Source organism: Muscardinus avellanarius, assembly GCF_963383645.1.
Source record: "Muscardinus avellanarius genome assembly, chromosome: 2".
In the NCBI taxonomy this organism is placed as follows: Eukaryota; Metazoa; Chordata; class Mammalia; order Rodentia; family Gliridae; genus Muscardinus; species Muscardinus avellanarius.
This window is the reverse complement of record NC_137787.1, coordinates 8,639,691-8,710,358: the sequence shown is the minus strand read 5'-3', so window position 1 is coordinate 8,710,358 and position 70,668 is coordinate 8,639,691. Positions and strand designations below refer to the sequence as shown.

At 50.9% G+C, this 70,668-nt stretch overlaps 2 protein-coding genes across 2 annotated transcripts; one reads left to right on the top strand and one right to left on the bottom strand.

The window, feature by feature from the left end:
• Positions 1–25,155: 25,155 nt before the first annotated feature.
• B3GNT7 (UDP-GlcNAc:betaGal beta-1,3-N-acetylglucosaminyltransferase 7) lies at positions 25,156–26,382 on the top strand (the record flags this gene model as incomplete). The annotated part of the gene is made up of 1 exon (XM_080689302.1): positions 25,156–26,382. One exon carries the CDS (start codon positions 25,156–25,158, stop codon positions 26,380–26,382), a length of 1,227 nt encoding a protein of 408 aa, XP_080545428.1.
• Positions 26,383–52,329: 25,947 nt separating this feature from the next.
• Positions 52,330–63,749, bottom strand: NCL (nucleolin; the record flags this gene model as incomplete). Its single annotated transcript, XM_080689907.1, has 14 exons — positions 52,330–52,406; positions 52,516–52,739; positions 53,291–53,417; positions 53,837–53,970; positions 54,484–54,607; positions 55,461–55,618; positions 56,406–56,529; positions 57,812–57,936; positions 59,109–59,250; positions 59,442–59,528; positions 60,043–60,237; positions 60,480–60,963; positions 62,763–62,870; positions 63,732–63,749. The coding sequence occupies 14 exons, from the start codon at positions 63,747–63,749 to the stop codon at positions 52,330–52,332; spliced, it is 2,127 nt and encodes a 708-aa protein (XP_080546033.1).
• Between the last annotated feature and the right edge of the window lie 6,919 nt (positions 63,750–70,668).

Sequence of the window (70,668 nt, the reverse complement as noted above, 5' to 3'; positions counted from 1 at the left end):
GTAATCCCAGCACTTGGGAGGCTGAGACAGGAGGATCACAAGTTTGAGGACAGCCTCAGCAACTTAGCGAGACTCAGCAACTTAGCAAGACCCTGTTGCAAAAGAAAAAATAAAAAGGGCTAGAGGTATAGCTCAGAGGTAAAATGCCCTTGGGTTCAATCCCCAGTACCAAGTAAATAAGAATAAAAGATATAGAAACTAAAGGACAGAGGAAAAAATGTGATAAGCCACACTCAAGATGTGAGCGTTTCTTTTCTTTTTCCTTTCTTTGTTTTTTTTGTTTGTTTGTTTGTGGTACTGGGCATGGGGCCCAGGAGCATTCTACCTCCAAGCTATACCCCCAGCCCAATTTTTTATTCTTTATTTTGAAAAAGGGTCTCACTGAGTTGCAAAGAGCCTCAATAGGTAGTAGTTGAGGCTGTCTGCGAACCGTGATCCTCCGATCTCAGCCTCCCAAATGCCGGGATTACAAGTGTGTGCCACCGTGCCCGGCTAGGATGTGCACATTCCTGTGCACAGCTCCTGAGCGGTGGGCGCGCGTCCTGCGCATTCAGCAAGGAGCAAACTGTTGCCGCCTGACCGGGCAGCCCGTGGGCAGAGGCCGAGGCCAACACGCTGTGCCCTGGCCGTGGAGCCAGGACCTGGGGCGGGAGCGCTCCCGTGGTTCCGTTTGCTCGGCAGGCAGCGGTTGAAAGCGGGACTGTGTGGGACAGAGGGGTTCTGTGCGGAGCCGCTTGGCTTTTCACCGCCTCTGGCTTTTCTTCCCCAGGCAGCCAGTCCTACAGGAAGTGACGATGGCGGCTTCACGTCGCCTGAGGACTGGCCAGCAGCTGCAGGTGACAGGTGTGAAGAGACGAGATGCTGGGCCGCCGGGCTGCTGAGAGGAGCCAGCCCTCCAGGCCGCCAGGAACGGGCCCCTGCTCCCACCACCCAGCACCTGCACACCCGGGGGAGACTGGCCTCTTCACACCCTGGGAGACTGGCCTCTGCCCTCGAGAGGCCTGGCCGGACCCGCCAGCTGCTGCCCTGTGTGGCCCGTGAGCGGCGGACTTCCAGCCACCACCCGGCCTCCGGGACCAGCTGCTGGTGACAGGAGCACAGCGCCAGGAAACCTCCTCTGGCTCAGGCCTTGGCCACAAGCTATTTCCTTCCCTTTTAAACCCTGATTAAAAATACACATATATGTACTATATGTAGTATATATATTATATACGGAACGTTGTCGTCATGTATTCAAAGCAGCCCTGTGCTTACACACACAGATTTTTTTTTTTTTTTTTTTTGTGGTACTGGGGTTCCTGGAAGCCCTTCTATCTCCGGGCTACCCTCCCAGACCTATTTTATATTTTTATTTAGAAACAGTCTCTTAAGCCAGCGCGATCCTCCTGTCTCTGCCTCCTAAGCGTGGGGATTACAAGCCTGCACCACCACGCCCGGCCCACACAGATTTTAAGGGTCTTAGAGAGTTGACCAGTTTGCCAGGCGTGGTGGTGCACGCTTGTAATCCCCGTGCTTGGGAGGCAGAGACAGGAGGATCGTGCTGGTTCGGAGCCAGCCTCGCTGGCTTAAGAGACCCTGTTTCCAAATTTTAAAAAGTATAAAATAGGTCTCGGAGTGTAGCCCAGAGGTAGAAGGGCTTCCAAGAACCCCAGTACCACAAAAAAAAGAAAAAGAAAAAAAAAGAAAGTAAGAAAGTTGGCCAGTTTAATGCCTGTTTCCTTCCCACATCTAGACAAGAACACTAATGTAACAGACAGTTCCACGTGCAAAATGACCGGTCCCCACTTTGCAGAGGGTGACATCAAGGCCAAGTCTTAAGACAGAGGAAAGAAATCCATTTTTAGAGCCAGCAGGGCACAAGTACCCTGAATATTACTCAAGCTACTGAATCCCAACAGTCGGGAGGCTGAGACCAGGGGATCGGGGTTCGCGGACAGCCTCAGCTACTTAGTGAGGCCCTCCACAACTTAATGAGACCCTGTTTCAAAATAAAGAATAAAAAGTAGGGCAGGAGGTGTAGCTCAGAGGTCGAATACCCCTGGGTTCCATCCCCAGACCTGCAAAAACAATTTTTTTTAATTTTAATTAAAAATAAATAAAAGGAACTGGGAAAGCTGGGCATAGTGGCACACGTTTGTAATCCCAGCATATGGGAGGCTGAGGCAGGATGATTAGGGTTCAAAGACAGCCTCAGCTGCTTAATGAGGCCCTTTGCAACTCAGTGAGACCCTGTTTCAAAATAAAAAATAAGGCTGGGGGTGTAGGTCCAAGGTAGAATGCCCCTGGGTTCCATCAGTACTACAAAAAAAAAAAAAAAAAAAAAAAAAAAAAAATATATATATATATATATATATATATATATATATATATATATATAAAATGCATTCGGGAGTATAGCTCAGGGGTAGAATGCCCCTGGGTTCAGTCCCTAGCACAGGAGGAGGAGGAGGGGGAGGAGGAGGAGAAGGGAGAACCAGGTTACCCAGGTGCTAGCCATGAGCTCACTAAGGGCCAGGACACTGGTGATCTTGCCAGTGGCACCAGGGCAGGCACATTGGAGCATGCCAGGTCTCTAGAAACATGTGCCCTGTTTTCAGGAAGAAGGCTGTCAAGCTATGGGCGTCAGGCACCTCTGGCCTGGCTTGGCCTGCAGGTACCTATGAGTAAACACGGTTCATCTCCAGTCCACGGTGCACAGAGGGGCAGAGGGCCCGGAGCAGAAGCACTAGGGCGCTGCGGATGGGCAGCAGAGGCCCTCCACCCGCCAGGCCACTCCCCTGGGATTCCTCAGGGGCTGCTAACTGGCACGCCTTCCCCACCCCACCCCACCCCGCCTGGTGTGGGGGCCCCAGACACCCGGGCCAGGCCGGAGAGTCATGGCTTCAGCCCCGTGTCTCTCCCTCCAGCTTGAGGGTGAGTGGAGGTCTGACTGCTAAACGTCTCACTTGGGGAGAGAAAAGATGGTGTCTTAGAGGAGTTTCCAACTCAGCGTGAGAGTAAATACCACCCAGCCTGGCACCGCACCCCGGGGAGGCCACTCCAGTTCTCGCTTTTACATTCCAAGGCTGCAGACCAGAGCCACGCTTGGCAAAGTACCAGCAACTTCACACTAAGTAGTCTGGCCGTCTCCTGGCTGACCAAGTTAACAGAGGTTGGATGCTGGACCACCCAGTCTACAGGGAAGAATCAAATAAAGGAATGGGCCAAAACGCTTTTAAAGGTCATCTGGAGACCTGATCACAAGGCTCCTCAGATTTGCCCACGAAGCCTACCCACCAAGGGAGGCTGGGAGAGAAGGCGCGGAGCTTTGCACACATGGCGGGTGCTAGCCAGGCATAGTGGCACACGCCAGTAATCCAGGACAGAGACAGAGACAGGAGGATCGCAGCTTAGAGACCAGCCTCAGCAACTTGAGACCCTGCTTCAAAATAAAACATAAAATTGGGGTGGGGACGTAGCTCAGAGGTAAAACACCGGGGGGTTCAATCCCCAGTACTACAAAAGCGAAAAAGAAACGGTGGGTCCTGGTAGGTCATGGCTTCTCTGCTCCTGGAGGCTGAGCCCAGCTCTCTGGTTACCCCATATCCCAATTTCTTTCTTTCCTTTCTTGTGTACTACTGGGGATTGAACCCAGAGCCTAGTGCATGCTGGGCAAGTGCGCAACCACCAAACTATATCCCCATCCGCTCTTTTTTTTTTTTTTCTTTTTGAGACAGAGTCTCTCTAAGTTGCCCAGGCCGGCCTGGAACTTGTGACCCTCCTGCCTCAGCCTCCTGAGTAGCTGGGTTGTCAGGCGTGCACCACCACACCCGGCCCAGTTTCTTCTGAACGGCCCTCGGTCTCATTTGCTTTACTCACAGCAAGGTGAACTGGCAGCAGCTTCAACCCCCTCTTGGAGGAGGGCGAATCGGTAAGAAGAGGTTTGGGCGTCAGTTAGACAGCAGAGGCCAGGCAGCAGAAATCCAGGGAACCCAAGAAAGCTGAGTATGGTGGGGCGCGCCCGTAATCCCAGCAGCTCCAGAGGCTGAGGCTAGAGGACCACGAATTCCAGGCCAGCCCGAGCAACTTAGAGCCATCTCAAAATTTAAGAAAAAAAAATTATTTTTTTGTAGTGATGGTGATTAAACCCAGGGGCATCTACCTCTAAGCTGCAGCAGGCCCGGAGCCAGGAGTCCGAGGGCTGCCGCAGAGCCAGGAGCCCAGCAGGCCTCCGCCCACACCTGGCCAGGAAGCTGTGGTGTTCTGCAGGCAACCCTGCAAGAATGCCTCAGCAGATTGTCAGAGGAGTCTATCCGATGTTAAGTATAGCCATTAGCAAAGGTTAAATTATATGAATTAATGATTCAAAAAATTCTATGAAAAACAAAGGTAATAACCCAGGCATGGTAGCTAATCCTAGCACTTAGGAGGCAGAGACAGGAGGATCTCAGATTCAAGGCCAGTCTCAGCAACTTAGCAAGACCCTGTTTGAAAATAAAAAATAAGCCGGGCATGGTGGCGCACACTTGTAATCCCAGCACTTGGGAGGCTGAGACCGGAGGATCATGGTTCAAGGACAGCCTCGGCTACTTAGTGAGGCCCTTTGCAACTTAGTGAGACCCTGTTTCAAAATAAAATATGAAAAATAGGGCGGGGGTGCAGCTCGGAAGTAGAATGCCCCTGGGTTCCATCCCCAATATCCAAAAAAAAGAGAAAGAAACAAGAAAGAAAGAGAGAAAGAAAGGAAGAAAGAGAGAGAGAGAAAAGAAAAGAAAAAAGAAAAATGAGTGCTGGGCATGGTGGCGCAGGCTTGTAATCTCAGCATTTGAGAATCTGAGACCTGAGGATCATGGTTCATGAACAGCCTCAGCTACTTAGTGAGGCCCTCTGCAACTCAGTGAAACCCTGTTTCAAAATAAAGTATAAAAAATAGGGCAGGGGGCGCAGTCTCAGAGATAGAATGACCCTGGCTTCCATCCCCAGTACCAAAAAAAAAAAAAAAGAAAGAAAAGAAAAGGCTGGGCATGTAGCTCAGTGGTAGAGCTCCCCTGGGATCCGTCTCCAGTACCACCTCCCAAAAAAATCTAATAAATACTCAAAACTCACCCCTTCCTAATTATTTGGCTACATTTAGTATTGCTGTCCTGAAGGCTGTCTACGTCTCTCTCTTCTGTCCGGAGGTGGGAATACCATAGAATATTGGCTGCTGGGCCTCTCCTCCCAGCTCCACGTGCAGTAAAATCATTCGGGTCTCAGAACAGGGCATGGTGGGGGTATTTACACCATAGGAATGGGCAAGCCCACAAACCAGCCTCCTGGCACATGGCCAGGGAAGGTGCGGGTCAAGGCAGAGGTTGTGCAGGGAGATCTGGAGAGAGCTGGCACCATGCGGCCCTCAAGGGGCAGAGCGAAGGCCCCACGCGCCAGGCCTGGCTGCTGTCCCTGGACTCTGCCCACAGCTCCTGCCATGTGTCCGCGGACGCCCAAGGACGTGCAGCGGCCCACTCCGCCTCGCCTTCGAGGACCGAGCCTGCGGCCCTTCTCATAGCGGGAGGGCTTCCTCCTGCGCTGGGTGTTCTTTGGGTGCCTTCTGGCTAGCACCCGGCCGCTTGCTTGCCCTTCCGCGCATCCACGTGCCGCCCGCCCAAGGCCAGGGTGTGGACGCACACGCCTGCCAGGTGTACAATGAGTCACCGCTTCCGGAAATGTGCGGGTTCACTGGGTACACAACTGGACTCCTGGGGTAGGGGCGCTGGCCCGGGCTGGAAGGGGGACAGGCTGGGGTCCCCTCTCAGGCCAGCGGGCCCTCAGCAGCGCTCAGCCCAGGCCAGAGCTTGGGCGGTAGCAGCGGGGCCCAGGGACCTACAGGTCCCCGGGGGTGGGGGGCAGGACTGGGGACCCAGGGCTTGAGCCTGAGGCTGAGGCCAAGGTCCACTGCAACACTCCCTGGCCAATCAGGAGCCAGCATGGCTAAGGGGCCCCTGGTGAGGGGCCAGGTGGCAAGTGGGGCGCACACTGACGCGGAGACACCGAGGCGGGGACACTGAGGCGGGGACACCGAGGCAGGGAGCCCGCTCAGGCTGGGCACCACAGGAGAGGGGCGGGGCACCTAGGCAGGCAGCCCCGGCTGGGGAGTGTGGGCTGCGGGCTCTGTGGCTCGCCAAGGCCTGGGGCTGAGGCCAGGGGAGGGGAGCACCCGTGTCCTTGGAAGACCCCTGCAGGGCTCTCTCCAGAGCAGTGGTGTGTCAGATGAACACACTGACCGAAGACAAGCAGAACTTCTGTGAGAGCCCAGGAGACTCCCCAGAAACAGCGAGGGCCAGGCCTGAACCACACTAGCGCCCCGGCATCAGGAGGCTGGGCGGCCAGGGGACCAACGACCGGTGCCCATCGTAGGAAAGGGTGCAGAGCCAGACCTCCTCTGAGCTGCGGCCCAGGCAACTGGGTGTTTGTTGTTCTGGCGGCTGGAAGAGCAAAAAGAAGGGAGCGGCCGCTTTCCACACAATGACTTTCAGGAGAAGGGACCCTGAGTTGGTCACAGAACCCCAGCTTAGGGCCAGGGGGGCTTCCAAAGGCCGCAGAGGGACCGGATGTTGAGACAGGTGAAGATAGGGAAGCCCGTGGTGGTGGCGCACACCCGTAATCCCAGTACTTGGGAGGCTGAGACAGGAGGATCGCAGGATGGAAGCCAGCCTCAGCGATTAAGGAACTTGCAGCAACTTAGACCTTGCTTCAAAATTAAAAATAAAAAGGATAGGAGGTATAGCTCAGAGGTAGAATGCCCCTGAGTTCAATCCCTAGCACCAAAAATAGAAAAGGGTAGGGTTGTGGAACATCGGCCTCGTGGCGGTCTGCCGACTAGTCTGTGGGCTTGTCTGATGTGTGCCAGGATTCCACGGCAGCCAACGCTTGGGTGCTGCTGGGCCTGGCGTGGCCTGGACTTACCTCCTGCGAGTTGGGGGGCAGTTCCTCCCGCCCTCCCACTCTCCCGTCCTCTCCCAAGGGCCCAGTGCGGGCGTGGGGCTCCGGCCCACCTGGGCCTGGCTCTGCTGGTGGGTGGGAACCTCACCCAAGCTCCAGGTTCCTCCAAAGACTGTCCCCTTGAGAGGTCAAACAGACTGGACGGAGAAGGTCAAGGTCAGTCTCAGTGAAACAAAACTCAGAAATTCAACCCTCCCGGGGATGAAACACAAGACCAGTTTTTTTCTGCATGGCGGTTTGGCTAAAGAAAACATTTCTGGCCAGAATCAGAAGCTCCATGCGCGACAGCCCAGGTTGCGGGCAGGCAGGCCCCGGTGCTCTGCAGGCTATGGCCGGTCCCCCAGCGGCACCTGGCTCTCGGCTCTCGCGGGGCCCAGGGCCCTGAGGCAGGCGCGCACCCCTCCCCTCCACCCAGGCCTTCCAGCCAGCAGGGCGCAGGCACGGAAGGGGGTCTCCTCGGCCAGACAGGCGTGTAACCGGGACCCCCCTTCTCACGAGGTGTCCCCCAAAGCCCTCCCGTCATCGGGGGCTTCTGCTGGATCGCCTTTCCTCCTTAGTTCCTTCTCCAGCACCGGAACCAGTGTCCAGCGTCCTCCCGTGGTAAGGACAGATGCTGGGTCCTCCTCTTGAATCCTGGAGTCGGCGGCTCTGAAAACGTCCACCGGCCTCTCCTGCCGCTCATCTGAACCCAGGGCGGCCCTCTCCCTCTCCCGTGCCCTCCCCTCTTCTCCCCAGGGCGCCTTCCGGGTCACGCTGGCCACATGGAAGTATGGGGCGGGGGGCCGGGGTCTCCACTCCGCAACGAGGGTTCTAAGCAGAGAGGAGGGAGGACCAGCCAGACCTCTGCTCCCCAATTTTGCGGTTCGTGGAGGCAAAGAAGCACCGGGGTCCAAGGCCAGGGCGAATCCCTGTCGTTTTAGAGCAAGATGGCGGTGCTGCCCGGGATCCTAGCCATGACTCGGCTGAAATGACCTAAGACACAGTGGGGGGGGGGGGGGCTGCAGCGGGTGGAGGAGCAGGCGGTCGGCGTCTCCCCCCTCTGCTCAGAAGTGGGGTGGAGGACCGCGCTGGCCTGTAATCCCAGTAGTCGGGGGGCTGAGACAAGGAGGACCACAGGTTTGAGGTCAGCCTCAGCAATTTCGTGAGACTTGTTTCAAAATTAAAAAGCCAGGCACATGGTGGTGCGCACCTGTAGCCCCAGTTCTTGGGAGCATGAGACAGCACGATGGATCCCAGGTTGAAGGTTAGCCTCAGCAACTTAGCAAGGCCTTCAGCAAATTAGAGAGACCCTGTTTCAAAATTTTAAAAAAATTTAAAAAGTAGGGCTTGAGGGCATAGCTCAGAGGTAGAACACTCCTGGGTTCAATCCCTAGTACCACAAAAATAAATGGGAAAAAAATTTTTTTTGGTGGTACTGGGGTTCCTGGAAGCCCTTCTACCTACGGGCTACACTACCAGACCTATTTTTATACTTTTTTATTTGGAAACAGGGTCTCTTAAGCCAGAGTCTGGCATCGAACCAGTGCGATCCTCCGGTCTCCACCTCCCAAGCGCAGGGATTACAAGCGTGCGCCACCACACCCGGCGGAAAAATTTTTTAAAGTAATAGAGCTGGGCATGGTGGCACACGCTTGTAATCCCAGTACTTGAGAGGCTGAGACAGGAGGATCGCAGGTTCGCAGCCAGCCTCAGCTACTTAGTGAGGCGCTCTGCAACTTAGTGAGACATACCCTATTTCAAAATAAAGAATAAAAAATAGGGCTGGGGTTGTAGCTCAGAGGAGGAATGCCCCTGAGTTCAATACCCAGTATGGAGAAAGAAAGGGGGTGGGGGAAAGAGAGAGAAGAGAAGAGAGGGAGAGAAGGAAGGAAATGGAAGGAAGGAAGAAGCTTAGTGTCATGGAACATGCCTGTAACCCTAGCACTTGGGAGGCTGAAACAAGAGGATCACTGGTTCGAGGACAGCCTCAGCAAGTAGTGAGCCCCTTATCAACTTGGTGAGACCCTGTTTCAAAATAAAGAAAAAAAACTAGGGCTGGCGGTGTGGCTCGAGGTAGACGGCCCCTGGGTTCCTTGCCCCCCCCTTCTTCCAGAAGCCCAAGCTGTGCTCCCCGCTGAGGACCCCGCCCCTACACGGGAGGCCGGCAGCCTTCGCCGCGTCCTGCTGGAGCTTCCCTGGCCAGGCAGCTCGGGGTGCAGCCCGCGGGGCGGGATGGGCAGCAGCTGGGCTCCCGGATGTCCAGCCACAGGCCGCCTGGAAGCTTCCTTCCTTCCCTGGCCCTAAGCCAAAACCTGGGGACAGCGGGAGACCCACGGGCGGGCGCTGCTCACCCACAGGCCCCTCCCCTAGTGCGGCTTCTCCTTTCCTCTCTCACCGCCGCTGCCTGCCCTTAGCAGAAAGGACCCGGGTGGCCACCTGGCCAGGGGCTGACGGATGCCCTGCAGTGACCCCAGCAGGCTGCCGTTGCGGGAAAAGATTTAACCCGGTGTCCGGGCCCGCGGGCACCAAGGTGTGCCCGCACATTGTGTGTGTTACCAGTTTTCCTGGGCTGAGTCCCCTGACCCTGAGTCTCTGCCCTGAGCCATGGCCGGGCCGGGAGGGAGAGGAGGAAGCCAGCGCAGGAGGAGGCCCTCCAGCTCCACCCCGCCTCCTGCCCACACCTGGGCTCTGAGGGCGCCTCTCCTGCCTCCTCTCAGCGCAGACACGCTGGGGGGCCCTGGCCCCTGAGCCCTCAGTGTTGAGCGAGCGTGAGGCCGGGGAGAGAGCACTTGGAAGGAGTCCAGACTTCATCCCGAGATCCAGGGCTGTCTTCTCCAGCGCCCACTCGGGGTCCCTCCTGGCCAGGGCCACCACAGGGCCTCAGTTTTGCCTTCTCCGAAAATCACAGATTTCTTCAGGGTAATGTCAGTATTACAGATACTTCTTCTTAATGTATATATTTTTTTCTTCTTTTTTTGGTACCGGGGATTGAACCCAGGTGTGTCTTAACTCTGAGCTATGTCTATCCCCAGTCCTTCTGCGATCTTCCTGTCTTCGCCTCTCAAGTACTGGGGTTATAGGCACATGTCACTGTACCCACCTTATTTTTTTTTTTATTTTGAAACAGGGTCTTGCTAAGTTGCTGAGGCTCTAAGTTACTGAGGCTGGCCTGGAACCTGTGATCACCCAACTCCCTCCCAAGTACAGGGCCATAAGTGTGTGTCACCACATCTGGTATATATATATAAATATATATATAACTTATTTACAGTAGTGGGAATTGAACCCAGGGACATTCTACCTCTGAGCTACACCCCCAGCCCTATTTCTTATTCTTTATTTGGAAGCAGTGTCTCACTAAGTTGTGGAGGGCCTCACTAAGTAGCTGAGGCAGGCTGGCGACTCCCAATCCTCCTGTCTCAGCCTCTCAAGTGCTGGGATTACAAGCGTGCACCACCATACCTGGCATTGGCTAATATACTTTGAAATGACACATGCTTACTGGCCAGGGTGACATTTCGATGCATGTGTACAACGTGTGATGATCAGATCAGTGTAACGGGTACATCTCTCACCTCAGATGTATTTTATTTCTTTGCACTGGGGGCATTCAAAATCTTCTAGTTACTGTGAAACACTGAGCTGATGATTGAATTATTCAATTAATGGGTTGCTATACTATAGAACACTAGACGTTACTCCTGCCCAACTGCACCCCTGCGCCATGAATCACCCTCTCTCCATCTCTCCCTCCTCTTTTTTCTGACAGCTTTATTGAGATAGAATAGAGAACAATCAAATCTAGGGGTTTAAAAAATACAATGTAGCCGGGTGTCGTGGCGCAGGCTTGTAATCCCAGCATTTGGGAGGCTGAGCCTGGAGGAGGTTTGCTGACAGCCTCAGCTGCTTAGTGAGGCCCTCTGCAACTCAGTGAGACCCTGTTTCAAAATAAAGAATAAAAAATAGGGCTGGGGAGTAGCTCGGAGGTCTAATGCCCCTGGGTTCCATCCCCAGTACCACAAACAAATAAATAAATAATACAATGTAATAAATTTTAATATGTGTAAACACCTATGAAGCAGCCACGGTTGACGTGGGGAGTGAACGTCAGCCGTGTCCCTTTTATAACCTCTTCCTCCCACCTGCCCGGCCCAGGCAATTCATCTTGCTGCCTTTCACTAGGCCTTGTTTGCATTTTCTAGAACTTTGTAAATATAATAGTTACATAGTACACACTGTTTTCTCTGGCTTCTTTTATTCAAGATCATTATTTTGACAGTCATCACTGATATGACGTGTATCAATAATTTCTGTGTGTGTGTGTGTGTGTGTGTGTGTGTGTGGTACTGGAGATGGAACCCAGGGGCATTCGACCTCTGAGCTACACTCCCAGCCCTGTTTTTTATTCTTTATCTTGAAACAGGGTCTCTCTGAGGTGCAAAGGGCCTCACTAAGTAGCTGAGGCTGTCTGCGAACCATGATCCTCCTGTCTCAGACTCCCGAATGCTGGGATTACAAGCGTGCGCCACAATACCTGGCTTCCTACCCTTTTTCTTTTTTTTTTTCTTTTTTTTTTTTGGGGGGGGGGGTCCTGGAAACCCTTCTACCTCCGGGTTATACTCCCAGACCCATTTTTATACCTTTTTATTTGGAAACAGGGTCTCCCAAGCCAGCGCGGCTGGCTTCAAACCTGTGCAATCCTCCTGTCTCCGCCTTCCAAGCGCGGGGATTACAAGCATGTGCCACCACGCCCGACTTCCCTTTTTTATTTATTGTTTTTGAAGCAGGGACTCACTAAGTTGCTGAGGGTCTAAGCCTCTTGGCCTTGAACCTCTGATCCTCTTGTTTTAGCTTGCAAGTACTAGGATTACAGGCTTGTGTCACCACATCTGACTCAATAATTTATTTCTTTTCATTACTTAATATCTCAACGCACATATATAAGGCAAGTACATATGATTGTGTATCACTAGAGGACGGGGATTTGTTCTAAGGAATGAGTCATTAGGTGAGTTTATCAGAGGGTAAATATCACAAAATATACTTAAACTAAGAAGTTCAAAGGGCTCTAGGCAGCCGGGCATGGTGTTGCGCACCTGTCACCCTAGGACCTGGGAGGCTGAGGCAGGAGGATCCAGGTTCCAGGACAGCCTCAACCGGTAGTGAGACTCTCATCAACCTAGTGAGACCCTGTTTCTGAATGAAAATAAAATAGGGCTGGGGGTTTAGCTCAGAGGTAGAGTGCCCCTGGGGCTCAATCCCCAGTACCACACATTTAAAAATTAATTAATTAGTGTTAATTAATTAAAATGGCTCTAGGTCATATAAATCTTCTGAGATTACTGTCTTACACGTGTCCCCTTGTTGGCTGAAATATCTCGTGGCGTTTCATGGCATGCGGCTAGTACAAATAAAAGTACTGGGGACAGTCAAGTGCAAACCTTTGTCTGGACATACGTTTTGTTTGTCTTTGGTAAATAATTCGGAGTGGAACAGCTGGAACTTGTGAGGAGTATATGTGTTTAACGTACTAAGAATCCATTCCGCAGGACATGGTGGTCCAATCCTCTACTCCCAGCCATTCAGAAGGCTGAGGTAGGGGATGCAAGTTCTAGGCCAGCCTGGGCAACTTCGTGAGACCCTCCCTGTCTCAAAGTTTAAAACACAAAACAACAAAAACATCTGGGTGTGGTGGTTCACACTTGTAATCCCAGTACTTGGGGAAACTGAGACAGGAAGATCAGCTTGAGGACAGCCCAGAAGGCAGCTGACTCTCATCAATCTATGGAAACCCTGTTTCAATATAAATAAAATAGGGCTGGGAGTGTAGCTCAGAGATAGAATGCCTGGGGTTTAGTCCCCAGTACCAAAAAAAGGGGGAATAACCCACCTCAGCTAGCTGAGTCTCCCAGTATTTGAGACACTGAGACAGGAGGCTCACAGGTTCAAGGCTAGCCTCAGCAACTTAGTGAGACCATGTTTCAAAATAAAAAATGAAGCCAGGCGTAGTGGCTCACACTTGTAATCCCAGTACTTGGAAAGCTGAGACAGGAGAATCACAGGTTCGAAGACAGCTTCAGCTACTAAGTAAGGTCCTGTGCAACTCAGTGAGACCCTGTTTCAAAATTAAGAATAAAAAATAGGGCTGGGGGTGTAGCTCAAAAGTAGAATGCTCCTGGGTTCAAACCCCAGTACCGCAAAAAAATAAATAAAGAAGTAAATAAAGAAGTAAATAAAGAAGGCTGGGCGTGGTAGCACACATTTATAATCATAGTACTTGGGAGTCTGGGACAGAAGGATCGCAGGTTCACAGCCAGCCTCAGCTACTTAGGGAGACCCTGTTTTAAAATAAAGAATAAGAGCCGGGCATGGTGGAGCACGCTTGTAATCCCAGCATTCGGGAGGCTGAGACAGGAGGATCGCGGTTTGAGGACAGCCTCAGCTACTACTTAGTGAGGCCCGTTGCAACTCAGTGAGACCCTGTTTCAAAATAAAGAATAAAAAATAGGGCTGGGGGTGTAGCTCGGAGGTTGAATGCCCCTGGGTTCCACCCCCAGACCCACAAAAAAAAAAAAAAAATGAACCTCCCTAGGTTCAATCCCCAGAATGAGCGAGAAAGTGACAGAAAGAGAGAGATTATCATCCTAATATTTTCCAAAACTGCTGTGCTGATTTGCATTCTTACTGCAGTGTGTGAGAGTTCTAGTTGCTTCACCTCCTCACCAACATTTGACATGATCAGTCTTTTCAGTTCATACATTCTTTTTTTTTTTTTTTTTTTTTTTTGGTAATACTGGGGATTCTACCTCTGAACTACACCCCTAGACCTATTTTTTATTCTTTATTTGGAAACAGAGTCTCACTAAGTTGCAATGGGCCTCACTATGTAGCTGAGGCTGTCCGCAAACCGCGATCCTCCTGTCTCAGCCTCCCAAATGCAGGGATTACAAGCGTGCGCCACCACGCCCGGCTCTTATTCTTTATTTTAAAACAGGGTCTCACTGAGTTGCAAAGAGCCTCCCTCACTAAGAAGCTGAGGCTGTCTGCGAATTGCAATCCTCCTGTTTCCGCCTCCCAAATGCTGGGATTACATGTGCTACCATGCCCGGCTTCTCAATCTTGACAAAGCCAATCCATCTTTTTTTCCCTCTGTGAATCATGCTCAGACGTCATATCTGAGAAATACTCCTTTCGTTTCCAGCGCCTGGCACCAGGCCCAGGCCCTCCTTGCTCAGTGTTTGTGATGGGCAGAGCAAAGGAGGGGGGAAAGGAGACGGGCAGATGGGAGAACTTTGGCACTAAATGTGGGGAGACCAGACACCTGGGACATGGCCCTAATGCTGCTAAGGGAAGAAAGCTGCGGGGCCTCTGGGTTCTGCAGATACCAATCTCTCCTCTCAGTGTCTGGAAGTCACCCTCCGGTTAGGATCTGCGTGTCTTAATCCTTCCAGCCTTTACCAGCTTTGACCCGGCCACTGTGAGATGCTCTCAGACCAACCACCTTTCCCTGGCTCCCTTGCTGGTGACCCCAAATCTGGAGGTGGGTCTTAGGGAGGAAGGGGCAGGGCCGCCTCAAAACTCTGAAGGCCCCAGCATTTGGGAGCTGAGACAGGAGGATTGCAGTTTGCAGACAGCCTCAGCTACTTAGTGAGACCTTGTTTCAAAATAAAAAATTTAAAAAAATATAGGGTTGGGGCTGTAGCTCGGAGATAGAATGCCCCTGGGTTCCATCCCCAGTACTGGGGGGAAAAAATTGTTTTGAAGGCTCCAAGGACCAATAGGGTCTGTTCATCCTACCTTCTGCTGCGCAGAGGCATCTGGGAAAAGACCTACCCAAGCCGTGGGTGCCGGTCCCCTACTGGTGGAGGGTGGGCTTTTGTGGGAGACAGCGAAGGAGGCACTGCTGTTGGTCAGGACTCTTTCCTCACGGGCGACAAAAGCACAAATCCAAGTTCTTGGCTCCTGGACTGAACCAGGGGCGGTGGCACCACTGCCAGGGCCCATATTTTCCCCTAGTGCTGCGTAACTAACTGCCACAGACTTAGTGGCTTAGTGGTTTAACAGCAACACACATTGATCAGCTCAGATCAGGCCGGATGTCCAGGAGGCCTGGCGAGCTGTGCCCGGGCAAGGCGGGAGTCACAGTCCGCCAGTTCGGCCCTTACCAGGCCAGGAAGAACCCGCCTCCGGTTCCTTGAAGTAGGCCTGAGGTTCCCATGCCCAAGGCCAGCCCTGGAATCTGTGCCCTGCCTGTGGGCCCTCGCCTCAGCACCAGGAGAGGCAAGGTTTTTTCTGGTCCGCTTCTCTCTGACTCTGTGTAACTGCACCTCTTCGGCTTGCAGTTAGAGAAGACTCCTGCGTGTCCGCGCTCCCGGGGTTAGACTGCGCCCTGTCAGGGTTCTGATCAGAACGTCCTGGAAAGGCTGCTGTGTTGAAGCAGCCGGCTCGGAGGTGGCGGGCACTTCGGGGAAGTGATTGGCTCCTGGGGACGCTGACCTCCCAGCGGATTCACAGATCAGTGGAAGCCCTCGGAGGTTAGGGCCTCTAGGGCCTCGTTGGAGGGAGTGGGACTTGGGGGTGAGCCCTGGGGGGGGGGGGTGATAGTTTGTTCCTTTGCCTTTTTTATATTTTATTTTTATTTTTTGTACTGGGGATGGAACCAGGGACATTCTGCCTCTAAACTACACCTCCAGGCCCCCCCCCCCTTTTTTTGTGTGAGTCTGGGAATGGAACCCACGGGTCTTATTCTTTGTTTTGAAACAGGGTCTCACTGAGTTGCAAAGGGCCTCACTAAGTAGCTGAGGCTGTCCACAAACTGTGATCCTCCGGTCTCAGCCTCCGAAATGCTGGAATTACAAGCGTGCGCCACCACGCCTGGCTCAGCCCTATTTATTTTGAAGCAGGGTTTTGCTAAGTTGCTGAGGCTTAAAACCTTGATCCTCCTGTCTCAGCTTCCGAGTATCAGAATCACCACGCCCGGCCCTTTTCCACCACACCCTTACACCCTCAGGCTCTGCCTGGCTTCAGGCCAAGGCAATAGGATCAGCTAACCATGGATTAAAACCTCAGAAACTTGAGCCAAAATAATTTTTTTTTCTCTTTTAAATTGTTTTTCCCAAGCCAGGTGCATTGGCACATACCTGTGATCCCAGCATCTGGGGAGGCTAAGGCAGGAGGATGGCAAGTTCAAGGCTGACCTGGGCAGCTTAGTGAGATCCTGTCTCAAAACAAAAATAAAAAGGGCTGGGGAGCAGCTCAGTGGGGGAGTCCCCTGGGTCTGAGCCCCAGTGTTACCAAATAGGTGCTTTTCTCAGGTATTTCTTTTATCATAGCAATGAAAAGCCAATTAACACAGGCCCCAGATGATCCAGGATACTCGCCTACTTCAGTGTCCATGGCCTTAATTACATCTACAAAGGACCTTTCGCCCTGTGACCCAACATGGCTGCCCGCTCAGGGATGGGGTGTGCACATTTTTTTTTTTTTCTTTTGGTGGTACTGGTGAAACCCAGGGGTTTTTCTACCTCCAGCCTACGCTCCCAGACCTATTTTATACTTTATTTGAAAACAGGGTCTCACTAAGTTGCTGAGAGCCTCACTCAGTAGCTGAGGCTGGCTTTGAACTTGTGCGATCCTCCTGTCTCAGACTCCCAGATGCTGGGATTACAAGTGTGCGCCACCACGCCCGGCTCGCGCGTGCACATCTTTGAGGCGGGCTGCTGGTGTGCTGCCTGTGGCACAGGACCCCGCACTATTCCTGCTCCTGGTCCTCTCTTCGTGTGTGCTTCTATTCTGTCCCTGCCCTCAAGGAGCTGGGTGTGTGGGGCAACGTTTCCCAGGACATCCAGTCTGCAAAGCTTGAGGGTCAGAGGCCGGAGCCCCACCTGTCCCTCAGACCTAGCACGCTGGAGTGCGGGAGGGGGAGGTACCACCGGAGGACCGTCCTGCCTGGGAGGCCACCCCTGACACTAGAGGTGGGATGTCTGTTACAAAGGGAAGGAAGCCGTGCTGTATCAGAACCCAGCGCCGACGCCGGGACCTCGCCAGCTGCTCCAGGTGCCCGCGAGGCACCTTATTCATGCTTATTCCCTGTAAAATGGAAAGAAGAAGAATCTGTGACCGGCCAGCGCAGGTGAGCTGCTGGGGAAGCAGAGGGCAGGTGCTTGTGGACAGACACCTCGGCATGCCAGGGGAATACCACCTGAGCCCAGGAGGCCTCCCGGGCACCTCGGCAGCCCCCAGCAATCCTGCCCCCTCTCAGTGGACTCGCCGCCTGGGCAGCCCTGCCACGGGAAAGCGAGACCAGTTGGGCCACAGTGGGAGCAGGGCTCCCCAGAACACACCTGGCCAGGCTCTGGCCCGTGGAAAGGCAGTCATTCAGGGCTGGCTTGGACAGGAGCCGGGTGATGAGAGACAGGGAGCCCTGTGCTGGGGAAGAAGGAGGCCTGGCGTGGCCTCCGCCTGGGGCTGAGCTGCAGGCGGGAGGGTGGCCAGCTCGCTGGGGGAGGCGCCGTGGAGGGAAGACTACGTTAGTGTTTGAGGCCAAGGGGCTGAAAGGCGGCTGTGTGTCCCATGCAGGCCTCCTGGCAGGCAGGGCTGTGAGTCATTGGTGGCCGGGGACGGGAGGGGAAGCGTGGCCCAGCTGTCCAGGATGAGGGGCCCACCGCCCACCCTCACGTGAATAATGCGTGTTAGTGTGAATTTGAACGGGTGGGTGTGCTGGGGGTGGGGCTGGGGCCCTGCGAGTCTTCTGGGCCTGGTACGCCCTGTTATCTTCTCCCTGTACCCATGCAAGACCACCCCCTGCCTGCAGAAGCCTCCCGGGGAGGCCCGTCGCCACCAGAGGGTGCCTACCAGGAAGAGGGGGGCCCCACCTGGGAGAGGCCGGGGGCATTCACATGTACCTGTGCACGTGGAGCCAGAGTGTGTGTGTGTGTGTGTGTGTGTGTGTGTGTGTGTGTGTGTCCGCGCGCGCACATGCCCACGGATGGCCCCACCAACAGGAGCCTGAAGTGCAGTCCCAGGATACAGGCAGCACTTGGGGCATGCTGACCCATCCCTTCCTTCCATCTTGGCCCTCCCTGCCAGCTTCTTGGGGGGCCTCTCTGCCCCTGGACCCTGGGCCTCTTTAAACTGTGGCCTCTCCAGCTACCCAGCTCTGCCGTCACGTGACTGGCTCCCACACTCACCAAGCCATGGGTGGACTCTGCTGTCCCCACGCCTGATGGTGGGCACACAGGCACAAATAAAGGACCAAAAAGCTGCCCACCCCAGGAAGAGCTGTGCCCACCCTCCTTTGGCCAGGCTGGGGTCCACCCCATAAAGAGGTATCGGGGATATACGGAGACATCGCCCACAAAGTACCACCCCTTCCTCTCCTCCTGGGCTCCTGGTCTCAGGGGTTTGTTTTGGAGGCTGTCCCAGGAGTCCCAGGGGCTTAGCGTGAGCAGGAGGTCTGGCGCTGGCGTGTTTGTGGCTGCCGGGTGAGACAGTGGAACTGGGTTCTTGAGAACAGCAATTTCCTTTGAAGGACTTGCCCCTCCTGGTTGGTCCCGGACGGCTGCCAATCTCAGGGCCCAGGTCTATCTGCAGAGGGGACTCTGTGAGCCAGGCCTGGTCAGTCATGGGACCTCAGCCCAGGACAGGCTCGCTGGCCCTGGGCGGAGCCTGTGACTAGGGAGAGCACCACAGAGTGTTTCCTGGGATTTTTGTATTATGGAGGTCAGGAAAGGGAAGGACTTTGCCTGGGGCTCCCCAAGGTGGAGTGATAAACACCTGAGTTCTCCTTAAAGCCTGCCTATTCCCCACAGAAGGACAGGCAGCTGGCATGGTGGCTGCGGATACCGACTGTTGCATAAGCTAACAGATTTCTTTGGTTTGAGCTACCTGGGGTTGGGTCGCTGTCACTCACAGCCCAAGGAGTCCTGAGCAATCCCTGCCTTGAGCCCCAAGCCGGGGTCTCCGGGTGCCAGAGTCGCCCTGGCCTGGCCCTCAGCGTGCCTGACCAGCCCTCCTTGGCGCTCTCAGTCCTGCACAGAGGCTGTGCCCCTCTCTACCCCTCTTTCCAAGCCCCTAAACCCAGGTCCGCTTCCTCACCGGTCAGCTATTTCAATGGGAAAGTTGAACTCAGCTCTCTGGCTCTGATTTCCACCATAGCTGTTTCTCTGTTCTGTCTCCTACTCCAGCCTCGCAGGAACACGCGTCTCTGCTGGCCCTTGCTCAGGCTGACGAGAAGGCCAGCACTGGAGGGCTCCAGGCCGGGCTCCCAAGCCTGCCAACGCGTCGGAACTGCCCAGGACTCTGGGAAGCTGCTGTCTCCTGGGCTCAGTCAACCTCTGTGGCAGCCTGGGGTCGCTCACGGGGTAGCAACACCATCCCCTTGATTGCCGGGTCTAGGCTTTGCGCTCCCCAGGCCGGGGGAGGACACCCGGGCTCCCTGGCGCAGGACGCCACTAGGCGGGTTGCTCGTCTGAGGACCCTGCAGCAAGCCCTCCGGAGCGTCTGCGTTTGGCTCAGCCCCTATGGCCTGGGCTTCTCTTTGTCCCAAGCTGCCCGTGGATGAGGGGACTTCAGAATCCAAACCAGACATGGGTGGAAGACAGGCCATGCTCTGAAGACGCTGGTCTCTGCCCCACGCCCTGCCCTGCCTCCCCGTCTCCTCGCACGTCCTGCGGCTCCTTCTTGACCGGGAAGACACATGCCCGGGGAAACGCATCCTTTCTGTCCCTTTTCTACTCCTGTCTCCCTCAGCCCTGGTTTCCAGGTCCTGACCGGCCTCCACAGGGCCGCCAGTGTCGGGGACAGCGGCCAGGGGGTAGACCCAGGTTACCTGTGCACTCCCCTGGCGCCAGTTTGGGCGGTGCAGCCTCAGATGGGCAGCCTGGGGCCTCCCCAAGCCACACCAGTGCTGCCCTGCGTGGGGGGTCAGGTTCCCTGCACCGCTGGCCTCCAGGGACCGGCATCTCCACGTTTCCTTGTCAGGTGGTCTAGACAAAGAAAGCCTCTCTCAAACCCAAGGGTACCCCCTTGAAACATCTAGCACGCCAGGTGTGGTGGCTCACACCTGCATAATCCCGGCAACCAGCTCAGTTAGACAGCTGTGGTTAGATCACGAAGGCCGGTGGTGCCAGGACCGGTGAGAGGGCTGCATACCGGCTCAGACAGTGGAGGCTCCCCGTTTTCTGGCCAGGATCCTATCTTCAGGGACACTCTTTCCACTAAAGAACAATGATCTCTGACCCTCTCTGGTGTTAACTCACGACCTCGCTGTGAATGTAGACCACCACACTGGGAGTCCTGGCTGTGGCCCCCCTGGGGCGTAGACTTCTGCTCAGGGTCTTCAAACACTGGTGAAAATCAACTCACGTTCACAAACATCACACTGTCCTGCTGCAGCGGTCACAGCCCCCTGGGGTCTCTCCCTCCTGGTCACCACCAGGCTCTGTGCACCTGTCTCTGCCAGCGGTGGCCTCCCTTCAAGACACCCGGGGGCCTGATTCAGGGTTCCTCTGGTATTTTGTCCCACCACGCGCTGACCCAGTGTCCTGGTGGGTCAGATGTCTCCTCACACCTGAGGTCTCTGCTGCTTCTGCTCTGGTCACCAATACGGTCTGGATTCCAAAACGTAGGGAGGATTCGGACGAGGAAGTGAGATTCCTAAAGAATAATAGAAAGCCAGGCACTGTGGCACATGTCTGTAATCCCAGGGACTTGGGAGGCTGAGGCAGGAGGACTGCACATTCGAGGCCAGCCTAGGAAGCTTCGGGAGACCCTGTCTCAAAATAAAAATTTAAAAATGGCTGTCAGAAGTCTGTAATCCCGGTACTCCGCAGACTGAGACAGGGGAATCATAGGTTGGAGGTCGGCCTCAGGAACTTAGCCAGAACCTCAGCAACTTAGCAAGACCCTGTTTCACAATTTAAAAAAAAAAAGGGCTGGGTGTGGTGGCACATGCCTGTAATCCCAGTACCCAAGAGGCTGAGACAGGAGGATCACAGGTTTGAGGACAGCCTCAGCAAATAGTGAGACTCTCATCAACCTAGTGAGACCCTGTTTTCAAATAAGAAATAAAATTAGGCTGAGGTTAGCCGGGAGTGGTGGCGCACACTTGTAACCCCAGCATTCGGGAGGCTGAGACCTGGAGGATCGCGGTTCACAGACAGCCTCAGCTACTTAGGCCCTCTGCAACTCAGTGAGACCCGGTTTCAAAATAAAGAATAAAAAATAGGGCAAGGGTGTAGCTCGGAGGTCAAATGCCCCTGGGCTCCACCCCCAGACCCGCAAAAAAAAAGAAAAAAAGAAAAAAAAATTGGGCTGAGGTTGCAGCTCAAAGGTTGAATGTCTCTGAGTTCAATCCCTAGTACCTAGTACCACCCACACAAAGAAAGGAAGGAAGGAAGGAAGGAAGGAAGGAAGGAAGGAAGGACGGACGGACGAACTGGGGGGATAGCTGAGGTAGAATGCCCCTGGGTTCAGTTCCCCAGTACCCCACACACCCATAGAGATTGTGGGGAGGGGAGGGGAGGGGAGGGGTGCTCTCAGAGTCTTCCCATGTTCCTGCCCTCTGAGCTCCCCCTCCAGGGCAGCAAGCCGAGGGGTGCAAGCTGGTGACTTGGGTTTCTGCTGCTACAAACCAGATTCCCCCTCCTGCCCAGCCCTGCTCCCGGGATCAATCCCAGGCTCTCCTGGCAGCCAGGGCACTGGGGCAGGGGCAGATCCCGCAGCCTGACCTCGCAAAGCCACCAGGGTCCGAGGCCATCCACACAGACGTGCCGCCCAACGGGGCTGGACTGTACGGTCGGCCTGGTTGGGAGAGCTGGGGCGTGGGGGGTGTCACTCTGCTTCTAGATAAGATGGGCACGTGGCCCCCAGGGGACCCAGGCTCCCCACACACACCCAGGGACTCATGTCACTCATTTCCTCCTTCTGAGCTTGGGACTCATGTCACTCATTTCCTCGTTCTGAGCTTGGGCCTAGGCACAGACCAAATAATTCCATTATGACAAACTGTCTCAACTGACCAGATTCCACTAACAAACACCCAGTTGGTCTCGGGCAGCTCCGCCCTTACCACCTCTGTGAGCCCTTGTGGTTCTGGGGACGCGTGGGGTTAGACAAATAGTAATGATAAAAATGCTAACGATGATGCCCGGGCGTGGAGTGCGCACGCTGGTAACCCCAGCATTTGGGAGGCTAAGACCGGAGGATGTCAGTTCAAGGACAGCCTCAGCTACTACCTAGTGAGGCCCTTTGCAACTCAGTGAGACTCTGTTTCAAAATAAAGAATAGAAACTAGGGCTGAGGGTGTAGCTCAGAGGTAAAAAGCCCCTGGGTTCCAACCCCAGTACCAAAAAAAAAAAAAAAAAATGCTAACGGTGGCCAACACCTGCTGCCAGGATGCCGAGGCTCCATGGACGCTCTGCAGCGCGGGGGACACTGGTGTGCACTTCCCGTGCGTCACCTCGCACAGCTCCGCAGGGCAGGAAATCGAGGTCTCAGGGGAGAAGTCACCTGCCTCCGCTGGCAGAGAGGAAGTCCAGGGCCCTGACCTCTCCAGTCCCCAAACTAAAGCTCACAACCATCCCCAGGCACAGCTGTGTCTACACCCTCACGTGGCACCCGCGGAGACCCCACAGCGGTGGGGTGAGAGGCCAGGCGAGGCCAGGGCTGCAGAGAGGGAACAGGCCCCAGCCCTGCCTCGCGGAGGAGACCCCAAAGCCAGGACCAGCAGGAATGAAAGGGCTGGGCCTGGGGCCCCACCGGCTGCAGGTGGCCCTGGGCGGCAGGCCAGGTCTTCCTCCTGTCTGGTATTCCACACCGGCCCCAGGGTTCTCTTCTGGAATTTTGCCTGGGAGGCCCTTCACATTCCCTGATCAAGGCTTATCACATGCTGTAAAATTCCATTGTACCCTAAGTTTTTGTCCCCATCCAAGGGGCCCTTGAGCCTTTTCACTCTGGCCTCATAGCCTGGTGCCCACCTAGGGCCTTTCCTGGGCAGGAAAGTAGCTCCTGTCCCTGCTGTTCTGGGGAAGGGGCTGGCTCCAGAGCTAGGTAGGACTCTAGGGTTTGCAGGCAACTCGGGGACCCCGCCCACCAGACTCCTCTCTTGCAGCTCCGTTTAATAATAATCCGCATGTGTGTAGCCTCCAGGAGGAAGCGGGCCATTCACGCCCAGGCCTAGCACTGCACTGGGCTCCATTCCAGTTCTATGGGTGTGTTTGAGGCTTTTTTTTTTTTTTTTTTTTGGTGGTACTGGGGGTGGAACCCAGGGGCTTTCTACCTCCGGGCTATACTCCCAGACATTTTATATTTTATTTGGAAACAGGGTCTCACTAAGTTGCTGAAAGCCTCACTAAGTAGCTGAGGCTGGCTTTGAGCCCGTGTGATTCTCCTTTCTCTGCCTCCCAGGCGCTGGGATTAAGAGCGTGCTCCACCACGCCCGGCTGCTTGAGGCTTTACCGCCTGCTCAGCACACCGCCACCAGCAGGGGCTGTTGTGGTGGAGGATTCTCCCAATCACCTAGGTCCCCTTCCCCTCCCTGCACTGCCTGTGTACAGCCCACCCCACCCCCCAGGAGAAGCTGGGCCCGGCACACAATCAAGTTAATAAGGCTGGAGGACACAGAGGATTTGGGGTGAAATATCTGTTGCTGGATGAAGAGACCGAGCCCAGGCACACAAGGTTTTCCCAGTAGCTAGGGTTGGGGCCAAGGCGAGACAGGAGGCAGATGAGAGGATGAGACGGTTCGTGGGCAGACTCGGCTACTGAGTGAGGCCCTCTGCAACTCAGTGAGACCCTGTTTCAAATTAAAGAATAAAAAATAGGGCTGGGGGTGTAGCTCAGAGGTAGAATGTCTCTGGGTTACATCCCCAGTATAGAAAAAAAAGGGGGGGGGCTCCCGGAGCTGGTGTCCTGGGCTGGGGTCTGCCCGCGTGACTCCCCTCCTCCGGATGGTCCGCGGCCCCAGGCAAGGTCAAGGCAGCGGCCGGGGCGGGCGACCTGGGCGCGGGGCCCACGTGGCCGCGGGCGTCGCGCGGTGATGGGGGCGGTGCATGACGGGGGCGGTGCATGATGGGGCGGCGCCGTGGGGGCGGTGCATGATGGGGCGGCGCCGTGGGGGCGGTGCATGATGGGGCGGCGCCGTGGGGGGCGGCGCGGTGATGGGGGCGGCGCATGACGGGGGCGGCGCGGTGATGGGCGCGGGCCGGGGGTCGGGCCGGGCGCCCAAGGGTTAAGGCACCTGGCGCCGCCCCGCCCCTCCCGCCCGGAAGGCGCGCGCGGCCGCCCCGTCGCCCAGTCCCCGGCGGCGCCAGACCGCGACCCCGCCGCACCGCGGGCCGCCATGTCTCTGTGGTGAGTGTCCGCCGCGGGGCCGGGGAGCGCGCGCCGGCCTCAGTTTCCCCGCCCGCGCGGCGGTGCGCGGCCCGGGGCAGGTGGGCGGCGGCCGGGGTCGGGCGGCGGGCCCCGGGCGCCCCTTCCAGCCGAGGCGGTGGAGGCGCAGCGCCCGGGACAGGGGCCGCCAGCCTCCCGGCCGGGCTTCCCCGCCGGCCCCGGAGCCGCAGGAGTGCTCCCGGAGTCCTTTTTTTTTTTCTTCTCTTTTTGGTGGTCCTAGGGGCAGAACCCAGGGCCGTTCTACCTCTGAGCTACAGCCCCAGCCCTATTTTCTTTTTTATTTTGAAGCAGGGGCTCACCAAATTGCCAAGGGCCTCACAAGTTGCCGAGGCTGGGTGGCGAACCTGTGATCCTCCTGCTTCAGCCTCCCGAGTACTGGGATCACACGCCTGACCACCACGGCCGGCAGGGCTGCCCTTTTCTGTGAGGTTGGTGGCCGCAGCCCGCTTCCCAGTGTGGTCGGGCTCGCAGGCTGCAGAGGGCTGCCATCTCTGGCTCTCCTGATGACTGTCACGTACTGATACCAGGGCCGCCCCTGGGGCCACGTCAGAAAATGAAAGGCAGGGGCTGGGGGCGGGGTCCTGCAGGTAAGATGATGGCGTTCCCGGTGCGTGTGCCCCCTTGGTGCCTGGTACTTCATATGGCATCCTAGGCGGTCCCATGTGGGGACAGAGAAGGCTTGGTTTGGAGAGGTGAAGTCATTCAGCTAGCTGGTGCAGGCCAGGGCTGGAAGCCCCTAGCCCGGCTCCCCAGTGCTTGAGTCCCGGGTCTCCCTGGGAGAGGGCTGGCGTTCTCTGGGCCCGGCTGAGGTTTCCAGGTCGGCTCATGCTCTCCTCCCTTCCTGCCGTTTCCCCTAGGAAGAAAACCCTCTACAAGAGTGTATGCCTGGCCCTGGCCCTCCTCGTGGCCGTGACGGTATTCCAGCGCAGTCTGACTCCGGGTCAGTTTCTGCAGGAGCCCCCGCCACCCACACTGAGGCCAGCCAAGGCCCCGAAGCCGGATGGACACCAGTTGAACCCCAACAACTTCTGGAAGAGCCCCGAGGATGTGGAGACCCCCACGTCCATGGCCTCTCGGGCGCCCCAAGCCTGGGATGTGACCACCAGTAACTGCTCGGCCAACGTCAACCTGACCCTTCAGCCCTGGTTCCAGGGCCTGGAGCCACACTTCAGGCAGTTCCTGACCTATCGCCACTGCCGGTACTACCCCATGCTGCTGGACCACCCCGAGAAGTGCGCGGGCGACGTCTACCTGCTGGTGGTGGTCAAGTCCGTCATCACGCAGCACGACCGCCGCGAGGCCATCCGCCGGACCTGGGGCCGCGAGTGGGAGTCGGCAGGCGAGGGCCGGGGCGCCGTGCGCACCCTCTTCCTGCTGGGCACGGCCTCCAAGCAGGAGGAGCGGGCCCACTACCAGCAGCTGCTGGCCTACGAAGACCGTCTCTACAGAGACATCCTGCAGTGGGACTTCCTCGACAGTTTCTTCAACCTGACCCTCAAGGAGATCCACTTTCTCAAGTGGCTGGACATCTACTGCCCCCACGTCCCCTTCGTCTTTAAGGGCGACGACGATGTCTTCGTGAACCCCACCAACCTGCTGGAGTTTCTGGCTGACCGGCAGCCACAGGAAAACCTGTTTGTGGGCGACGTCCTGCAGCACGCGAGGCCCATCCGCAAGAAGGAGAACAAGTACTACATCCCCACCGTCCTGTACAGCAAGGCCAACTACCCTCCCTACGCGGGCGGCGGCGGCTTCCTCATGGCCGGCAGGCTGGCCCGGCGCCTGCACCGTGCCTGCAACACCCTGGAACTCTACCCCATCGATGACGTCTTCCTGGGCATGTGCCTGGAGGTGCTGGGCGTGCAGCCCACCGCCCACAAGGGCTTCAAGACCTTCGGCATCTCTCAGAACCGCAACAGCCGCATGAACTGGGAGCCCTGCTTCTACCGGGCCATGCTAGTGGTGCACAAGCTGCTGCCCGCCGATCTGCTGGTCATGTGGAGGATGGTGCATGGCAACCTCACCTGCTCCCGCAAGCTCCAGGTGCTCTGACGCAGGTGCCGTCAACACCCCAGAGCACTGTTACTGGAACTGCAGGGTCCCCTGCTGGAGGTGAAGGGTTGGGCCCTCTGTGCCCCTGGGTGTGCTAGGGTATAGGGAGCTAGAGAGGGGGCTTCCAGAAATTCCCAGGAAGCGAGGTCCAGGAGCTGGGACCTTCCTAGCCTGGGTCTGTGGCCTGGGGAGATACCCTGTGCTCAGGTGCCCGGGCTGGGCCCCCTGGGGCCGCGCTGCAGGGAGGTCCCTGTGGAACTGGGCCCCCTGGGGCCGCGCTGCAGGGAGGTCCCTGTGGAACGCCTCAGTCTTCCCCAAGGCCAGGCAGCCTTTACAGGAGCCCCACAGCCCCATTCTCCCAGGATGCGAGCCCCAGGGCTGCCTGGAGTCTCTGCCTCTGCCCTCGGGCTTCCCTTCTGGCTGGAGCTGGGTTCTCTCTCTGTCTCTGTCTCTCTCTCTCTCAAGTGTGACCAGCCACTCTTGACTACCTCAGCACTCTTCCCAAGCTCGGCAGGGCAAAAGAGCGGCTCTCCTGGCCCCGAGCCCGGGTCCCTCCTGCCACCCCACCGAGGCCACTTCCCTGGTGGAAGCTAGTGAGCTGGATCCTGGAGTGGACATTCCTCTGTTACTGTGAAGCTTTATTTATGAAGAATGTGGAGGGAGAAGGCTCCGGGCTTCAGGAGGTGGTGGGCTCTCCTCCCTTCCTGCCCTGGCCCTCACCCCACCCACACCCCACCTTCCCGGGGCCTGAGCAGACCAGCAAGTGCCCCCGGGGATGGCAGCACCCGAGGCCCGCAGGGTGAGTGCCTCCTACCTCAGGATGGAGTCACCTGGTAAAGATGGTGGATGGTCTCTATTTTCTCAATAAAACAGGACTGGTGTTTTTCTGGTGTGAAACTTCTTTTGCCAGCCTGTCTCTGAACAAGGCTGCTAGAGATTGTGAGAAATGGGTTGCTTGTTGGTCTTGGCCGGTGGGTATGCAAGGGTCGCTAGAAGGGCCTTAGAGAGAGGTGGACACTGGGATTCAAGTCAGGGTGGCGAGGAGAGGCTTGTGTGATGTGGCATCCAGCGCTCTGGGCATCTGGGAGCTGGAGGGTTGGCCCAAGACCCTTTCCCAAGGGTGGGATGAGGTGGCTGCGCAGAGGCTGCTGGGCTCCCCTGGGGTCCCTTCAGTCTCCTGGAAGCTTTGAACCAGGCTCAGTGGGGTCAGGGATGGGAGTTGGGGTGACCGCCCTGGATGACCGCCCTGTGGAGTGACCAAGGCTGGAGCCGCTACCTCCAGGGCAGAGAGGGCTCAGTACTGCACACGCCAACAGCTACCTGCCTGTGCCCAGCTCAGGAGCATCCCACAGCAGCCAGACTACCAGCTGTGGCACAGCTGCCCGGCCCAAGCCCTCCCAGGGAAATGGGCGGGCTGCTGCTCTTCCCCGAGCCCCGCCCCCACTTCCCTGGGCACGCACTCTAACAGGTTATTGCGAATTCTGAGACTGCAACAGCGGAGCCTTAAACCAAGTGCAGCGGCTGGCTGCAGAAAGACGGGGATTGCAGCGTCTGTGCCCCGGGCTCACAGTCCAGCGAGGAAGAGAGCCTGGTGTGCAGCTGCCTGCAGCCACCAGGCAGGGGGCTGAACTGGGGGTCAGGAGGCAGGCAGGGCAGTTCTGGGGCCTAGAAGGTGTCTAGATGACCCTGAGCGGACGCCTGGGAGTGGAGATCTGAGGAGGTATGTGGTTCCCAGGCTGGCTCTTCACTCCAGCCCCCAGGGGCTGGGAGTTTGGAGGGAGGCCTTCCCAAACCCAGGAGGGTCCTGGTGACTCGAGGCCACAGCAGTCAGCCACGCCTGTGCTCTGCCTTGGCTGAGGGGCCTCACTCAGATCATCCCTAGCTTGGGCCCAGCCCTAGGAGGGCGTGGGAGGCTGGCATTAGAAAAAGGCAGAGGGGGTGGCTTTGCAGCCCCCTCCGCACAGCAGGGGCAGGCCCAGCCCTGCCTGATGTACAGTCTGTGTCTTAAAGGAGCAGATGATCACCTGTTATCACAGAATGAGACAAAGCCCGGCGTGGTGGCGCATGCTTGTAATCCTTGCATTTGGGAGGCGGAGACAGGAGGATCATGGTTTGAGGACAGCCTCAGCTACTTAGTGAGGCCCTTTGCAATTCATTGAGACCCTGTTTCCAAATAAAGAATAAAAATAGGGCTGGGGGGTAGCTTGGAGGTAGAATGCCCCTGGGTTCCATCCCCAAGTACACACACACACACACACACACACACACACACACACACACACAGAACAAGACAGGCTGGGATACATGCAAAATCCCAGGCATGCAAAAACCTGGGAGCTGTGGTGCGGCGGGGGCTGGTGGGAAGGACGGGTTTGGGTGGGGGTCCTTTTGCAGCACTAAGAGCCAGCGTAGCTTTCTGAGCAGCTCAGACGGGAACCTAAGACACGACCTCCCCCAGCAGCCCCACCTGGGGCACGAGGGGGCAGCTGGGCCCAGGCCTGATGGGCCAGGCAGAATGTAAGGCCGGTGAGGAGGGGAACATGGTCCCAAGGTCTCCCCCGCTATCCCTTTAGCAGGAAAGTAGCTCCACAAAGAGGAGGCTGGGACCTGGGACTGGGGGAGGTAGAAAAAACAAAAGTACAAATGAGACTAAAGGAAACAAAACAAGGACTTTTTTTTTTCCGGTACTGGGGATGGAACCCAGGGCCATTCTACCCCCGAGCTACACCCCCAGCCCTGTTTTTTAGTCTTTATTTTGAAACAGGGACACATTAAGTTTCAGAGGGCCTAAGTTAGCTAAGGCTGGCTGTGAACCCGTGATCTTCCTGTCTCAGCCTCCCAAGTACTAGGATTCCAAGTGTGTGCCACCATGCCCGGCTAAGGAAGTATATATGTATGTATATATGTGTGTGTGTGTGTGTGTGTGTGTGTGTGTGTATTTTTTTTTTTTTTTTGGCGATATTGGGGATGGAACCCAGGGCCATTCTATCTCCAAGCTATACCCCCAGCCCTATTTTCTATTTTTTTTTATTTTGAAACAGGGTCTCACTGAGTTGCAGAGGGCCTCACTACGTAGCTGAGGCGTAGCTGAGGCTGTCCGAAAAACATGATCCTCCTGTCTCAGCCTCCCAAATGCTGGAATTATAAGCATGTGCCACCACCCCCGGCTAAGGAAGAATAATTTTAATGAAGTTCTGCAAACCTTTCCAGGCCTGTTACTCCCAAGTTTCTGGTAAATCTGTAAATCTACCTGGTACACTGGTAATTAGTCCACCAATAGTTTAAGCAAAGAGAGGGTTATCTTGAGAACCCTGTAATTTAGGGGACTTTCCAGCATTATCTATTGATCAGATCATGGTAACCATGTCAGCCCAGGGACCCTGGGAGGACCAGACCACCATAAACCATGCCTCACCTTACATAAGCCACAAGGAAGAGCCGGGAACCTCAAAAGGGCATATCTCCCTCTGGAGGTGGTCCACATCCCCCCTCAAATGTGCAGTCCTCGCTTCCCTAGATAAATTCCCCTGCCTCTACTTACACGTGCTACAAAATTCTTTCTCATCACATGGGTCCAGGACCCTGCTGGTCCTAAATTGATACCCGACCCCACCCTGGAAGTCCTGGGACCTTTTTTCAAAGATTTCTTTCATGAAAGGAAGAGAATTGCCAGGGACCAGCCACCTGGAGCCAGCCCGCCCAGATGGCCCCAGCCCAGATGCCACCCAGCTGGCCGTAGCAGCTTTTGGGTCTGGCGGCTGCGCTTTGCTGGGCCTGGCCTTTTCTGTATGCTTAGGAGAGGAGCCGAGCCCCAGCCTCCTCCACCCTGACTGCCTCTGAAGACCGCCTTGGCTCTCCTGAGGTCCTCCGCTGGCCATTTTGGGAAACACGGGGTCAGGCTAAAAGATTTAGGTACTGACAGTCTTGCTTCCCGGCAGTCAGGACCCATCGTGAGGGCTGCACCAGGCACCTCAGTAACTAGTTAACAAGAGGGCAGTGTTAACGCATCTGTTGACTCAAAGCTTTGTGTGACACAGGCAGGTTTGGAAATTAAGACCCAGAAGCCCAGGGAAGACTGCTTCTGTGACCTAATGGTCTCATTACCGATAATACTCAGAGGAAACCTGGCAAGGCCTGTCTGCTCAGATTCTTCTGGGCCTCTGAGTGGCCTTCCATCCCCCAGGCACAGGGCAGGACCCTCTAGAACAAGGATCTTCCAGGGAGGAGAGAGGGGGGCCTTTTATGGCTTGCCGGGGGGGGGGGGGGGGCTCAACTTTCCTTGACCTGCTTCGGGGAGAGGATTTTGGAGTCTTGGCTTCACTTCAGGGGAGCAAGAGGCAGGAGGGCAACTCGGAGAGACCTTCCTCGCCTTCCATCTCCTTTGTTTCAAAGCACTCAGCAGGACACAGCATATCCCCACCCCCCCTGCCTCCCAACATTGATAATAATGGTAACAGTTGCCCTTTTTCTGTACTAGGAATTGAACTGTAAAGAAGGCCATTCACTCTTCAAGCTATACCCCCCCACACACACACACACAACCCAGTCCTCTTTTTATATCTGATTTTGAAACAGGGTCTTACTAAGTTGCTGAGGGCCTCACTAAATTGCAGAGGCTGGAGCCAGGCCTGCTGGTGCAGGGCGTGGTGGTGCACACTTGTAATCCCAGTGCTTGGGAAGTTGAGACAGGAGCACAGGTTCGAAGCCAGCCTGGGCCACTTAATGAGGCTCTCAGCAACGTAGTGAGACCCTGTTTCCAAATAAAGTATAAAATATAGGTCTAGGAGTATAGCCCGGAGGTAGAAAAGCCCCTGGGTTCCACCCTCAGTACCACAATAAGTAAATAAATAAACAAACAAATAAATAAATATTGCAGAGACTGACCTCAAACCTGTGATCCTCCTGTCCCAGCTTCCCAAGTACTGGGATTACAGGAGTGTGCCCCCATGCCCAACTTAATAGCCATTTATGGAGCACATTTGATAGGCTTTGCACAGAGGTTAAGTATTTAGCATGTAAAATCAACATGACTTTAGCTTAGGGTACAAATATAGTTACATTAAAATTTTTCCTCTTTGATTATTCAGTTCCCTCACATACCCTTTGAGCAGAAAATCCAATCACCCCTTTGGAGCGGACACTCACTCCAAAATTATCCAGGAACTTCCGGGGCTGGAGAGAGAACCTGAGCTGGCATCTCCAGTTCTTCCCCCTTGCTCCACACGGTGGCGCTGTTGAACACAGGGCTGTACAGCCCTGTGGCTTCTCAGGCTGGGCCTTCACTGCAGAGGCTGCAGGACAGCCATGCTCCAGACCCAAATGTCTTCCTCCCCCAAAGGCAGCAGCATGCCGGGGCACTGGATCCTGTGCAGCACACTGGCCGGAAAACCCCACCAACCCAGGCCCCCACTGTCCTGCTGAAGCAACTTCCCAGAACTTTGACCATGATATGCCTTCCTCAATCCCCATCCCAGTGTGGGAGAGCAGGAGCCTTTTCTTCAACAAGGAACCCAGGCTTCCCGAGCAAAAGTTTCCATCCTCCAGCCACCAGCTCCACATTCCAAGGGGCCTTGGGAAGGGGCAGGCTTTGTCAGCCCAAAAGTCCGGCTGGCTCCCCCCCTGGGTTAGGGTGCTTGTGGGGCACATTTGCATAACTAAAGAAGACCACTCAAAGAGTCCTGCCCTTAACAAAGGAAGCCTGTTCCAGGGCATCTAAGCTGAGGAGCTGGGGAAAGCTTCTGAAATCCTGTTAAACACCACATTCAAAGGAAGCAATGGAGGCCCCAAGAGAAGGACCCCACAGCTGTTGTGTGACAGGCGTGACTGGAACCCTGGGCCCCCTGACCCGGACGCCCACTCCCCAGCGTCTCCCCAGACCATCCATCTGCCCCCCGCCCCGCCTGGACTCCCCCTTGTCCTTACAAGGAACTTACTTTTTGTCTCTAAGACCACGAAGTAGAGAAATGTTACATTCAATATGAGATTGGAAATTTGGTATTTGGAGGTTGGGGCCATGAAACTTTTTTCCCCACAGATAATCACTGGAAATACTTCGCAGCAAACCTTTTCTGTCGCAGGGAGGTACCGTGGGTTGTCTGAAGCAGCAACCTCCAGCCTGCACCGGGTCTTGGCGCTGCTTGTCTCTTCTTAAGTAGCAGGTGTTGATGGCTCTGCATTCTCTGTCTTGTCAGGGAAGGATTCGGTTGCTCTCTCCCTCCTGTGGAAAAACCAGTTCCTTCCTTCTGTAAAAACTGCCCATCTCCGTAGCCAAGCACAGCATCGCCCTGTCCCGGGTATGAGCGGCCGACTCTTTTAACACATTCTCATTTGGCTGTCTGTCTGAGACATGAATTTACCTTTTCCTAAAAATTATCTCCAACACTTGCTTTTATATTAAGTCACACGCAGACACCTTATGAGCAGAATGTGTACACTGTGCCTATACTCCAAACACAACTAGCGGACCAAGCGTGGAGGCGCACGCTTGTGATCCCAGCCTTTGGGAGGCCGAGAAAGGAGGATTACGGTTTGCAGGCAGCCTCAGCTACTTGGTGAGGCCCTTTGCAACTCAGCGAGACCCTGTTTCAAAATAAAGAATAAAAAATAGGGCAGGGGGTGTAGCTCGGAGGTCGAATGCCCCTGAGTTCCGTCCCCAGTACCACACAAAAAAGTAAATAAAAATAAAAATAAAAAATAAATACAACTGGAATATGGGGGATAAATTTTACAGTCATCCCGGGGTTTCTTCAAGGGTGGGTTTAACTGCGGGAAGGGTAAAGAGGGGGGGCATCAGCAGGGGTCTATCAGCTCCAGGGCCTGCTGTGCAAGGGGCCTGGCTGGGATTCACTAACCCTGCAGGAATCCACCTGGAATGCCCGAACTCCTGCGGGTCGGGGGCTCTGCTGGACCCCAGGTCCCTATGGCACCCGGCACCTTGCTGGACCCTCAGCTGGACCCTCAGCCTCGGCGGCCGTGAGCGCGTTGGGGGCTGTCACCCGCTGGCTCTCACGGCCTGCAGGACCTGCGGCGGGATGTGGGGCGGGGAAGGGCGGACACGTCCCGGCCGGAGCCGCCAGGAGAGGGCAGGGAGCGCCCCCACGTGGCCGCTAGGGAAGCGACACGACGCGGGGTCGACTCGGGCTCTGCAACTGGCCTCCTGCTGTTAGGTAAGAGGTCTGCGCCCCCTACCAGAACTCAGCAGCAAACTGTTAGCAGGAATTGTTCCTGGTGGTGACATTCCAGGCCGCCGCCGCCTCCTCCTCCTCCTCCTCCTCCTCCTCCTCCTCCTCCTCCTTCCTCTCTTTGGATTGAACCCAGGACCACTCTACCTCTGAGATACACACCCAGCACTTTTTAAATTTTTAGTTTAGTTTTGTTGTTTTGTTCTTGCGGTACTGGGGATGGAACCCAAGGCATTCTACTTCTGAGCTACCCCCCACCCCACCCCTGATTTTTATTCTTTATTTTGAAACAGGGTCTCACTAAGTTGCAAAGGGCTCACTAAGTAGCTCAGGCTGGCTACGAACCAGGATTCTCCTGTCTCGGCCTCCCAAGTGCTGGGATTCCAAACCCAAGCCACCACGCCCGGTTTGAATTTCTTATTTTGAAACAGGGTCTTGCTGAGTTGCTGAGGGCCTTCCTAAATTGCTGAAGCCGACCTTGAACCTGCGATCCTCCTGTTTCAGCCTCAAAGCATTGGGATTACAAGCGAGGACTGCCACAGCAAGGCCTTACTCTTTTGGCCTGTCCACCACGAGCCACAGCTTAAGGTTTAGGAGACAGAGAGGAAACAAGTGTGTTTGAAGAGTCCCAATACAAAGAAATATAATTACCTGGATTTGACCATTGTGCACTTACACATGTACCAAACTATCACACAGTGCCCCATAAACACACACAATCATTACGTGTCATGTTTTAATTAAAAAGACCTAAACAGCACCAGGAGTTTGACTGAATCAAAGATCTACTTGGAGCCCTGAGCCACACACGGCTTTTGCCCTCTTTTAGCACATGGTATCTACCACATACGTGTATTCAAAAGAAAACATGTGTCCCCCAAGGCAGAAATTGGACTATCCAAATTGTTTGTGATGCAATAAACCAGAAATTGCCCAAAGAAGTAAAGCAAACAACAAGAACAGTAACAGCTACCCCAGCCTCTTTCTTAAATAACTGTTGAGTCAAAGAAAATAAAAACTATAATGGCTATTTTGAAATCAGAAATACTCCATAATTATATTAAAGGGATAATGCCAATTTACGTCACTGTGACTAGAGGGGCATTCTACCTTCCTTGGCCCTTAATCTGTAACCACTGAGCACTATGAAATTTCACAACTTTTAGTGTAAGAAAAAAAATAATGCAAATAAGTGAACTAATGTTTCAGTGTAATTTTTCAAGAAAAGAACTTTAACATTGACTAAAGCAAAGCCAGAAAAAAGAAATAATAAAGATGAAAGTCAAATTTGATGAATTTGAAAGCAGTAGAACTGATAAATTCAGAAGTTATGTTTTTAAAATACATTTTCTTTATTTTTCTACAGTGCTGGAGATTGAATGAGGGCCTTGTGCATTTGAGGCAAGTACTCTATTACTAAGCTACACCCCCAGCCCAAAAGTTGATAGTTGATTCTGTGTGTGTGTGTGTGTGTGTGTGTGTGTGTGTGTGAGAGAGAGAGAGAGAGAGAGAGAGAGAGAGAGAGAGAGAGAGAGGCACTAAGCAAGTACTCTAACCCTTTTTAAAATTTTTATTTTGAAAGCCAGGCATGATGGCACATGCTTGTAATCCCAGCATTTGGGAGGCTGAGCCTGGAGGATCCTGGTTCAAGGACAGCCTCAGCTACTTAGTGAGCCCCTTTGCAACTCAGTGAGACCCGATTTCAAAATAAAGAATAAAGCCAGGTGTGGTGGCGCACACTTGTAATCCCTGTGCTTGGGAGGCTGAGATAGGAGGATCGCACAGTTCGAAGCCAGCCTCAGCTACTTAGTGAGGCTCTCAGCAACTTAGTGAGACCCTGTCTCCAAATAAAATAGAAAATAGGTCTGGGAGTATAGCCCGGAAGTAGAAAGCCTCTGGGTTCCACCCCCAGTACCACAAAAAATAAAAATAAAAAAATATATAAAGAATAAAGAAAATAGGGCAGGGGGTGTAGCTCGGAGGTCAAATGCCCCTGGGTTCCATCTGCAGACCCACAAAAAAAAAAAAAAAAAGAAAGAAAGAAAGGAAGGAAGGAACGAAGGAAGGAAGGAAGAAAGAAAGAATAAAAAATAGGGCTGGGGTACAGTTCAGAGGTTTAATGCCCCTGGGTTCCATCGCCAGACCTGCAACAACAACAAAAAATTTTTTTTAAATTTTGATACAGGGTCTTGCTAAGTTGAAACTCAGGTTTGAAACCAGCCTCAGCAATGTAGAAGACTAAGCAACTTAGCAAGACCATGTTCCAAAATAAAAAGAACTGGTGGTATAGTTCAGATATCCCTGGGTTCAATTCCTACTACCACAGAAAATAAAAACAGTAAGAAGAAGAGAAAGGAAGGAAGAAAGAAAGAGGAAAGAATAAGAAAGAAAAGAAAGAGAAAGAAAGAAAGAGAAAGAAAGAAAGAAAAGAGAGAAAGAGAAAGAAAGGAAAGAAGGAAGAAAGAAAGTTCTGACATGTTGCTATAAAATGGATGAACCTTGGGCCGGTGTGCTGGTCTAGGCTTGTCATCCCAGCATTCAGGAGGCTGAGACAGGAGGATCACAGCTACTTAGTGAGGCTCTCCGCAACTTAGTGAGACCTGTTTCTGCCAGAGCCAGCTGGCAAAAGTACTGTTCGGAAGAGAGGCGTGAGGATGAAAGAATTCAATTCTAAGAATTTGATTCAAAGGATATTTAATTCTAGCATGGAAGGATCGCCAGTACGCTACTGGGTCGCTATCTCTACTGGCCGATCCTGGGTTTATCTCTCTCGTCCTATTTATACAGTTCCAGGTCAATCAGTCCCTCGTGCCATCACCTCCTGTGCGCATAACGGTCGGGTCGATCAGTCCCTCGTGCCATCACCACCTGTGCTTCTCTCAGACCTTTTACTTTGAACTTTCCATGACCCCAAACCTTATTGACTCTAGGCAAAGGACAGTCATCTGAATCAGAAATATTCTTTTAGGGAAAAACCTTAATGGCTCCCCACAATACCTCCTTTCTTATTATATTCAAAGAAGACTGTGCCTGTTTTAAGTTTGTTTCCTTCAGGTATCCAGGATTACCCGTCTTTGGACAATACAGAGCTATAAGCTGTATATCCTGTCTTATCCCAAGGATAATCTTATCTGTCATTGACTACCAGCCTCTTAAATGGGGGTACTTTTTAGACATAGATTGTGTACTTCTGCTGAATAAAAATGTTCTCACTTTGTCCGAGGACACACTTTGTCCCGAGTCTCTAATAAACAGGGTATTGGGAATATCATGAAAAATAGGTATTTCAGTAAGACATTTCTTCCAATTAACCCTAGGATTTCTACATGTTAAATCAGTTTAACGGGGTAAACAAGTTATTGGTGGGCTAACATTTTTATCTTCTTTCCCCGTGTAACCAGGAAGACCACACCTTTAATAGCACAGTTACTATCAGACTTTGTACTTGTCTGCAATACCACGGGCATCAACTGCAGGCATCCCATCTTCTTGACATTTTTAGAAAAACATAAGAGTATACCAATTCTTTGTCCAAAATAATTAAAAGTTTCTGTAATGGGTATAAAGTTCAAAGCAAGAAGTCCCAGCAATTGTGAGTTGTCACTGAAGACAGTGATCTCCCGTTATTCCCAAACAGCTGGATGAAGCATGGGAGGATCTGGAACGTAAGTCCATGTTTCATTCATCATTGGAGCTGGGAGCATCATCAGCATTAATCCGAGGGTCTTCCAGTTTTGCTTGATCCATATGTCGCACCAGCCGCTCAGGTATCCACCATGCATTATCTTCATCCTGTGAGAAAACACAAACGTGCCCTCTTCCCCATATTAGTGCAGGGTCAGGACCTTTCCAAATTCCTGTGCAAGGATCTTTTCATTTTACTAGAGCAAAATTGTTTTGGGTGGATGGATGCCAATATCTATCTGCTACTGTGCGACCAGTTTTGTCAGCATTCAAGAAATTAATAACATCTCCTTGACCATCAGGGTCTTCAGTAACTGGGAAAACTCTGAATTTTCTAGTATCTTCTCTGTTTTCTGCAGCCTAATTTATAGCAGCTTGAAGAGGTGATATTAAAGATGAAGGTCAGCCGGGCGTGGTGGCACACGCTTGTAATCCCAGCACTTGGGAGGCTGAGACAGGAGGATCGTGCAGGTTCGAAGCCAGCCTCGCCTGGTTTAAGAGACCCTGTTTCCAAATAAGATATAAAATAGGTCTGGGAGGTGTAGGGTGGAGGTAGAAGTTCCCTGGGTTCCATCCCATGTACCACCACACACACACAAAAAAAAAGATGAAGGTCGGTGTTTTTCAGTGCTTTGTTTAGCAAATGCTACAGTGGGAGGATTTTGAAGGCTCGTATTGCTGATAATAGGAGATTATTGTTGAGGTCTTTCTTTTGCACTATTTGAAGGAGCTATCTGATCTAATCGTTTAGTTAAAGTATCTACGGCTACTTGTAATTGTTTTATACAAAAATTGGGCTCTGGAGTTTCTGGAATATCTGGATAAGCCCCTAACTCATTCCTATGGAACCGAGCAGCGGTTTCCTCGAGCCGCTCCTCTTCTTCAGTATCCTCATCTTCCTTAGGAAGTGAAGGCAAAGCGCCTTCGTGTTCTATCTTAGTTTTCCCAACACCAAGCATATCTCTTAACCTCTGTACAAAAAACAAAAGACTAATTTTTTGACCCATTGTATATCACAACACCCACGTTACTCACCCACCGCCACCACGAGCCTTCGGGCGTGCTCCTTTTCTATTCAGCGGTGTCCTTCACTGGGTCCTCAGTTTCAGAATCTCCCCGTACGGGCCACCACCTGCTGGAGCCTGCTGGCAAAAGTATGGTTCTGAAGAGAGGCGTGAGGATGAAATAATTCAATTCTAAGAATTTGATTCAAAGAATATTTAATTCTAGCATGGAAGGATCACCAGTACACTCCTGGATCAATATCTCTACTGGCCGATCCTAGGTTTATCTCTCACATCCTATTTATACAGTTCCAGGTCAATCAATCCTTCGTGCCATCTCTCAGACCTTTTACTTTGAAATTTCCATGACCCCAAACCTTACTGACTCTGGGCAAAGGACAGTCAGAGTATTCTTTTAAGGGAAAACCTTAATGGCTCCCCACATGTTTCAAAATAAAGAATAAAAATAGGCAAGGGGTGTAGCTCGGAGGCTGAATGCCCCTGGGTTCCACCCCCAGACCCGCAAAAAAAAAAAAAAAAAGATGAACCTTGAAAACGTGTTAAGTAAATTAAGTCATCCAGAGGACAAATTGTGTATGAGTCCAATTATATGAAGACCCTAGGGAGTTCAAATTCATAAAACAGAAAGTAGGCCAGACGTGGTGGTGCACACTTGTAATCTCAGTAGTTGGGAGGCTGAGACAGGAGGATCACAGGTTCAAAGCCCGCAATTCAATGAGGCTCTCAGCAATTTAGTGAGATCCTGTTTTCAAATAAAATAGATCTGAGGGCCATGCTTTCAACACACGAGCTTTTAGGAGAACATTCCAGACACAAACCCTAATACTCTACCCTTAGCCCCAAAAGTTCATGTCTACCTCATAATGCAGAATGCATTCAGCCCATCTCCAGGGGTCCTCGTATTCTTAAAGTTCCAGTCCAAAGTCTCCTCTGAGACTCAAGGCAAGCTCTTAGCTGTGAACCCCTAGAAAAATAAAAAGTGAGCAGGCATGGTGGCATGTGCCTGTAAACCCAGTACTTGGGAGGCTGAGACAGGAAGATCACAGGTTCAAGGACAACCTCAGCAAATAGTGAGACTCTCATCAAGCTGGTGAGACCCTGTTTCAAAATAAAAATAAGCCGGGCATGGTGGCACACGCTTGTAATCCCAGCATTCAGGAGGCTGAGACCGGAGGATCATGGTTCGTGGACAGCCTCAGCTACTTAGTGAGGCCCTCTGCAACTCAATGACACCTGGTTTCAAAATAAAGAATAAAAATAGGGCAGGGGGTGTAGCTCAGAGGTTGAATGCTCCTGAGTTCCATCCCCAGACCCTTAAATAAATAAATAATAAATAAATAGACAAATAAATAAACATAAAATATAAAATAGGGCTGGGCATGTAGTGTAGCTAGGAGATAGAAGGCCCCTGGGTTCAATCTCCAGTATAACAAGCAAATGAAGGAAGAAATGAAAAAGCAAGTTACATGCTTCCAATATACAGTGGAAATGAGTAAATATTCCCATCCCAAAAGAGAGGAATAGGATTGTAGAAAGAAGAGACAGGCCAGGCATGGTGGTGCCTCCTTGTAATTCCAGCATTCAGGAGGTTGAGACCAGAGGATCCTCCGAGCAACACCCCCAGCCCTACTTTTTATTCTTTATTTTGAAACAGGGTCTCACTGCATTGCAAGAGGCCTCACTAAGTAGCTGAGGCTGTCCTTGAACCGCGATCCTCCTGTCTCAGCCTCCCAAATGCTGAGATTACAAGCGTGTGCCACCACGCCCATTAACCTTAAATTCTATTTAGTGGCAGCATCTCTTTAGCAACTATTACTTCATGGCCTTAATTGTACACAGGCTTTTCTAGCCCAACTGCCAGTTTTTAAAATCCTCCTTCTTAGCCGGGCGTGGTGGCGCACGCTTGTAATCCCCGCGCTTGGGAGGCTGAGACAGGAGGATCATGCAGGTTCGAAGCCAGCCTCAGCTACTTAGTGAGGCTCTCAGCAACTTAGTGAGACCCTGTTTCCAAATAAAATATAAAATAGGTCTGGGAGTATAGCCCAGAGGTAGAGAGCCTCTGGGTTCCAGCCCCAGTACCACCACAAAAAATAATAATAATAATAAAATAAAATAAAATCTTCCTTCTCTGCTTTCTGTTCTCAATTCTTATGGTAAAACTAAATAAAAGCTACCAGCAAAACCCATGCTGTTGCTTGAAGACCATGCCACCTTGAAGCTTCCTCCACCAACTTAATTAGTCTATCAACTTTAAATTCAACCTCATAGAAAGTCTCAGGACATGGACACATGTAGACAAGTTCTTTGCCAGGATATATACAATGACTTCTAGTCTAATTCCCTCTGGAGTCCTCCACGCCATCCGACACCTCATGAGCCCGATTTTACTGTCAATATTCCTATCAGCATTCTAGTTTTCTGAATTCCCTCCAGAACCACTCATTAAGCTGTACTTAAAACATCTAAGTTTCTCTAGCCAGCATCTCCAAACTTTTCCAAATTCTTTTCTTTTCTTTTTTTTTTTTTTTTTTTTTTTGCGGGCCTGGGGATGGAACCCAGAGGCATTTGACATCCTCCGAGCTACAACCCCTGCCTTATTTTTCTTTATTTTGAAACCAGGTCTCACTGAGTTGCAGAGGGCCTCACTAAGTAGCTGAGGCTGTCCACGAACCGCGATCCTCCGGTCTCAGCCTCCTGAATGCTGGGATTACAAGCATGCGCCACCACACCCGGCTTTTCCATACTCTTTCTGCAAACCGGTTCCAAAGTTTTCTGAACCACGTGATCAGGTCTGGAAACAACAGAAGCCCCATTCTTTGTACCAATTTCTATTTTCATCAGCTTTTCAACATTGTGACCAAAATTCCTGACAAGAACAGTTATTTCTTCTTTATTTCAAAATTCCTGACAAGAACAGAAGAGGAAACACTTATTGGGCTTATGTTTCCAGGGGTCTAGTCCATCGTCAGCCAGCTGCAAGGCAGAAATATCATGGTGACAGAGAACAGATGCTCAACCCAAGGCAGCAGGAAGCAGAGGGGAAAGGCCCAGGGACAGACACAACCCCAGGCCACCCTCCCAGCCATGCCCACCTCTGATCCCTGCAGCCTTGGGGCCATGTTTCCAAAGTATTAGCTTGGGGAGGGACACTCCAAACCCAGACCATTATGTCTAAGAGGCAATGTACTTGTTTCTTCCAGCCAGAAAGTATAGAAAGAATGGCAGAACTGAACCGTTAGTATTCTATAACTCCCCCTGAAATGGCAGAACTTCACTGTGGTCTCCAGTGGCTGCTGAAGCAATTACAGAAAGCTGATAGGGAAGCCAGCTCAGCCCACCGATGGATCTCAGGCCAGAAAAAGAGGCTGGAAGACCCACTCTGCTCTGGGGCCGCCCACAGCATCTCCGCTGGCCCCTGGGCTCTCCACAGCCATTCACAAGCCACAGAACTGATGGAGAAGCCTCTTCCTTTCTCTACCCAGGATGATTCTGAAGGGCGCACGCTTGTAATCCCAGCATTCGGGAGGCTGAGACAGGAGGATCACAGTTGGCGGACAGCCTCAGAAACTTAGGCCGCTCGCAACTTTTTTTTTTTTTTTTTTTTTTTTGTGGGTCTGGGGATGGAACCCAGGGGCATTCGACCTCTGAGCTATAGCCCCTGCCCTATTTTTGATTCTTTATTTTGAAACCGGGTCTCACTGAGTTGCAGAGGGCCTCACTAAGTAGCTGAGGCTGTCCGCGAACCGTGATCCTCCGGCCTCAGCCTCCCAAAATGCTGGGATTACAAGTGTGCGCCACCACGCCTGGCTAGCTCGCAACTTAGTGAGACCCTGTCTCAAAGAATAAATAATAGGGTTGGGGTGTAGCTTCGAGGTAGAATGCCCCTGGGTTCCATCCTCAGTACCACAAAATAATAAATAAATAATAAAAATAAAGAGCTGGATCAGCCCCAAGACCCTAAGGATGCCCAGACCACCAGAAACTGCCTCGTGACTATGGGGCCGAGATCATCTCCCTACGGCCGACCGGATCCCAGGCTTCAAAAACTGCCTGGGGACCACCAGACTGAGGCCGTCCTCACCCACCTCCTCTAGCCCACCCCTCACCAAAGTCCCCAATAAGAAAAGAGCCCTGTGCCCCCCACGACGACCCTCCCTGAGAAGGCCCGCATTCCCCCTTGAATGTGTCTCGGACACATATGTTCAGATTCCTTTCTGTCACCTTAGCCGAGGACCCGCTGAGGGTCCAGAGCTGAGGAATGGGCCCGACAACGGAGATTGCTGGCCTATGAAGGACATGACCGGCACGCAGATGCAGGGCACACGGGGCGAGGTACGGGTCCGGGTGCGCCCTTCAAGAACCCATGTGTCCAGCTATCTGGAAGTTCCTGTTCTTTTAGGATTTTAAGAGATTTCCTAGCCAGGCGTGGTGGCGCACGCTTGTAATCTCAGCATTCGGGAGGCTGAGACCGGAGGATCACAGTTCGTGGACAGCCTCAGCTACTTAGTGAGGCCCTCTGCAACTCAGTGAGACCCGGTTTCAAAATAAAGAATAAAAAATTTTGCAGGGGGTGTAGCTTGGAGGTCGAATGCCTCTGGGTTCCATCCCCAGACCCCCCCCCAAAAAAAAAAAAAAAGATTTCATTGATAGATATGTTACAACCCTGCTGAAATGTGATTGGACAAAAAGGGCATTGTCCGCTGCTAAGGGCCTGGGTGGGGAGACCCGGCAAGATCTGCCACTCAGGTCCTTTGTGTCCATAGGGGGCGGTCTGCGCAGGACCTTCTGCAGTGGCGGCCTTGTCATCTGCTCTCCAGGAGGATCAGACAATTTTTGTTTTTCTGGTACTGGAAATTGAATCCAAGGTCATTCTACCTTTGAGCCATACCCCCAACCCTATTTTATTTAATTTTGGGGGGGGCTGGAGATTGAACCCAGGGGCTTCTCCCTCTGAGCTACATCCGTCTCTTTTTGTTTTGGAAAAAGTTTTACTAAGTTGCTGAGAGCTCACTAGTTGCTGAGACTGGGATCCTTTCGTCTCCATCTCCCAAGTACTGGGATTACACAACTGGCTTTTATTGTTTACTTTGAAACAGGGTCTTGCTAAATTGCTCATACTGGCCTAAAATCTGCAATCCTCCTGTCTCAGCCAGATCAGAAAATGTAAGATTAGAATTTTAGCCGGGCATGGTGGCGCACGCTTTTTTTTTTTTTTTTTTTTTGGTGGTACTGGGGGTGGAACCCAGGGGCAATCGACCTCCGAGCTATACCCCCTGCCCTATTTTTTATTCTTTATTGGGTTTTTTCGAAGATTTAAAGAAGTTTATTAAAAGATAGAAATACAGAGGATAGGTACAGCTCCATACCAAACTGGCATGGAGGGGTGACTCAAATGAATACACCCTATTCTTTATTGTTTTTGAAACAGCGTTTCACTAGTTGCAGAGGGCCTCACTAAGTAGCTGAGGCTGTCCTTCACCTACAGTCCTCCTGTCTCAGCCTCCCAAATGCTGGGATTACAAGCATGTGCCACCATGCCTGGCTTGACACATGCTTTTAATTTCAGCACTTGGGAGGCCAAGATAGGATCACAGCTTCGAAGACAGCTTCAGCAAGTATTTAGACTCTCTACATCCTCTATAATCACACAATAGAGTTTGGAGCTGAGCGGTGGTACACGCTTTTAATCCCAGTACTTGGGAGGCTGAGACAGGAGGATCACGGTTTGCGGACAGCCGCGGCTACTTATTGAGGTCCTCTGCAACTTAGTGAGACCCTGTTTCAAAATAAAGAACAAAAAATAAGGCTGAGGGTATAACTCAGAGGTAGAATGCCCCTGGGTTCAACCCCCAGTACTGCGGGGGAAAAAATAATAAAGAATTTTAAAATTGAAAATCTTTTTTTATATTTTTACGGGTCTAGGAATAGAATCCAGGGGCATTGAACCTCCAAGCTACACCCCCTGCCCTATTTTTAAATTATTTGTTTGTTTGTTTGTTTATTTATTTATTTATTTATTTATTTATTTTTGCGGGTCTGAGGATGGAACCCAGAGGCATTCGACCTCTGAGCTACACCCCCTGCCTAACTTTTTATTCTTTATTTTTTAAACAGGGTCTCACTGAGTTGCAGAGGGCTTCACTAAGTAGCTGAGGCTGTCTGCGAACCGTGATCCTCAGCCTCCCAAATGCTGGGATTACAAGCGTGCGCCACCACACCCGGCTGAAAATCTTTTTTTTTTTTTTTTTTAACTGAAAAAGCCATCTAAAACAATAATCTAGGCTACTTAAGAATATTTGAAAAGGAAAGAAGCTAGCCTTACCAGATTAAAAATCCATTGCAAGGGAAATTTTACATTAGTTACATTAACATCGCATCTGGTACAATATACAGTCATATTAATAATACTTAATAGATAGGCCGGGCGTGGTGGCGCACGCCTGTAATCCCCACGCTTGGGAGGTGGAGACAGGAGGATCGCGCAGGTTCGAAGCCAGCCGCGCTGGCGTAAGAGACCCTGTTTCAAAAATATAAAAATAGGTCTGGGAGTGTAGCCCGGAGGTAGAAGGGCTTCCAGGAACCCCAGTACCACCAAAAAAAAAAAAAATAATAATAATAATAATAAATAAATAAATAAATAAATAAATAAAAAATAAAGAATAAAAATACTATGGCTGAGGGTATACCTCAGAGGTAGAATGATCCTGGGTTCCATCCCCAGTACTGCGAAAGAAAGAAAGAAAAAAAGAAAGAAAGAAAGAAAGAAAGAAAGAAAGAAAGAACAAAAAGTAGGGCTGGGGGTGTAGCTTGTAGGTAGAATGCCCCTGGGTTCCATCCTCAGTACTCAGCATGAACCCAGAGCTGTATACTTGGGAGGCTGAGACAGGAGGATTGCAGGTTTGAAGCCAGCCTCAGCTACTTAGCTCCTCAGTAACTTAGCAAATTAAAAAAAAAAAAAATAGGACTGAGGGTATAGCTTAGAGATAGAATGCCTCGGGCTCATTCCCCAGCATGCCACCCTCCAAAAAATAAAATTCAGGGTTAGGTATGTAGTCTAGTGGTATAATGCTTACCTAACATGCATGAGGCTCTGAGCACAACAAAAGAGAAAGAAAAAAGATAATTCATTGTATGCTAGTATATATGAAACTATGCTCTTAAAAACATATATATATATATATATATATATATATATATAACATATTGCTGAAAATTGAACCCAGGACCTCAGGACCTCACACATGCTAGGCAAGCCCTCTACCACTAAGCTACATTCTCAGCCTTTTTTTTTTTTTGCGGTACTGGGGTAGAACCAAGGGGTATTCTACCTCCGAGCTACACCCCCAGCCCTATTTTTTATTGTTTCTTTTGAAACAGGGTCTAAGTTGCGGAGGGCCTAAGTAGCTGAGGCTGTCGTGAACCATGATCTTCCTGTCTCAGCCTCCCAAATGCTGGGATTACAAGGGTGTGCTACAATGCCCCGCCCTTTTTCTTTTTAATTTACACAAAGTGAAGCCTACTAGCCTTACTGCATTTTGCTTTTTCACTTAAAAGTGAATCTGAGCCGGGTGTGGTGGCGCACACTTGTAATCCCAGCATTCCGGAGGCTGAGACCAGAGGATTGTGGTTCGCGGACAGCCTCAGCTACTTAGGCCCTCTGCAACTTAGTGAGACCCTGTTTCAAAATAAAAGAATCAAAATAAAGAATTAAAAAAAAAAATAGGGCGGGGGGTGTAGCTCGCAGGTCAAATGTCCCTGGGTTCCATCCCCAACCCACACACAAAAAAGTGAATCTGAGCCAGACGTGGTGGCGCACGCTTGTAATCCCAGCATTCCAGAGGCTGAGACCAGAGGATCATGGTTCACAGACAACCTCAATTACTTAGGCCCTCTGCAACTTAGTGAGGCCCTGTTCCAAAATAAAGAATAAAAAGTCAGGCTGGGGGTGTAGCTTGGAGGTAGGATACCCTTGGGTTCCATCTCCAGTACCAAAAAAAAAACCCAAAAACCTGACAGGTTATTCTTACAGGTCCGGGTGGAGTTGCCACATTCCCTTTGAAGCTGCTTGGTGTTCTGCCTGAAGACCCGGGAGGTCTTTACCCAGCCCGAGGCAGGACCGCGGTGGGTCAGCCTTTGTTCCTCTGACATCGTGCCCACCCCATCTGCCCTGCATTCCAGAATCCCCTTCCAGGATGCTGCGGCTGGATTCTGCCCAGAGGGTCATGTTCAGCAGGCGTGGATGGCAGGAGGTGAAGGCTCACACCGTCCAGCAGCAGCCATGGGTGGGAGCGACAATCCTCGCCAGCCTCTGCTTTGTGGGCATCACACAACTCGCGTGATTATTGGTAATGTCTGCCTTGCCTTCCTCTCTCTTCTAGGACCTTCCTGACTTCCTCTCCCAGCCCCTCCAATGCTTTTGCAAGTCCCTAACTCTCTGTACTAAATCTCTACCAGCTGAGCATGGTGATGCCTGTAATCCTAAAACTCCTGAGGCTGAGACAGGAGGTTTGCAGGCTTGTGACCAGCACCAGCTAAAATTTAGTGAGGCTCTCAGCAATTTAGCAACTTTTTCAAAATAAAAAATAAAAAAGGCTGGGATATAACTCACAGGTAGAATGCCTCTGGGGTCAACCTCCAACAAATAAATATAAAATAGGGCTTGGGGCGTAGCTCTGAGGTAGACATCCCTGGCTTCTACCCACAGCACCACAAAAAAATAAGTAAAAAATAAACTGGCCTAAAGATCTGCTCCTGCTGCTAGAAGGCATTGCTCTACACACCTGTAATCTTAGTACTTTGGAGGCAGAGAAAATGGTACAGTCCTAGCTATTTATTTTTGCAGGTCTGAGGATGGAACCCAGGGGCATTCGACCTCTGAGCTACAGCCCCTGCCCTATTTTTTATTCTTTATTTTGAAACAGCGTCTAAGTTATGGAGGCCCTCACTAAGTGGCGGAGGCTGTCCACAAACCGCTATCCTCCTGTCTCCGCCTCCCAAGCTCGGGGATTACAAGCGTGGGCCACCACACCTGGCTAGCGAGATCTTTTTTTAGAACAGAAATAAAGCAAGCTTGTAATCCCCACGCTTGGGAGGAAGAGACAGGAGGATCGCGTGGGTTCAGGCCAGCCTTGCTGTCTTAAGAGACCCTGTTTCCAAAAAAAAAAAAGTATAAAAATAGGTCTGGGAGTGTAACCCGGAGGTAGAAGGGTTTCCAGGAACCCCAGTACCACCAAAAACAAAACAAAAACCCAGAAATATAAAAATGGCTAGTGTAGCTCAGAAGTATTATACCCCACGGGGGTCAATACCCAGTACCATAAAATAAAGAAATCAAATAAGTAAATAAATAGGACTAGGTGTAGTTCTGAGGTAGAATGCCCCTGGGTTCAATCTTCCAGTACCACAAAAAGGAAAAACAAAGGTGCCCCGCACCGCGGGGAGCTTCAGGCAGGAGGAGGCTAGCAGATGCAGCCGGGAGGCAGGGCAGGGAGGCAGGTACCTGCGTAAGATCAGCCCAGCACTGGGCAGCCTCCGACACTGGCGCGCAGAGGCCGAGCAGGTCATCTCCAAAGTTGGGCACAAAGGGAAGCGGGGCTAACCGGGCAGGGCAGTGGGGTCTGCAGTTTATTGTTCCGAGTAAGAAATTATTTGCTGCTTCTTTACGGTGAGGGGAAGCAGAGACCAAGCTCTAAGGAGATAAAGGGAGAACTCTCGAGAAAGGGCACAGAGCAGGCAGCCAATCCGTCCTGGACCCACTTGGAAATGAGTTTGCGGGGGGGGGGGGGGGGGCTGAGCGGCTCCCTGCACTCACAGCTGAACTGGGAGCCCAGACCGGCGGCCCCCAGGTTCTGCACGCATGCTGCCACCTGCTGGAAGATGACGGAAGCGCCAACAACCATTTGCTAAAGGCAACCCACTGCTTTTCTAAAATGGCTGCAACCCACCAAACTGGAAACCAGCGACGCCCAAGAGACCCAAGATTGCAGGGTTCTGGCCCCTAATCCCCAACCCTGGCATCCCTTTTGGCCCTGCAGGATAATCACCCTGCACAGAAAATCAGCTCATGCCTGATGTGAACCAACAGGGCTGGACCTTTTTCCTTCCCTGAAGGAACGAGTTAACAGTGCAGCCCCTGGGACCTCAACTCCCTGCCCTCGCCATGGCGGACACCCCCGGCAGTCAGCATTCAGCCGCCTTGCCGCGCCCAGGCGAGTGCGCATGGTAACGCCCTGCAGGATCGCCTGCGGTGGGAGCCACCACCTCCCTCTGTTGGGCTGCTGGCAAGGGTCAACTCCAGCAGCCCCCTTCCCACAGCAGAGGAGCCCACCAGGACCCCACTCCCAAAGCTCCTGCCACTCACTTTGCCAGTGACCACTGTGCTTTTACTCCTAGCAATCGCAACCCACATTTCAATAGCTTCCAATGTAGTAGGAGACTGAACCCAGGACCTAAGCTACACCCCCTGCCCTTTTTCTTGCAAGTCTCAGTAAACTAGGGAACACTGGCCTTAAACCTGTGCCACCCCAGCCTTGGCCTCCCGAGTACTGGGGTTAAGAAGGGCTATCACTACTTTTTTTTTTGTGTGTGTGTGTGTGTGTGTGTGTATAGATGGAACCTAGAGGCATTCGACTTCTGAGCTACACCCCCTGCCCTCTTATTTTAGCTGAAGCTGAGGCTATCTGCAAACTTTGATCCTCCAGTCACAGCCTCACGAATGCTGGGATTATACGGTTTTTTTTTTTTTTTTTTTTTTGTGGTACTGGGGTTCCTGGAAGCCCTTCTACCTCCCAGACCTATTTTATATACTTTTTTTATTTTTGGAAACAGGGTCTCTTAAGCCAGTGTGGCTGGCTTTGAACCTGCGCGATCCTCCTGTCTCCGCCTCCCAAGAGCAGGGATTGCAAGTGTGCCACCACACCCAGCTACCAGCTTTTTAAGCCATATTTTAGCAAGACCTCAACCGCAGAACAGGACCACTTTTTTGATAAGGTGTAGGGTAGTCATTTGACCCAAGACTTGTTAAGGGCAGCCTGCTTCTGAACCCTTTTCTTCCTGTCCTCCTCCCCCACTTACTTTACCGAATGACCAGAGAAGTGAAGATCAGGACAGTGGACTCTGAAAATGAAATCATGGACTTAGACATGAATTTTGTCTGACAAATCCATGTGACCCTGGAGAGACTTCATTCCTTTTTTCGAGGATCCAAGGTTTTTTTTTTTTTTTTTTGCTGTGCTGGGGATGGAACCCAGGAGCATTCTACCTGAGCTACACCCCCCAGCACTATCTTGTAACTTGAAGTCTCCCTGAGTTGTAAAGAGCCTAGTATCTGAGTCTCAGCCTCCCAGCTTTCCCCAGTTTGCTTGTCCTACCTGGTTTAGCAAATTGGAACAAGTATTGGAATTGTTTCAAGACCTTCATCCACCCTTACAGGGCCTAAGAACTGTTTGGGAGGGCTGCATCGCAAACTGTGCACGTTCAAGTTACTCTCAACCCTGCTAGATTAAAAAGCTAACAAACTTGACGTGTGGCTTCCTTTGAAGGTTCTGCCTTTCTTCTTCCTAGGCCTGCCCAGACCCTAACCCTCTTCTTCAGTTGCAACGTTTCCTCTAGGACGGCAGCAGGGTGATATACATGTTCTCAATCTAACAGTAAAGCTGGTCAGGGAAAAATCAAGCCAGCCATACGTTCTTCAATATGTCTCCAGGAATTTTTTGCAGTACTGGGGATGCAATCTAGAGGCTTTGTACCTCCAAGCTACACCCCCAACCCTGATTTTGTCTGTTTTACAGGTCAGGAAATGGAACCCAGGGGCATTGGACCTATGAGCCATACACACCCCACCTTATTTCTTTTTGCAGTACTGGGAATGGAACCCAGGGACATTCTACCACCAAGCTACACCCCCAGCCCAATTTTTTTTTTTTTTTTAGTCCTTTTTATGTTTGAAAGCCTTAAGTTGCAGAAGGTCTAAGTTGCCTTTGACAAATGCAAACCACAATCCTGTCTCAGACTCCCGAATGCTAAAATTTCAATTGTGTGCCACCATGCTAGGCTTGGTCTTTTTTTTTTTTTTTTTTTTGGTGGTACTGGGGTAGAACCCAGAGGCCTTCTACCTCTGGGCTATACTCCCAGACCTATTTTATATTTTTATTTGGAAACAGGGTCTCAGTTGCCGAGGCTGGCTTTGAACCTGAGTGATCCTCCCATCTCAGCCTCCCAAGCGCGGGAATTACAAGCGTGTGCCACTACACCTAGCAGGCTTAGTCTATTTTTGAAACAGGATCTTAGCTGTGAAGGGCCTTGCCTAGTAGCCGAAGCTGTCCAGAAACCGCAATCCTCGATCCTTCAGTCTCTGCCTCCCAAATGCGTGTGCCATGCTGACTTAGCACTTTTTGTGGGTCTGGAACCCAGGGGCATTTGACCTCCGAGGGGTCTAAGTTATAAACCTCACTAAATAGCTGAGGCTGTCTGCGAACTACAATCCACCAGTCTGTTTCCCAAATGCTGGGATTACAAACATGCGCCACCACGCCCAGCTCAATTTAGCACTTTGAGCAATCTGATTACAAACAGGTTTTCATTTTTATTTTTCGATAATGGGGATAGAACCCTGGAGCATTGTACCTCCCTAGTTATACCCCCAGCCCTATTTTTTATTCTTTATTTTTTAACAGGGTCCCACTGAGTTGCAAAGGACTGAAGCGAACCAAGATCCTATCTCTGCCTCCAAAATCCTGGGATTAAAAGCCGTGTATCACCAACGCCCAGCTCTAGAGCAGGTTTTCAGACTCAGCTACGTAGGTTCGCACTAAATCCACTGGTACTAGCCAGGCATGGCAGGACACGCTTGTAATCCCAGCATTCAGGAGGCTGAGACTGGAGGATCATGACTCACGGACAGCCTCAGCTACTTAGTGAGGTCCTCTGCAACTCAGTGAGACCTGGTTTCAAAATAAATAAAAAATAGGGCAGGGGGTGTAGCTTAAGAGGTCGAATGTCCCTGGGTTCTACCCCCAGATACGCAAAAAAAAAAAAAAAAAAAGAAGAAGAAGAAAGAAAAGAAAAGAAATCCACTGGTACCAACACGCCCTTGACCCAGGGTTCATGGGTATAACTTCACATGTAGTAGTCAAGGTGTGTGGAAGCTAGCCAAGTCCAGCCTGGGCAGTATAGCAAGACCATGCCTCCACTAATAATAAAGGGGAAAGAGGCAAGGGGTACTAAGACCAGACAATTCTTCAGAAATGCAAAGTTCCAAGCCAAAGGCTTTTTGTTAGTGTACTTGGGTTGGTAGTTCCTGTCCTGGCCCAGTTCTGAAACCTCCACTTACCTATGAAATCCAATTTGCCAAAATCAGAAACTGATACTTTCAATTACCTATCTTAGGTCTGACCAATGTGCTCTTCCCAAAGCACTTGTTCAGGACTCTGCAGCACCGGTGAAGCCATCACTGTGATCTCAAGTTCAACACTCACAGGGCTACAAAAGTGGGACACCTCCCCACTCAATGCTCCTTCTGAGCCTGGGATTCTTGAAAGCAACGCATATTCTCACTAGGTGGGGTAGTTCTGATCAGCACAGCTGGCTTTGCCAGGCTTAGTAATGTTCTAAGAAACACATTCCTTTAGGAAGTACAAGTCTGGCACCAGAGTTTAGGACTTTTAATTTGTCCTAAAGTCACTGAAGCAAAAATTATGATAAAACATTCTGCTTTCCTTTACACCCCCAACGCCAAAAAAAAACCCAACAAAAAACAAAAACAAAACTATTTGTAGGAAAAAAATGGTTTTGTACATGGGATGAAACAATATAAATTTAAAACTTACAGATAAGGGTTAGCTCTATCACTCATCTCTTTAAAAAGTTTATATGAATATCCAGTCAAAACCAACAGGGCATCTCCTTTGAAATGTTATCTATACGGATTTCCAAGTAGACCACAGACTGCACACTGTCTTGGAATGTCCTCAGAAGGCTCTGTCATTGAACAGGTAACAGAGTAAAACCCCAGAGTCCTTTCTTTCAAATGGAAGAGGGAAAGACGGGGACGCAAGAAACTATTCGAACTTCGTCTTCTTTCCTTGTGGCTTGTGGTCTCCTCCTCCTCCTCTTCCTCCTCGGAAGCCTCCCCGCCCTGCAGAAGGCAAGACATCATGAAAGGAGGGTAGCAAAGCTGCCAGACAGCACAGGTGGGCAGTGTATGGGCATGGGCAGCACTGCGGAGACAGCCCTATCCACCTTACCTCCAAAGCCGCCCCGGCCTCTGCCGCCAAATCCGCCGCGGCCGCCGCGGCCACCGCCACGGCCTCCAAAGCCGCCTCTGCCTCCGCCACGACCCCCGAAGCCACCTTCACCCTTGGGCTTGGCCCAGTCCAGAGTAACTTTGTTTCCATCAATTTCGCCATCTTCCATGGCCTCCTTGGCAGCTTTGGCATCTTCCTCACTGTTGAAATCTACAAAACCAAACCTAAACCAAAAAAAACTCCCATTATAAAACAAGCGTGTCCAAGCAGCAAACCCATCTCATGCTGTACGGTTACCACAAAAGGAGCCTTGCTCAAGCCAGAAAAAACCTGAGTGGTAAGAAATTCCCTCTGGAAAATCCTAACTGGCTTAAGCAAGTCTAAATCTTGGAATGACAGCCAGGCATTACAGCACACACCTGTAACCCTGGTATTTGGGAGGCTGAAACAGGAGGAGCTTAAGTTCAAAGCCAGCCTCAGCAACTAAATGAGGCTTGAAAATAGCAAAACACTATTTCCAATCAAAAATAAGGCTGGAATAGAGATCAGAGACAGAATGCTCTGTATTCAACCCCAGCACCACAAAATAAATAAATGTATTTTGGAATGTCTCACAAAATAGCTGAATACACCTCTATAAAAATAGAAGGTAAATAAACGCTAGTTCTGTGAACTGTCTCTTCTTCTCGTGCGAATCCATTAACTGCCACCAACTGACAGAAAGGAGCTCAATGAGAAGACAGGCCAAGCAGAAGACCTCTTTTCTGTGCCTTACCCTTTGGAGGACCCAGTTTCCCGGTCTGTGACTATCCTGGCACGAACAGAACCATCAAAAGATTCCTTTAAGGTCTCTTCAGTGGTATCTTCAGATAGGCCTTTGACAAACAGTGTTTTTGATGGCTCTGGGGAAGAAAAAGTTTTTTTATTTGAAGTCACAATCATAATGACACCATCATACAATATCCAATGTCTACTTTAGCTGAAAAAGCAGTATCAAGACATCTCGAGCATACATTTTTTGTTACCAATGCATTTGAGTTCGTTTCAGCACTTTATGGAATAAACCGAACCCATATACTGTCCACCAGCTATAACAGGCAGTCAAAGGAAAATTGATTGCTCGGAGCATAACAGCAGGATCAGAACTTGACTATCTAGAGGAATTTTCTTAGATTTCATCATTTTTTTCCTCAGGTCATCAGTCATCATATCCAGCTGTCACTCACTCAGCAACAGAAAATGTCTTGTGGGAAAAGTAGATGCAAAAACTTCACACAACAGGATGCCACCCCCTAGCCAGGATCCTGCCAATACTACTTACGGCTTCTTGCATTAGGTGACCCCCTAGGTGGCTGCAACTCCAGCCTGATGGCTCTGCCTTCAATTTCCCTTTTATTGCAAGAATTTAAAGCTTCTTTAGCATCTTCAAATGAAGCAAACTCTATATATGCATACCTGAGGACGGAGAGTTAATAGTAAGAGAGTGTATTTTACCTTTGAGACCTATTTATAATAGATGTATCCACAACTGTTAAGATGGCTCAGACAGGAGGATTGTGGTTCAAGGACAGACCCAGCTACTTAGTGAGGCCCTTTTAAACTCAGTGAGACCTTATTTCCAAATAAAGAATAAAAAAATAGGGCTGGGGTAGAGCTTGGAGGTAGAATGCCCCTGGGGTTCCATTAAAAAAAAAAAAAAGGAAAATCTCAGTGGCTTATGTTAAAAAAAAAAAGGTGTATATACATTATGAGTTTTAGGAAACTAATACTGTCAACTCGAGGAAAAACATCCCAGTTTACTCTGCTGAATTGGCATTTTGTATAAATTAATAGCCATACTGGTCTAGAAATTCGTTCCAATACACAGAGGGACAATGGGCTGTATTATATATGTATAATGTTATGTGTTTGATTACAAAAACTTTTCAATAAAAATAACCCACACCCAACATTAGGATATTATTTTACCCTTTAGATTTGCCATTTTGGTTCTGGGGCACTTTGATCAAGGTTGCCTTCTCAAACACCTCCTGAAGAGTTTCTTCTGTTGCACTGTAGGAGAGGTTGCTCAAAAGCAGAGTTTTTGATTCACCTATAAATAAGAAATATCATATTCTTAAAAGTAAAAGTAGTTCCCAGTGCAGTCACAGCTTGCTCCTAAAATTAGGGTTTGGGAGGAACGCTAGTGCTACTGTAGGTAAAAGCTCACTTCTGTTCATCATGCTGGGCATGTGTGATCGTGTTCCACGATTCTCAGGCGTAGGCTATTCTACACCTTCCTTAAACATTTGATTTTCCAAATATAGCCTATGCCATTTAAAGTACAAAACACATACCTATGAAGGGAGCTAGATGAACCTGTATCCTCACCTCCAGATCTCATTCATAAAGACTAAATATTATGTAAAAAAAAGTAACTTTGCTTGCTCTTTAATTAGACTGAATATTCAAAATGTATTTAGTAAAAGATGCAAATGATTTCCTACTCTCAATTCTGGAACTCTAACAAGCCTATAAATTATTACTAACTGCCGGGCTTGGTGGCGCACTTTTAATTCCAGCACTTGGGAGGCTGACAGGATCACACAAGTCGGCTACTTAGTGAGACCCTGTTTCCAAATAAAATATAAGAGGTCTGGGAGTACAGCCCGGAGGTAGAAGAGCCCCTGGGTTCCACCCCAGTACCACCAAAAAAAAAAAAAAAAAAAGTTAAATTCTTACCACTCAGCTGGGTGTGTGGGTGCATGCTTGCAATACCAGTACTTGGGAGGCTGAGACAGAAGAACCACAGGTTCGAAGCCAGCCTTAGCAAGCTACTGAGGCTCTCAGTAACTTAGAAAGACCCTGTTTCAAAATATATAAAAAAAAAAGATCGTGGGTGGAACTGGGAGGTAGAATGCCACTGTGTTCAATCCCCAGCACCACACAAAAAAAGAATTCTTTACCACTCCATGTGCTGTTCTTTCCACCTCTGTAGTCTTGACTTTGACCTTTTTCTCCAGTATAGTAGAGGGAAACAGACCGCCCATCAATCTCTGTTCCCTGCTTTTCTTCAAAGGTTTTCTCTGCATCAGCTTCTGTCTTAAATTCAATATAAGCAATCCTACAGAAACGATAACACATTAACACAAATACCCTCAATGAGACCTCTGCATGGTCAACAATAGCGACACGGGTCAGGTATCAAGGAATACACAAATTACAGCACAACATTTCAACTCAGCAGTATCCCTTCCTTGTATAGTACCAGGTATTGAACGCAGAGGCAGTCTATCTCCAAGCTACACCCCAGCCCTATTTTTATTTGCTTTTGGTGGTACTGGGGGTTGAACCCAGAGGCATTCTACCTTCCAACTACACCCCCAGTCCGATTTTACTTATTTGGAAACAGGGTCTTCCTAGGATGATCTGAGTCTCACACTACTTGATGAAGCAGACCTTGAACCTGAGATTCTGTCTCGGCCTCCCAAGTACTGGGATCACAGGCATGTGCCACCAGGTCCAGCTTATTTTCTATTTTGAAATAGACAAAAAGTTGCTGAGGGTGGCCTAGAACTTGCAAATCCTCCTGGCCTCAATCTCTTCCCCAGCCAGCAATGTAATCGTATGGGGGCCACTGTCACAGGCAGCCCGCTGCGGACTCAAATGTGGCGCCATGACCACAGCAAAGACGCGGACTATAAGGTAGAAGCGCTTCTTACTCCTTTATATGTAAATCACTCTCTAAATAAAGTATATAATCCCAGTGTATAAGCAGAAATTTGAGTAAGTTTCTAGGTTAACTTGCCCAAGATCAAACACCTAGAAAAATGGACCAGTATTTTTCATAAGGCAAAATTCAGTATCTTGTTCAGAAGTAAACATTTACCACCCGACAGACAGAAACATACCCTTTACTCTTCCCGTCTTTGCTGACTAATCTGATCTCCACAGCATCTTCAAACACTTCTTTTAATTCATCTTGAGTGACTTTGTAAGGAAGATTTTTGGCCAGAAGAGTTCTTGCATCTCGGTCTAGATTTAGAAAAAATAAAAATGACCAAACAGACCAAAGGAAAAACACTCTAAAGACACAGTTCCATATACAAAAACACACGTTATGATGTACAAGGCACTGTGCTAAGTATGGAAACAGAGCAGTGACATAAGCAGTCCCTCCATGTTGTCAGCTGATGTCCAATCACCTGCTGAATTTAAACAAAGCTTAACCTAGATGTTCATAAACTCTAAACCAAGAAAATTATGAATACAATTTAAAACACACTGTCATGTTTTAAAATCTAATTATATGGTTGATACATGTGATACTTAGTAATTTATTGGTATGGGGATGAAACCCAGGGGCATCTGACCTCAGAGCTACACCCTCTGCCCTATTTTATTCTTTATTTTGAAATAGGGTCTCACTAAGGTATGGAGAGCCTCATTAAGTAGATAAGGCTGTCCACAAACCACAATCCTCCAGTCTCCCAAATGCTGAGATTACTAGCATGCCCCATGCCCAGCTGAGACTTGTGATTTATTATATTTGCATGCATCTAATACAAGTTGTATATCCCTTTCTGAAAAATCTAAAATGGCAGCCGGACGTGGTAGCACACGCTTGTAATCCCTGCGCTTGGGAGGCTGAGACAGGAGGATCACGCAGGTTCGAAGCTAGCCTCAGCTGTCTTAAGAGACCATGTTTCCAAATAAAATATAAAATAGGTCTGGGAATGTAGTCCGGAGGTAAAAGGCCCCTGGGTTCCATCCCCCAGTACCACCAAAAAAAAAAAAAAAAAAAAAAAAAATCTAAACTGGCCCCAAATCTTAACTGACATGTTACAAGTAGAGAATGCCACAAATGACCTTACGATGAACCCATCAAATCCTACCTAGAAGCTAAGCTGGGTATGGTGGTGCACACTTATATTCCCAGCATTTGGGAGGCTGAGACAAGAGGATCACAGTGTAAGGTATACGTGAAACCTAGGTTAACCTCATTGAGTATGTACAAACTCCAAAAGAATACTTCTAGGTTCGAGCAATTCTGATACAGGATACTCAACGAATGACTCTCCAGAGTAGACTACGCATGCTTACCTGTGTCTTCCTCTGAGCTATACCCCCAGCCCTATTTTTTTATTTTGAAACAGAGTTCCTCTAAGTAACTGAGGTTGCTATGAACTTCGATCCTCAGGTCTCAGCCTCCCCAATGCTGGAATCACAAGTGTGTACCACCACACCCAGCGTTTCAGCCCTAGTTTTATTACTCTGAATACATTATCACAAGATCTCCCAGGCCTTACATACATACCTTTCTTGCTATCTTTTCCTTTGGGTTTTTCTAGTTTAATTTCATTACCAAAGAGTTTTAAACCAGTGAGTTCCAAGGCTTTTTCCAGGTCCTCTGCAGATTCAAAATCCACATAGCCAAACTTCCTACAAAGTAGAGAACAAAATGACAAAATCAAGGGCCGGGCGTGGTGGCACACGCTTGTAATCCCTGTGCTTGGGAGGCGGAAACAGGAGGATCGCGCAGGTTCGAAGCCAGCCGCGCGCGCTGGTTTAGGAGACCCTGTTTCCAAATTTAAAAAATGTAAAAATAGGTCTGGGAGTATAGCCCGGAGGTAGAAGGGCTTCCAGGAACCCCAGTACCACAAAAAAAAAAAAAAAAAAAAAAAAGACAAAATCAAGAGACAGAAAGGCCACCCCCATGAGCCGGGCATGGTGGCGCACGCTTGTAATCCCAGCATCCGGGAGGCTGAGACCTGGAGGATCGCGGTTCGCGGACAGCCTCAGCTACTTAGTGAAGCCCTCTGCAACTCAGTGAGACTTGGTTTCAAAATAAAGAAAAAAAATAGGGCTGGGGGTATAGCTCGGAGGTCGAATGCCCCTGGGTTCCAGACCCACCAAAAAAAAAAAAAAAAGGCCACCCCCAAAAAACACATGTACTGTGGACATAAGCAACATTAATGACACAGATTTAACCAAAGCCGGGCGTGGTGGCGCACGCTTGTAATCCCGGTGCTTGGGAGGCTGAGACAGGAGGATCGCACAGGTGCAAAGCCAGCCTCAGCTACTTAGTGAGACCCTCTTTCCAAATAAAGTATAAAATAGGTCTGGGAGTACAGCCCAGAGGTTAAAAAAAAAAAAAAAAGATTTAAACAAAAAGTATCTGCAGTGTTGGGCATTTTTTTAGTGGTGCTGGGGATGGAAGACCTATTGATCTTCTATCAATAAGCTACACCCTCCACTCTCATTTATTTGCAAATGAAGTCTCACTATGATGCTGAGGTCGGCCTCTCCTATTTAAGCCTCCCAAGTACTAGGAATACAGGCGCCCATCACTGCACCTCCAGAGTTAAAATAAAAAACTCCGCAAATGCTGAGGAGGGGGACCCCCAAGTTCAATACCTGCCTGTACAACTTTGTAGGTCTCATATATAACCACCACCAAAAACCCTGGAAGAGTTATGATCAGTTGTGGAAATTTCCAATTTGGGGTTCATGAGCAGTGAATGTTCAGCATCTCTAAAATGCTGAACAGTTAAAAGGTAACTGGAAAAGCAGCATCAGCAAACCCATGTGTCGACATGCTGCGAGGAACTTACCTATTTGTACCAATTCTGACATCCACAGCAGCAACATCATTTTTTGCAAAAAGTTCACTGATACCAACTTTTAATTCAGGAGCAGATTTGTTAGAATTCAGATTTCCGACAAAGAGATTGAAAGCTGTAGTCGGTTCTGTACCTGAATGAAAAGTGAACTATTAGTCTATTTGAAAAGCAGAGTCCAAATCCATTTCCAGCTTAAAATTCCTATTCCCAGCACATCAGCATACTGCAGTGTGACATCAGGTGTCATTCAGCATTAAGTCCCTTAATCTTCATCATTTGTGCTATTACCATCTCTCCTTGCCTCCCCCTACACTTTGCGATTACCTTCCACTTTCTGTTTCTTAGCTTCAGGGGCTGCCTTCTGTTTGGTCATTTCCTTCTTTCTTTTTCCAGGTGCTTCTTTGACAGGCTCTGAACAAGAAAAACAGATCACTCACGAGTAGCCATATATATCAAGTATCGTTTTTATGACACTGGGTATTAAATCCAGGGGGCATTCTACCTCCACACTACATCCCCAAGCCCTATTTGATCTTTATTTGAAAATAGGGTTCTCTTAGACTGAAAAGTCTCACTACTTGCTGAGGTGTCCTTGAACCAGTGACCCATCTTAGCCTCCCAAATATTGGGATCACAAGAGTATGCCACAATGCCTGGCTCGTTTTTTTTTTTTTTTGGGAGGGGGGAGTCTGGGGAATCAAACCCAGGGGCAATCGACCTCCAAGCCTGTTTTTTATTCTTTATTTTGAAACAGGGTCTCAATAAGTTGCGGAGGGCCTCACTAAGTAGCTGAGGCTGTCTGTGAACCATGATCCTCCGGTCCCAGCCTCCCAAATGCTGGAACACAAGCGTGCGCCACCACGCCCGGCTCTCAAGTTCTTTTAATATAGCTCAGGCAAAGTCCTTCAGAATCTAACTTGGTTACCTTCTTCCTCCTCCTCCTCCTCGTCCTCATCATCTTCATCCTCCTCATCCTCATCCTCGTCGTCTTCATCATCCTCGTCCTCATCATCCTCATCTTCATCCTCCTCAGCCACACTCTTGGCTTTCACTGGAACAACTTTTGCAGCTTTCTTTCCTTTGGCTGGTGTGACCTCCATAGCTTCTTCTTCTTCAGAGTCTGAAAAGGAAATTGCCTAGTTAAAAACTAGAAAAACCTCCCAAGTCAACATGAGTTTTAGAAGAACTAGAGGAAATGTAATCCTGCCATTGTGTTAGGTTATGGGAAGAACAGTCCAGAAAATACCCAGACGAGTTTAACCTAATCCTCAGGTAGTCAGGAAAGGAATACGCAATGTTGCTTTCAGAACCCACAATAAGATATCCTGTCAGAACAAGCCCAGGCCCACCAAGAGAACTCACCATCTTCCTCCTCTTCATCCTCCTCCTCCTCCTCCTCATCGTCGTCGTCGTCGTCATCTTCATCCTCATCCTCGGAGGCAGGGGCAGCAGCTGTTGCTTTCATCACTGCCGGCTCAAATTCATCTTCATCCTCCTCGTCGTCCTCCTCATCCTCGTCCTCCTCCTCACTGTCGTCCTCGTCCTCATCACTGTCATCCTTCTTGGCATTTTTGCCATTCTTTGCCCCCTTGGCTGGGGCTACAGCTCCCTTCTTACCAGTGGTTGCTACTAATGCTTTGCCCAGGGCGGCTCCCTTTTTGCCTGGTGTGGCTACTACTTTGGCTGGTGTGACGGCCTTCTTGGCTGGTGTGGCTGCTGCTTTTTTGCCTGGGGTGACAGCTGTTTTCTTGGCAGGTGTGGCGACTGCAACCTTTTTTGTTGGGGAAACCACCACTTTCTTTGCTGGAGTTGTAGACTTCTTGCCTTTTTTCTGAGGGATGACAACCTTGAGAATAAAGAAAAGCAAATACCAAATTACTTCCCTACAGTCAAGATAGTCAGGATCCTAAGGAGTGTTGGACCTTGTACTGCATGGTTCAAGACCTTAAGTAGCAAGCCAGGTGTGGTGGCGCACGCTTGTAATCCCAGTATTTGGGAGACTGACAGGAGGATGGCACAGGTTCGAAGCCAGCCTTAGCAACTTAATGAGACCCTGTTTTCAAACAAACATTCATAAAATAGGTCTGGCAGTATAGCCCAGAGTTAGAAAGCCTTGGGTTCCACCCTCAGTACCACACACACACAAAAAAGACCATATGCATCAAAGTCTCCGGGTCAGGTTATATGTCCTTTATGCCCGTGATGTCAGGGCCCTCAACAGGTAAAATGATATCCAAGCATAAGGGACTCTCCCCAAAGCTTAAAATATCCCAGAACCAAGCCTCTGAATCCTGCATCTTATAATTTATTTTGGTATTAATGATTGAACCCAGGTTCAACTAGGTTGCTGAGAATCCTGCTAAGCTGTCATGGAACCGGGATCCTGTCTCTGCCTTCACAAATCCTGAAGATCTAAGTCATGTGCCATGCTCAGCACTACACCTCACATTTTGTGTGTAGTATTCAGAATTAAATTGCAAGAGGCTGGCCTCAAATCTGATCCTCCTGTTTCAACCTCCCAAGTGCTAGTCTTACAGGCATGCACCACACCTGGCTTAGCACCGCATATTTTTTTTTTGAAGATTTAAAGTTTATTAGAAAGATAGAAATACAGCCCCATGCCAAAATGGCATGGGGGGAGTGACTCGGAATGAATACACCCAGCACCGCATACTTTTAAATCTCAACTTTCTATACTGCCAACTATGTTGTTTTAGGAATTATGAAGGAGCATTTGAGTATTCATAACACTATACACAGAAGACTGTTACCTGTTACGATGGCATTTGTATAGTAGTAAAGGCCACTGAAAGTTCTTTAAATACTAAGGACTGAAACCAAGAGGGGTTCCACCTCCAAGCTACACTCCGTCTTTACTTCAAAGCAGGGCCTTCTCTAAGTTGCTAAAGCTGGCCTTGAAACTGCAACCCTTCAGTCTCAGCCTCCCAAGTATGAGGGTGTAATGAAACCAGTGTCACCACGCCCAACACGAAAGCTTAATCCTAAAGACCTAAAATAAAACTAGTAAGACTGAACAGCCCTTGTAAAATTATGGAGCAAAAAGTAAGCATACTAGCCTGGTAAAAACCATCATTATCTACGCATTTAAGCCTACTCAAAGGTATTTCTCGTTAATTACAATTTCACCTGGCAATATGCATATTACTAAATTCTAAACAATAAACCCGAGCACAAGTGTACTCAAATAATGAGCAGGCATGCTAAAAAGGGCCAACTGCTAACACAGAGGTGGCAGCCCTCAATCCACATATCATTACAGTGATTAGTTTTACAACTCATATATAATTGGAGAATAGGAATGTGGGGAGGTTACCCTGAGACCTGAATACAATGTTCAGTTAGCCACTTACAGCGTTCCCTTATTCTAATATGTGGGCCCAAGACAAACATATTCAAAGTGAAAAAATGATTCAACACCACACCAAGCCCAGCAGAATGAACTTGGGGGGGAAAAAACCCTCCTCAGATATTCTGTCTCAAGCTCACATTCAAATACTTACCCAAAGGACAGTTCAACTTGCAATGCATGAATATCTTATTTTGCTAATACTTTCAGACATCCAACACCACCTGTTTTAAATCTCCAACTGAGCCACAATTCTGCTTCAAGATGGACATAATTACCTCTTCTCCGCTGCTCTCATCTTCTGACATTTCCTCATCCTCACTATCTTCTTCTACCTCCTTTGGGGGAGGAGCCATCTTTTTGGAGTCACTTTGATTTTTACCGGCCTAGAAATGAGCACAATTAGAATATCACACCTCCATTCACACTTCAGGTCTCCCATGCCACCGTCTTCCTCCACAGAACCCACTTTCCACCCTGCTAAATAGCCCAAGGAACATAAAAACTATTCTTGCTGGCAGCGCCAAGTTTTCCAAAGAGAAAAACCTACATACAATAAGAACACAACTCGAAAAAATAGCCTTTTAAAGTCCATTTCTTTTAAAAGTCAATATCCCTGCGGCACATTTTGGTGCCCTCACCTGAATCTAAATTAAAGGTCTTCAAGGCACGCCGAAAAAGTCAGCTTCGGTCCTCGGGTCTCCCGCCCCCAGTCCACAGCCCGCCTCTTCCGACGGGGGCCACGTGGATAGGACTCGGTGTGCCACCATGTGCCTGGCCACCCAGGGCCCCCTTTCGAGCCCACCACGTGCCGGCCGGGCCGGGCGCAGGAGGTTCCCGGGCCGCCCAGCCAGGCCCCCGGGGCCCACCCCGCCGGCCCGGCCCCGAGCGCCGGCCCACGTGGCGGGCGGCGAGCGGCCGCACGTGCGCCGGGGGGTGGGCCCGGCTCGCTTCCGTCGCGGGCGCCGGCCTCATCCGCACGCGCCGGGCCCAGCGCCCTCCCCACGCTCGGCGGCCAGGCTCCCCTCGCCGCTCTCGCCGGCCCCCCGCACCTGCCCCAGCTCTTCACCTCGCCGCCCCGCAGCCAAGCGCCGCGAGACCTCCCGCTACTCGCGCGAGACTTCCCGCAGCATGGCGCCTCGAATGCGCCCGGGACTGCGCGCAGGCCCTCCTCCCCGCGGCGCCGTGCGCGCGCGGGCCTCGGAGAGCAGGCCTCGACATCCGTGCCAGCGCGCCGAGCCCCTTACCTTCGCGAGCTTCACCATGATGGCGGCTGTGACAGTGGCGTGTGCGGTGGGCGAGCGGCGCGGACGACCTGAAAGAACCGAAGCGACGCCGATGGCGGCCGCGGGTACTGAAGATGCCGGAGCACGTACGCCTCGCGGCCAGCTACAGCTAGACACTGAGGCGAAAGACTGAGCCTGCCCAGTAATCGCCTCTGGAAAGGCGACGACGGCGCCCTCGTGACGCCGCTCCGACCAACCAGAGCTCGCGCCCGCCCCCTGAGCCAATCGGGAGCCTCTGCCCCCGGCCGGCGGGGGGCGGGGCCCGGGCCGGGGGGGGGGCGGGCCGAGGCGGCCAGTGGGGGGAGGGGTCTGGCGGCGGCGCTCCGGAGGCGGAACTCGCTTTGTGCAAGGCGGGCGCTGATTGGCCCGCGGGCGCGCGGGTCCCCGAGCGTTCCTGAGGGGCGGGCGCTCGCGGCGCCTGCGCGGTGGGACGGGAATTTTTGGCGCCGGCCGAGACGCGAGTGCCGGGGCGGGGGCGGCGCGGTCGCTAGTGGCCGCACTCTCCTGGGTTCTGCAGGCTCCGGCGGTCTCAGGGTTCGCGGATCGCCCTCACCCTAAGCTCTACACTGGCCTCCGCGGCCCTAGAGGGAGCAGTTCGCCGTGTGTTCCTCCCGATGAGTCCGAGAGCGCTGGAGGCTAGGGTTGCAGAGTTCACCTTAGGCCTTTCGGGGTCCCTCCTCTGCCCTGCCCTCGGAGGAGCTGGGGCCAGAAGCACCCCCCCGCTGCAGGTTCCCCCCGGGCCGTGCCCGGCGCCTCCTGGAGCTCTTAGTAAAGGCAGTCGTGTATACGTGTGGGCAGTGCACAACTGCCCCTTTGCTAGCAGTATCCTCAGCGGCAGGTGTTCCTCCTAACGGGGACAGGCTTGGAGAGGTAGCTCCGGAGGTGACAAGGTAATTGGGGTGAGGAGTTGAGCGGGCGGACCACAGAGTGGGCCTCCGGCCACTGACAAGCGCCTCCACACTGATTTGGGACCAACGAGCCCCTCACAGAGCGTGGCATCATCCCTGGGAATCAGAGGAAGGAGCCCACCAGTGTGCGCCGTGCTCTGCCGGTTATTCGGATAGGCTGCCTTGTGGGTGGAACTTGGTACCACACTTAGCAAACCAGACCCTTCCTTCCTTTCTTAGGATGTTTCCTGGGTATCTGATGCCTAATGGTCCCACAGAACCAAGATCCCTACAGCTATGATACTGGTTAAAACGCCTGTGGGACAGGTGAGGTGCACACCTGTAATCCCAGTACTTGGGAGGTTGAGACAGGAGGATCGCAGGTTCGGGAGCAGCCTCAGCAAGTAGTGAGGCTTTCATCAACCTAGGGAGACCCTGTTTCAAAATAAAGAATAAGAAATAGGGTTGGGGATGTAGCTCGGAGGTAGAATGCCCCTGAGTTTCATCCCCTTACTACAGTGGGGGAAAAAAAGGCTGGGGCTGTAGCTCTGGGTTCAATCCCCAGTACCAACCCCTTCCCCGAGATAAAAACAAAAAGCTCTGGGCTAGGGGCCAAGGGGATACTTAGTAGGTTGAGGATGTGGGAGGACAAGGATCCCATGAGCCAAGGGCCACGGGCACTGGAGAGAGGCTGGAGCAGTGGCATGCTGCAGTGCCAGCGATGGGTTCTAGCAGTATTGGCACAGCTGGCTCCTTGTCACCCAGACTCCACTCTACACCTCGTAAGGGGCCCTCCATAAAAAGTGCTGCCTGGGCCTCACTGTCATGCTGTAACCGAATCCTCTCAGCTCCTCTTCACTCGGCTATTTATTGTCTTTTTCCTCCCTCCCCAGCCATGGAAACAGTGTTCTCTGCTGTGCTTCTGGTGGCCAAGTCATTGCCTGCACACAGTAATGTTGAAAATTACTTGTAAATAAATGAGTAAAGCCAGGCATGGTGGTGCAGGCTTATAATCCCAGTACTTGCAAGGCTGAGACAGGAGGATCCCAGGTTCACAGCCAGCCTCAGCTGCTTAGTGAAGCCTTCCGCAGTTGAGTGAGACCCTGTTTCAAAAAAAGAATAAAATATAGGGCTGGGGCTGGGCATGGTGGCACACGCTTGTAATCCCAGCATTTAAGAGGCTGAGACAAGAGGATCACAATTCGAGGACAGCCTCAGCTACTTACTGAGGCCCTTTGCAACTCAGTGAGACCCTGTTTCAAATAAAGAATAAAATATAGGCAGAGAGTGTAGCTCAGAGGTAGAATGGTTCTGGGTTCCATCCCCAGTACTGGAAAAAAGGAGAAAAGAAAAAAAAAAATATATATATATATATGGCTGGGGCTACAGCTCAGAAGTAGAATGTCCCTGGGTTCAATCCCCAGTACTGCACAATATTTAGGTAGAAGCAGCCCCAGGGAGAGCTTGGTGTCAAGTGGTATTCTAGAGTCAGTCTGGGGCAGCAAAGTAGCCATACCTAAGATTTACATGATTCTTGTAATCTCAGTTCCTGGGAGGCTGAAACAGGAGGAATGCAGGTTCCCAGCCAGCCTCAGTTACTTAGGCCCTCCAAAATTTAGTGAGACCCTCTTTCAAAAATAAAGAATAGGCCGGGCGTGGTGGCGCACGCTTGTAATCCCCACGCTTGGGAGGTGGGGACAGGAGGATGGCGCTGGTTCGGAGCCAGCCTCGCTGGTTTAAGAGACCCTGTTTCCAAATATAAAATAGGTCTGGGAGTGTAGCCTGGAGAGAAAAGGGCTTCCAGGAACCCCAGTACCACCAAAAAGAAGAAAAAAAAAAGAATAAAAGCCAGGTGTGGTGGTACACGCTTGTAATCCCAGTGCTTGGGAGGCTGAGACAGGAGGATCGCACAGGTTCGAAGCCAGCCTCAGCTACTTAGTGAGGGTCTCAGCAATGTAGTGAGACTCTGTTTCCAAATAAACAGAAAACAGGTTTGGGAGTGTAGCCCGAAGGTAGAAAGCCTCTGGGTTCCATCCCCAGCACCACAAAAAAATAATAATAAAAAAAATAGGGCTGGGGGTATAGCTTGGAGGTAGAATGCCCTTGGGTTTTATCCCTAGTACTGCAAAAAAAAAAAGGGGGGGGTTGGGAGTGTAACTTAGAGGTAGAGCACCCCTGGGTTCAGTCCTCAGTACCATAATAATTTTATTTATTTTATTATTTATTTTATTTATTTATTTATTTATTGGTGGTACTGGGGTTCCTGGAAGCCCTTCTACCTCTGGCTACACTCCTACGAGCTACACTCCCAGATCTATGTTTTTATACTTTTTTATGTGGAAACAGGGTCACTTAAGCCAGCACGGCTGGCTTCAAACCTGCGTGATCCTCCTGTCTCTGCTTCCCAAGCGGGGGGATTACAAGCGTGCGCCACCATGCCCGGCAAGACCATAATAATTTTAAAGCCGGGTGTGGTGGCACGTGCTTATAATACCAGTACTTGGGAGGCTGAGAAAGGAGGATCGCAGTTTGCAGGCAGCCTCAGCCACTTAATGAGGCCCTCCGCAACTTAGTGAGACCCTGTTTCCAAATAAAATATAAAATAGGTCTGGGTGTATAGCCTGGAGGTGGAAAAGCCACCGGGTTCCACCCCAGTACCACCAAAAAAAAAAAAAAAAAAAAAAGGCAAAAGCGTAGTAAGATTTCTAGGTCATGTCTTCATACCAAAGGACATGCCCTCAAGACATTGGTCTTGTTTTTTTATTTTGTGTGTGTGTGTATGCATGTATGTTGTTGGTGGTGGTGTTTTGGGGTTTTTTTTTTTTTGGTACTAGAGATTGAAGTCAGGGCCATTCTACATCTAAGCTACATCCCCAGTCTATTTTTTATTCTTTATTTTGAAATGTTCTCACTAATTTGCAGATGGCCTCACTAAATAGCTGAGGCTGGCTTTGAACCTGTGATCCTCCTTTCTCAGCCTCCCAAGTAATAGATTACAAGCATGCACTACCATGCTTGGCTTATTTTTGTTTTTGAAACAGGGCCTAACTAGGTTGATGAGTCATTTGTGTTTTTTATTCCTGATATTATACCACCTGATACAGTGCCAGACACAGCAGATTTCAGCAAATATTAATTGAAAAATCTATTTCCAATATACTGCATAAAGCTGGGCTAGGCATGGTGGTACATGCCTGTAATCTGGAGGCTGAGACCAGAGGATCACAGAGTGGAGACCAGCCTTAGCAACTTAGTGAAAGAGACCCTATTTCAAAAACAAGAAATAGAATGGCCAGGCGTGGTGGCACACACTTGTAATTCCAGCATTTGGGAGGCTGAGGTAGAAGGATCACCGTTCGCGGACAGCCTCAGCTAGTGAGGCCCTCTGCAATTTAGGGAGACCCTGTTTTAAAATAAAGAATTAAAGCCGGGCGTGGTGGCGCACGCTTGTAATCCCTGCGCTTAGGAGGCAGAGACAGGAGAATCGCGCAGGTTCGAAGCCAGCCCTGCGCGCTGGCTTAGGAGACCCTGTTTCCAAATTTTAAAAATGTAAAAATAGGTCTGGGACTGTAGCCCGGAGGTAGAGGGGCTTCCAGGAACCCCAGTACCACCAAAATAAAATAAAATAAAGAATTAAAAATGAGATTGGGGTGTAGCTTGGAGGTAGAATGCCTGTGAGTTCCACCCCAGTACTACCAAAAAATAAAAAGAAAAATAAAAAAATAAAGAAAAAAAATAGGGCTAGGGGTGCAGCTTGGAGGTAGAATGCCCCTGGGTTCCATCCTCAGTACCACAAAATAAATAAAGGAATAGGGTTTTACTTTTTTTTTTTTTTTTTTTTTTTTGGTGGTACTAGGGGTGGAACCCAGAGGCTTTCTACCTCCGGGCTATACTCCCAGACCTTTTTTTTGTATTTTATTTGGAAACGGGGTCTCACTAAGTTGCTGAAAGCCTCACTAAGTAGCTGAGGCTGGCTTCGAACCTGTGCGATCCTCCTGTCTCAGCCTCCCAAAGGAATAGGGTTTTAGCTTGGAGGTAGAATGCCCCTGGGTTCAACCCCAGTAGTGCAAAAAGAAAAAAATATATTAAAAAATTTGAGTCCCTACCCTGTTGTCCCAATTTACCTATTAAAAAAAAAGATTTTTATGCCAGGCGTGGTGGCGCACGCTTGTAATCCTGCGCTTGGGAGGCAGAGACGGGGATCGCGCAGGTTCGAAGCCAGCCGCACGTGCTGGCTTAGGAGACCCTGTTTCCAAATAAAAATGTAAAAATAGGTCTGGGAGTGTAGCCCGGAGGTAGAAGGGCTTCCAGGAACCCCAGTACCACCAAAAAAAAAAAAAAAAAAGGATTTTAAGCCTGGCGTGGTGGCGCACGCTTGTAATCCCAGCATTCGGGAGGCTGAGACCAGAGGATCGCGGTTCGCGGACAGCCTCAGCTACTTAGTGAGGCCCTCTGCAACTCAGTGAGACCCGGTTTCAAAATAAAGAATAAAAAAAAAAATAGGGCAGGGGATGTAGCTTGGGAGTTAAATACCCCTAGGTTCCATCCCCAGACCCGCAAAAAAAAAAAAAAAAAAAAAAAGGATTTTGTAGATTAGGTTGTGCTGAGTATTCAACGAGATGCTGCTTTGCGTTTGGTCTGGAGGACGCCCCATCTTAGGAGGGCAGATAACTATCATGGTGTGTGGGGAAGGAGCCCATGGGGGGAGTTAAAAGGCCAGAGAACTGAGGGGCACCCGTGGCACAGGCCAAACTTCAAACTAAGGGTAGTGTGCATTTGTCTCAGCCTCCCCAGTACTGGAGTCACAGGTGTGCCGGGACAGCGGGCTGACTGCTTGACCAGCGGCAGCGCCTTCTACGTCAGCATCCCTAGCAGGGCCCGCAGGTCCCCGCGTGAGTGGGAGAACCTTCCCCGGACAGATAGCATTACCTCCTGGCTCTGTGAGCTTAGCCTCAGTGGCTTCACCTCTTCAAGGAAAGCAGTAACCCCTTCCCCTTTTCCCAGGGCCTTCTCGGCACTGAGAGTGATGCAGAGAGGACCAGACCCACGTCCTCTAGGGTTCTAACTGCGACTTCTCACATCCTGGAAGGGCAACCATGGCAGGCTGCCCCATGCCCCAAACCCAAAGACGGCCGACTCCAGCTCGGATTCTCGTGCTGCCAGGCCTGAGCACTGGCCCCCACCCCAACCTGTAACTAGCCAGGACCCCAAGACCCAACATGAGAGGTGGGGGAACATAAGGCAGCTCGTTTCCAAGTGCTGCTCTTTTAAATTTTGAGAACATCGGAAAGGTTGAAAAAGATTCACAGTAACCTGAGCCTCCTTCTCCTCCCTCCCTTTGAGACCCCCAGTCCCAGCACAGGGCCGTGGTCGTCTCCGTGTGTCCTAACACACTTAATGCCAATGCTAGCACACGACCTATACTGTCGTGAATTCTCCTTTCTTTCTTATTAATTTTATCTCATAACCCATCCCATATCTACAGTGCCTTATTATTAGACCCCCAGCCCTATTTTTTACCCTTTATTTTGAAACCGGGTCTCACTGAGTTGCAAAGGGCCTCACTAAGTAGCTGAGGCTGTCTTCAAACCGCGACCCTCCAGGTCTCAGCCTCCCTAATGCTGGGATAAGGGTGCGCCACCATGCCCGGCTTATTCTTTATTTTGAAACAGAGTCTCACTCAGTTGCAAAGGACCTAAGTAACTGAGGCTGTCCACAAACCTGTCAGTCTGCGATCCTCCTGTCTCAGCCTCCCAAATGCTGAGATTACAAGTATGCATCACCATACCCAGCTCATACTTTATTTTACACACGTGCAAATCACACCTTTAGAATGCTTAAATACAGAACTTCTGGGTCCCAGGGCCTGGCATGATTGTGTGTGCATGTGCATGCATGTGTACACTGAGGACTGAACCCAGGGGCGCTCTACCTCTGAGCTACACCCCCAGCCCTTTTTATTTTTTGTTTAGACAGAGTCTCACTGAGTTACCACACCATTGGCCTGGAAC